The following is a 72,089-nucleotide window of genomic DNA, read 5'->3' on the forward strand; positions in this document are numbered from 1 at the left end:
TGAATTGTCCAATTCATTCGTTCTGCAATTCCATTTTGCTCCAGAATATAGGGTGCCATATATTCACGTCTAATGCCGCATTGTCGGCAAAATCTAATGAATTCTCCATACTTGAACTCTCCTCCGTTTACAGTCCGAAGGCATTTTAGTTTTCGACTAGATTGATTTTCTACCATAGCGAGCCATTTGGAAAAGATCGAGAACACCCGATCTTTGGTTTTGATCGGATAAGCCCACACCTTTCGGGTCGAATCGTCGATAAAACTTACGAAGTACAAGGCACCGCCGAGAGACTGATGTGGCATAGGGCCATAGATGTCTGAGAGGACCAAATCGAGTGGACTCGATTCTCTTGGTGCTGCTATCAGGTGTGAAGCGGCTATCTGTTGGCCATACTTACAATGCTTGTAGAATTGTTGATCGGAGAAGGAGAGTTTGGGGATGTATCCGGCTCTAGATAGATGCATTATGGTGGCCTTGTTGATGTGTCTAAGTCATCCATGCCATAGTGATGACACGGGAATATCAACCAGGAACAAGTCACCCTCTCTAAGTGTGATATATAGCGGGTACAGAGAACGTACTTTCGGTTCTCAAGCAAGCAAGAGGTTCCCCCTGTGGTCTTCATCGTCTTCGTCCAATTTTCCGAATGAGATCGAAGGTCTTGAGAGCTTAGGTACGTGCCAGACATTGTGTAGTACTAATGTAGAACCACCTGGAAGATTAAGTTCTATTGTGTCGATTCCGATAATAGCACAGTGTTGTGAGTTTCCGACACGGACTGAGTCGGAATGTCGGGTCGAATATTGCCGAAACTGGGATCTGTGAGGGGTCACATGGTAGGACACACCCGAATCCAAGAGCCATGAGCTCGATTCCTCAATCGTGAGCAGAACTTGTGATTCCATTGGGTTTTCAATGGATAGTATGTTCGGGTCGTTCAACAATACTTTGAGTGAAGAGCCGACGGAATTGACCTCCTCATGCTGACCACTCTATTTATCTGCTCGCTAAGCCTTATCATTCATGGCTTTGAGTGCACGGCAATCAACTTTGATGTGCCCGGGTTTCTTGTAGTAGTTGTAGATTTGATTGTCCCGGGACTTGCTCAGACTTCACTGATTCTTTGGCTGTCATGAAGAACTTCTTCCTCGACTGTTTGGTCACTCGGAGGAACCTTGTACTACATAAGCTTCATCAGTCGAATCTTTTGCAAATGATTTCCTCCGAGCTGCTTCACTTAGTATTGCACTCGTAACTTCGGAGTACTTCACAACCGTAGTAGAAGCGTCGCACACAGTTGTGACGAAAGTTTCCCACGAAGGGGTGAGACTATTCATGACCAACATTGCTCTTAGTTCGTCCTCAATTGTCGTCCCCTAAGCCAAAATTTGGGAGCTTAAGCTTTCGTACTCGTTCAAGTGTGCATGGACCGAGTCAGATTCTTTCATCCGAAGGTTGTAAAGGCGTCGAATTAGATATATCTTCGTGGCGACGACCTTCTTCTCATAAGTGTGTGATAATGTCTTCCATAGTTGAAAGGTTGTCAAATACGTTTGCATATGAAGTACACTAACTCCAGCAAGTGCATCCGAATGGTGGCTCAATGTTGTTCGGTCGACAATTGCTATTTTGCCGACACAGTATAAGACGAACGTTCGAGTCGAACGTTCTATCAAGAAGTTGTGGTTAGACGGATAGATACGAATTAGCTATAAACTTATTGGTGATAACAGACACCAAGATCATGACTTATGTAATATAGCTTAAACAGAAATAAACAGATGACAAGAAGTAATCCGTACACAGATATTTCCTAAACAAACTTTATATTACTAAATACAACGATAGATTTTTACAATGCCTTCGGTTCCTTTTATAGGTAACCCGAAGGTCTTTTCTCATCAAGAAATCCTACTGCTTATACTTGACAAGAATTACAAAACTTCATAACTAACTATGTCCTATTTGGCTATTTGCTGAGTCATCGATCCAAACTGTCGATCCGACTCCGAACATCTTTCCGATACCGACACATTCATACTTGTCCGGGTAACACTTGGCATGCCCGTGGGCCAGGACGTTGTCCAGCAAACCCACAGGACCTCTTTACCCGTGCTACTCTGAGGAAAGATCTTCCTCCATCTCCAAATCCTCGTCTGCGTCGTCTTGCAAAATGTCGAATAATGAGGGTTCTGCCTCTTGTGTTGCCATGCCTTCCTCGTCTTCTTCTTCAGCTTCTGTATCCTCCCCATTGTTGTTTTCCTGTCAGGTTCCTTCCGTCGATGGGCTTGGGTCCGCTTCTGTTCTTGCTTCCGGTGCCCCGAGTCCAGGTGTTTTGGTAATTCTTTCAGCTTCGATATTGTCTAACTCGACGGATGTCTCAACATCATGCTTGTCGAATTCTTGCATGATTCTATTAATTTCTTCTTTAAAATAAGTCGTCATGTCGTATAGGTCCTTAGCAATATCTTCTTGAACTGTGGTCATTGCTTCTTCCGACATCTTGAGGAAGCCCTTGCCCTGAACTTTCCTATTTTCTCTGTCAACTCTTAATAGTTGAAGCTCTGTTGCTTGTGCCAGCCATGTTTGCCAACCCTTCTCTAGCGATTCATTGACCAATTTTAGGGTGTTAATTCGGTGACGTCTAATGATCGCTTGAACCCTGTCCTGAGTCATTCTAGCCTCAAACTATGATGTTGCCAATGTTTTTCGTAAATCAATGATTACCGCATTGGTCTGCCCTTCTGCCTGAATCAACTTAGCTTGGGCCACTAAGAGGTCAAGTCGTCGTTTCTTGGAGACTGTTTGAATTTCTGCACATCGGTTTTCTAGCGTCGCTTTCTCTTCATTCTAGTTGTTCTGTTGTTGAATAATTTTTTTGTTGATTTCGTTTATCAGTTTGTCTTTACCCGCCAACTGTGTTGTAAAACAAGTCTCTTGGCTTTTGACATACTCTTCCAGTTCCTCGACTTGTTGCCGTGTAGTCTCTTGATGTTGGGCTAACTGTTGGCATAAATCTTTTATTACATTATCCTTTTCCCCTAAAGATCCGCCAGCCGTCGTTTTTGCAGACTATAATTGAACCTCCATTTCCCTAAACTGGTCCTCAGTCTTTTCCGCCTTAATTTCTGCCTCCCTTAATGCTTGTTCGTCTTGGTACAACCTCTTTTGTAATTCCGAATCCGTTGTCGTGCCTTTCGGCTCCGGATCGTTGCGTGAGTCGGGTGGGAACCGCTGGGGTTTTGGACTAGGAAGAGGAGAGTTTTAAGGCTAATAAGAATATAAATATGTTGTAAGAAAGAGTTATAGCAAACTCGTGAATCCCACGAGTGTATTGTATTAGATTAATCAATGTGAATATAAGAATATAAACTTCGGTTGAAAGAGAATGATATAGAATTCTCGTGAATCCCACGAGTATAGTTTATTAATTGGTGTTTTTTAGAAACATATCCAGTTTCCAAATATTTTTCACACACCTATTACATTGTGCTCCCCATCCTTATGTAGTGATGGGAGAGACTAAGCATAACTACATGCTTTTTTAATCCTTGCTTTTATTTGCTAAATATAGTGCTCATGCACGCTAGATGTGCATGAGTCACTTTTTAGTTGCTTGCGTTTTTCTATAAAATATTCACGCACTCTAAAAATGCATGATTTACCTTTTTAATAAAGGTAGGCGCAAATAAAGCACTTATAGTTATTAAATCTATTTATAGAACACTAAAGATAAGGTAGCATAATGGTAAAGTTGAGATTTGGCTACGTGGAGGTACAAGGTTCAAATCTTGCCCTATGCACGTGATAAATATCTTGATATTCTTATTTTATTTATTGGTGATAAATATCTTGATATTCTTATTTTATTTATTTATATGTAATTAAATCGGTTATATTATTTTTACTTTTTTCACGTAGTGTACGAAATACACTACGACACTCGCCCCCTCCGAACCCGCACATCCTCCGGTATGTGCCGAAGTTGCCGATGCTCGTTGTCTCCCCTTCATCCTCCGTTTGTCCCGCTATGTCAACTTTGTCTCTCCATTTTGAGTAGACCCATTCTTTCCACCCGAACCATTGTCGCCATCCGATCCACCATATTCTTTGTTCATTCTTTGCATTGCCATGAGTGGTTGTCATGGTCCCTTGTGGTACTCTTGAGCATCTCGGTGTGTTGTCTCTCTCCACTCCGCGCTTGTCTTCCGTAGGTTCTACCCACGCGTCGATGTCGACCTCCGAATACGCGCTCGCTGTTAGGTCCTTGTGCGGCTTTAATGCATGCTTTATTTCTCGATGTTGCGCATGCGTCGTATTAGGCCGTAGCGCATGCTTCGTATTCCATCGTAGTGCATGCGCCGTATTACCCCGTAGTGCATACTTATTTTTGCACCGTAGCGCGTGCTTCTTTTTGCGCCGTAGCGTGTGCTTCTCTTTACGCCGTAGCACGTGCTTCTTTTGGTGCCGTAGTGCGTGCTCCGTATTACATGCTTCTCCCATCGTAGACCCGACCTTCGCGTTGTCATGCTTTTGTTTACATCGGAATTTCAGACGGATCATCTTCCATCCGAACCGGCTTCCGACTTTACCTTCCTTGTGTTGGGATTTCGGTCCCTCCGGATGGGATGTCCGGAGATGAATGACGGCAAGCCCGGAGGCTGTTACGGAACCGTAGGATGAAGAGTACCCGGCATGAAGCCGGATGAAGAGTACCAGGTTACGGAGCCGGATGATGAAGACCCCGGTTACGGAGCCGGATGCTGAAGACCCCGGCTACGGAGCCGGATGACGAATGTACCCGGTGAGAGAGATCCGGATGCGGGGACATATTTGTGAATATGTTTGCCAAGAGCCCTTGTGGTTATATTTGTAAATAGCCCGAAAGTCATATGTGTATAAATATGACTTAGGGCAAACAGTATAGAAGGTTGTTGTTGCTCATTTTTCCCATGCGAAGTGAGAGCAGCCGAGAGAGAGAGAGAGAGATAGAGCGCGAGAGAGAGACGAAGAGGTAGACGCCTCTGTGTACTTCCGCCGCCTGTGGCGAGGACAGCGAGCTCAAGGTTGTTGCCTTGCAGCTCGCCATTGTATATTTCTCTGTGCATAGTTTGGTTCGGAGTCTCGCACTCCCGTGGTTTTTTTCCCGTATAGGGTTTTTCCACGTTAATCCCTGTGTATCGCGTCTTTCTCTGTATTTCCTATTTTCTGCTACATTGATCCGCGATTACTCGGCTGTGGCCGAGTGAAGAAGGTGAATCCAAGCGGTGATTTCCTTTCAAACTGGTATCAGAGCGACTGTTGCGGAAAATGGAAGGCGGCGGCAGCGGGCAGCCGATGATGATGGTGCTGAATGCACAGAATTACGCCGACTGGAAGATCAAGATGGAGGATCTTCTGATTGTTCGGGACCTGTACGAACCGATTGACAGGTCGGAAATACCGAAAGGGGTACTTGAGTCGGAGTGGAAGCTCCTGAACCGGAAAGCCGTAGCGACGATCCGACAATATGTCGACGTAAGCGTCCTACAACATGTGGCGAACGACACCAACGCATACGAAATGTGGAAGAAGCTGTCGGGCCTCTATGAGAGGAAGAATGCGCTGAACCGGACCTCCCTGATGAGGAAGATTGTGAATCTCAAGTACCGGGACGGCGAGAGTATGGTGGAACACGTAAGTACGTTCATGGGATTCGTGAACCAGCTTGCGGCGATCAAGTTCCCGTTGGAGGATGCAATGCAAGCCATCATCCTGATGTGTACATTGCCGGACAGCTGGGAGAACTTGGTGGTGACTCTCAGCACCTCCTGCACGGAAGACAACTTGTCCCTACAAACGGTAAAGACAAGTATTTTGAACGAAGAAGCGCGTCGGAGAGATAAAGAACCGGCCTCCGACTCGAAGGCGCTGCTTGCCGAATCGGAACGGGGAAGACAATGGAACCGGAGTCCGCAAAGACGGGAGAAGTCGGGGACCCGGTCGCAGTCAAGAGGAAGACCCACATGCTTCCACTGTGGGAAGCCGGGGCACTTCCGGAAGAATTGTCGGCATTACCGAAAAGACAACGGAGCCGACGACACCGATTCGAAGAAATCACCGGAGAGAAACGGTGCATACCGGGGAGCCACGGACCGGAGAGGTCCGGATCGGCGAGGGCAGGACCGGAAAGGAACGACGGCACTCGCGGCAAGTGAAGAAGAGATAATGCTTATTACCGAAGAGAGGGAGCTGAACCTTGCCGGTGTAGAGATGACCTGGGTGGTCGATTCCGGAGCGTCGTTCCACCTGACCCCGGAGAAGAAATACTTCTCATCCTACACAGCCGGTGAGCACGGCTGTGTCCGGATGGGAAATGAAGGTACGTGCCGGATAGCCGGCATAGGAGACGTGTGGCTGATGACATCAACCGGATGCAAGATGCTGCTGAAGGATGTGCGACACGTTCCGGAGGTCCGATTGAACCTGATCTCGGCCGGGAGGCTAGATGATGAAGGCTACACGGGTAGCATCCGGAACGGCGTAATGAAGTTCAGCAAGGGGAGCCTGATAGTGGCTCGGGCCCGGAAGGTCAACACTCTGTACCTAATGAATGCCCGGTTATGTCCGGAAGAGCTGAATGTAGCAGCCGACACTGCCGGTGAGCTGTGGCACAAAAGACTGTGCCACATGAGTGAGAAGGGGATGAAGAGGCTTGCAGAAGACAACCTTATTCCAGTGAAGCATGTGCACCTGGAGAAGTGCACCGACTGCCTGGCCGGTAAGCAAAACCGGACCTCCTTCCACTCAAGGCCACCGACGAGACGTAGCGCACCCTTGGAGCTGGTGCACACTGATGTGTGTCAGGTAGAAACGAAGTCACATGGCGGAGCCCAGTACTTCGTGACATTCATTGATGATCACAGCCGGAAGCTGTGGACGGCACCGTTGAAGACAAAGGACCAAGTATTGTCCGTCTTCAAAGAACTCCACGCGAGAGTGGAAAGGGAATCCGGCAAGAAGCTGAAAGCGATACGAGCGGATAACGGAGGGGAATACCGGGGGCAGTTCCAGGAGTACTGTCGCTCGAAGGGAATCCGGCTCGAGTTTACTGTGCCGAAGACGCCGGAACTAAACGGGCTGGCCGAGAGGATGAACCGGACCATAATGGAGAGGGTCCGGAGTATGCTGGCGCATGCGAAATTACCCAAGGGGTTTTGGGCTGAGGCAATGTCGACGGCGACGTACGTGATAAACAGATCACCCTCAGTACCTTTGGACGGAGACACGCCGCAGAAAGTGTGGACCGGTAAGGAAGTGTCCTACCGGCATCTGAAGGTGTTCGGGTGTCTCGCATACGTGCATGTGGCAAAGGACCGGAGAGGAAAGCTAGATCCAAAGACCCGGCCATGCATATTCCTCGGTTACGGCGACGACGAGTTCGGCTACCGAGTATGGGACCCGGTGGACAAGAAGATATTCAGGAGGCGAGACATCATCTTCATGGAGGACAAGACACTCGCCGACTGGGAGTCGGAGAAGAAGATGAAGAGCTCCAAGTCGACCGGTGAGGATCAACTCTACGAGGAGCAGTCCCGACCGGCAAGGGACCGGTTAGCACTCGAGGATCCGGCCGAAGACGGTGAAGAAACAGAACCGGCCGAAGAAGATGAAAACGATACCGGAACCGGCCCCGATCCCGAAATAGATTCGGATGAAGAAGAATCGGAAGAACCGGTTACCGAAGTTCCGGAACGGAGATATCCTCTAAGAGAGAGAAGGGCCCCCCGGAGATTTCCGGAACCAGAGCACGTGCTGCTAACCGACGAGGGGGAGCCGGAGAGCTTTGAAGAAGCAAAGCATGACACCCAGAGCCGCAGGTGGTTAAGTGCCATGCAGGACGAGATGGATTCCCTGCATGAGAACCACACATATGAACTTGTGGAGTTGCCGAAAGGAAAACGGGCACTCCGTAACAAGTGGGTGTTCAAGCTGAAACCGGGAGATGCCGGAAACCCCCCGAGATACAAAGCCAGGATCGTGGTGAAGGGGTTCCAGCAGAAGAAGGGCGTCGACTTCGACGAGATATTTGCCCCGGTAGTGAAGATGACCTCCATCCGGACGGTGCTGAGCATTGCGGCAAGCATGGACCTCGAGGTAGAACAGATGGACGTGAAGACGGCATTCCTTCACGGTGACCTCGAAGAAGAGATCTACATGCAGCAGCCGGAAGGATTCGAGAAGAAAGGGAAGGAGCACCTGGTATGCCGGTTGAAGAAGAGCCTTTACGGACTGAAGCAGGCTCCCCGGCAATGGTACCGGAAGTTCGACTCCTTCATGACCGACGAAGGGTACCACAAAACGCAGGCTGATCACTGCGTGTTTGTGAAGAAGTTCGAAGGAGGAGACTCTCTAATACTCCTCCTGTACGTGGACGACATGTTGATCGTCGGACGGGATCAGGTCAAGATACGGATGCTGAAGAAAGCGCTTCACCGAACCTTCTCAATGAAGGACCTGGGTCCGGCGAGGCAAATACTAGGGATGCACATCATCCGGGACCGGAAGAAGAAGCAGTTGTGGCTGTCACAGGAGAAGTACGTGACAAAGGTGCTTCACCGGTTCAACATGTCGGAAGCAAGACCGGTCGGGTCAACCCTCCCGGCAAACTGCAAGTTGTCCAGCAAGCAAAGCCCCAAGACAAAGGCTGAGAAGGAGGACATGATGAAAGTACCATATGCCTCTGCCGTCGGAAGCTTGATGTACGCAATGGTGTGCACAAGACCGGACATAGGATATGCAGTCGGAGTGGTGAGCCGGTACATGAGCAATCCCGGCAAAGAGCACTGGAACGCGGTCAAGTGGATACTCCGATACCTGAAGGGCACGGCAAACGTGTGCCTCCGATTCGGCTCCGATAAGCCCGAATTCGACGGCTTTACCGATTCGGATATGTCGGCTGATGCAGATACCAGCCGGTCCACATCAGGGTATGTGATGACGTTTGCAGGAGGAGCTGTATCGTGGCAGTCGAGGCTGCAGAAGACGGTTGCGTTGTCAACCACGGAGGCGGAGTACATGGCGGCGGTTGAAGCCGGCAAGGAAATAATATGGATGAAGGACTTCATTAGAGAGCTCGGTATCCAGCAGGAGGAGTACCGACTCTACTGCGATAGTCAGAGTGCCATCCACCTTGCGAAGAACGCGGCCTACCATTCCCGGACGAAACACATCCAGCGGAGATATCACTGGATCCGGGAAAGGATAGAAGACAAGGAGTTCGTGCTGACGAAGATCCACACGGACGAGAACGGGTCGGATATGCTGACCAAGGTGCTCACACCCGACAAGCTGGAAGCATGCCGGAAGAGGATCGGGTTGGAGAGACATCCCATGCCGAAGTGAAGGGGGAGTTTGTTGGGATTTCGGTCCCTCCGGATGGGATGTCCGGAGATGAATGACGGCAAGCCCGGAGGCTGTTACGGAACCGTAGGATGAAGAGTACCCGGCATGAAGCCGGATGAAGAGTACCAGGTTACGGAGCCGGATGATGAAGACCCCGGTTACGGAGCCGGATGCTGAAGACCCCGGCTACGGAGCCGGATGACGAATGTACCCGGTGAGAGAGATCCGGATGCGGGGACATATTTGTGAATATGTTTGCCAAGAGCCCTTGTGGTTATATTTGTAAATAGCCCGAAAGTCATATGTGTATAAATATGACTTAGGGCAAACAGTATAGAAGGTTGTTGTTGCTCATTTTTCCCATGCGAAGTGAGAGCAGCCGAGAGAGAGAGAGAGAGATAGAGCGCGAGAGAGAGACGAAGAGGTAGACGCCTCTGTGTACTTCCGCCGCCTGTGGCGAGGACAGCGAGCTCAAGGTTGTTGCCTTGCAGCTCGCCATTGTATATTTCTCTGTGCATAGTTTGGTTCGGAGTCTCGCACTCCCGTGGTTTTTTTTCCCGTATAGGGTTTTTCCACGTTAATCCCTGTGTATCGCGTCTTTCTCTGTATTTCCTATTTTCTGCTACATTGATCCGCGATTACTCGGCTGTGGCCGAGTGAAGAAGGTGAATCCAAGCGGTGATTTCCTTTCACCTTGTTGCCACCTCCCGTCTCTCCGGTCTCACGTTGGTTCTCGGACACAACCGCCGAAGTCTCTAGAATTAGTGGGTAGGAATCCTCGGTATTATCATCTTCCGTTGTTTCACCCATAGCCATGTTCTCCTTGGCTATCTCTCCTTCGTATGCATCGGCTTCGACCTTCGTTTCGTTGCCGCCACTTTCCTTATCTTCGGTGTTATGTCGACACCCGGGCTCCAGTACCGAAGTCTCCGAAACAATGGTGAAGGAATCCCTTCGTTCGTGCTCATTTACTTTGTCTTCCTCGTTGCCCTTCCGGTCCTCCACTTTTCCACCGACACATTCCGTCTCTCCGGTCTCACGTTGGTGCACGGGCACAACCGCCGAAGTCTCTGGAACCGGTGTGGGGATACCCTTTCGTCCTCGATCTTCCTCCTCCTCGTCCTTTGTTGGCCTCGACTTTGGTTCGGTTTTAAGCTCCCCTTCAATGTCGACTTGCGACTTTTCATGCATCTCCGAACCCTTCCGCATCAAGCTCTCCTTCGGTGGTAGTCGGTGGCCGCTTTTCACCCACTGTTGACCGCCGTTCGTGGACCATGTCCTCGTCCGCTTCGGTCTTAGATAGTCATATGTGTCTCGTATAGCTTCTTCAAAGGACTCCCACATCGGGCTTTGTTGTCGTATCTCGTGGATTCTCTCTTGAAGCTCATCCGTAGCCACCCGGTTGAAAGATAACACTTGCAATCTTTCTGAGATACCATATCGCAACATCTCCATTTTCTAGTCACGTAGATAGCGTGACACGTCCTTTCCATCGAATTGCCCGTTCTGTTGCACGAGCCGTTGTACTACTTTCGTGATCTCCGACATCTCGCGTTGTTCTTGTAGCATTCTCTCGAACATCATCATCATCATGTTCATCGCCTCTTGTTGATTCTCCATCTCCTTGCCACCCGCCTTCACGTCGGGTTCACCAACTGTGTCGTGCCTTTCGGCTCCGGATCGTTTGCGTGAGTCGGGTGGGAACCGCCGAGGTTTTGGACTAGGAGGAGGAAGAATTTGAGGCTAATCTAGTTATGAATATGAATAGATTATAAGAAAGAGATATAGAAACTTGTGAATCCCACAAGTATAGTTTATTAATTGGTGTTTTTTAGAAACATATCCAGTTTCCAAATATTTTTCACACACCTATTACATTGTGCTCCCCATCCTTATGTAGTGATGGGAGAGACTAAGCATAACTACATGCTTTTTTAATCCTTGCTTTTATTTGCTAAATATAGTGCTCATGCACGCTAGATGTGCATGAGTCACTTTTTAGTTGCTTGCGTTTTTCTATAAAATATTCACGCACTCTAAAAATGCATGATTTACCTTTTTAATAAAGGTAGGCGCAAATAAAGCACTTATAGTTATTAAATCTATTTATAGAACACTAAAGATAAGGTAGCATAATGGTAAAGTTGAGATTTGGCTACGTGGAGGTACAAGGTTCAAATCTTGCCCTATGCACGTGATAAATATCTTGATATTCTTATTTTATTTATTGGTGATAAATATCTTGATATTCTTATTTTATTTATTTATATGTAATTAAATCGGTTATATTATTTTTACTTTTTTCACGTAGTGTACGAAATACACTACGACACCGTCTCCAAAGGTTGTCTTTGTGACTCTGGCTGGACTATTTGTTCTCTCGCTTTTTCTAGAGCCCCCTGTTCTTCTTGCAGTTTATTTTTCAATTGTTGATTTTCTGCCTGCATTTGTTTATACTGTGCATTAAGCACATCTGCAACTGTTGTAGCCTGTTTGTATAATTTGGCCATATCCCTGGCACCTCTGCTAGCCTTTTCATAATCACGGTGTACTTCCACCAGTGCCTCATGTAATTGTGGTATTTGAATGGCTTCACCTCTATTTTTAGCATGTCACTGTCGACCAATTCTATCCACTTCCGCTTGCTCATTGGTTCGATAGCTCCACATAATGACCTCTGGATCATTATTTGATCTCTGTGCTCTTGCGCCATTCTTTCCGACACTTCTTGCAGTCTTTTAGCTAACCATTCTACTAGTTCATATGATGTTCCGAACTACAGAATGGCAGCTACCTTATGTGTTGTTGCCGGAATGTCGGAAAAACCGAGTACCTCTTGTACCATTGTTGTTGATGTCTGCCCTTTTTGAACTCGTGACGTGTCATCTGGATTGACACGAGGTATTTGCGTGCTTTGGGCGGCTTGATCGTTAGTTCTCTTTTTCTTCTGCACAGGTTGTTCTTGCTCTAGTCTAGAGTATCTTTGAGACCATTGTTTCACCCTTCGTTGTTTCGGCAGTTGCTGCTCAATGTCAATTTGTCGCGATTTTTGTTGTTGTGACGATTGCTCGTCTGTCGTCCCTCGTTGTTGCATCCTCTGTGGTTGGGACTCCGGCGGTGCAGTCGGTGATTGTTGGGTAGGTTCGGGTTGTGGTATCGATTGTTGAGACTGCGTCGACTGTTGTTGTTCTGATTCTTGTTGGCGCCTTGGTTCCGGTTGGTCAGTCTCGGTTCGAGTGGTATCGTCCTGCATTGATTCTTCTTCCCTCCACTCTTCCCTTTGGACTTGTCGTCGGGCTCGGGATGACTGTACCTGAGGCGGCCGACGCACCTCTGATCGGTTTTCCGGCTCTGCAGTCAGAAATAATACCGATAACCAATGAGCAAAATTTGGCTTCATTGGTTTTCCTTTCCGAACTCCGTTTAGTTGCTCTCTCAGAGCATCTGCCGACAATAGCCCCCAATCGAAAGCTTCGCCTTCATAAGCGGCGATAATAAATCCGGCCCTCTTTTTGGGCATACAGTAGAATCTGGGACTAACAAACCCTACTTCCAATAAAAAATTTGCAACTTCATGAAAAAACACATCCCTACCTCCCTGTGTCTGATACGCTTTGGCAGAGGGCGAATATTCACTAAAATAGGACCGCAAAACATCCTCTTGGCATCTCCAACACGACCCGTACCTTCTTATTCGCGATCGTCGAGACATCGATTTCTGCCAACAGAGCTTCCGCGTTCGGGTGCGGCTCTGTTTCTGGGACTTTCAAAAATCCCTGTAACTTATTGGGAACGAGCCAGTGGCACAAGTTGTCAGATACGACAATTGGCATGTTGTCGTCGTCGATGAACAGATCTTCACTCAATGAGGGTTGTGAGAACTGTTGTGGGCTATGGCGAGAAAAATCAGAAAACCTGTTAGCTTGAATGCGTTTCTGCTTCTGTGGTGAAACAATCATTATAGAAATAGGTTTTAAGAGATGAATCTTTTGCATGATGCCTAGGGAATAAAAGTACTATTAATGTTATGATGACTAGGCGTACTAGTGGAGTGATGGCTAGAAATAGTAATAATGACTAATAGAAATACGCCTCCACCACTTTTACTTATAGTCTTTTGAAATTACTCCAAGAATCTCTTCGTGAGACTTAGTTATGATTTGGCAAGAAAATATTCCATAGTTTGTTTTTTTTTTTTTTTTTTTACTTTTCTTCCAGTTCATCCTTGGATGGATTTTTCGACATATGTCCACGATATGGTTTAAGCCGAAACCATTGACCTATTTCGGTAAAATATCACCTGATAGGGTTCCCAGTTGATACGTACCATTTTTACTATTCACGATCCAAACTGGTCCTGTCCATCTATACCGAAGTTTTCCTGGCATCGCCCCCATCTTAGTTGGAAAACCAGTACCGGTTTTCCGATTCCGAATTGCGATTCGGTTTTCCGTCAGTGTCGATTTACAAATGCCTTGGTTTGCCTTTGCTTGTGCTCTAAAGCTGTCATAACTTGTAGTCAGTCTTCGTCTAACAGTAATAAAGATTCCTTCCGAATTTGCTCCGACTGTAGTTCATTTAATTTTTCAGTTGTTTGTATTCAGAGTGTCGGAATTTGGAATTCGAGTGGCATCACTACTTCCAATCCAAAAGCCATTCGGAAGGGTGTTGATTTGATAGATGTTTTGTATGACGTGTGATATGCCCATAAAGCACTATGCAATTTTTTATCCCAGTCCGTATGATTCTCATTTACTATTTTTTTTAGTATCGTCTGGAGGGTTTTGTTTGTCAACTCCGCCAATCCATTCGCTTGTGGATAGTAAGGGGTGCTTTTCTTATGAACCACTGCATAGTAGGTAGACAATTCATGAACAAGTTTGTTAATGAAATGCGTACCTTGATCACTCACTAATTCTATTGGGCAGCCGAATCGACACCATATACTTTCGTACAAAAATTTTGTTGTTGAAGCTATCGTATTATCCCTAAGAGCCTTAGCTTCTACCCACTTTGTACAATAGTCAATAGCCACTATAATATATCTATTGCTTGTTCTTATTGTTGCCGGTTTGAAAGGGCCTACAAAATCCAACCCCCATTTCTGGAAAGGTTCAAGAGGTAACACCAATTGAAATGGCATTCGGTCCCTTTCTGTTGGTTGTCCCATACGCTGGGATAAATCACATTTCCGACAATATTCGACCGTATCCTTCATCATTGTAGGCCACCATAACCCACTGTTCCATATTTTTCTTGCTGTGGTTTCCCCAACATAGTGACCTCCTGCAATTCCACAGTGTGATTCCCGAAGGATGACCGATTTTTCGAATTGCCGTACTGTTCTTCTCCAAATACCATCTGCTCCCTTATGATACAGAGTATCGTTCAAAAGACAAAAATTACGACTTCTTACCGCCAGACTTTTTCTTTCGTCTATCGATAGATGTTCGGGTGGCAACCCCGTTGTAAGAAAGATTGTCATTTCTGAAATCCAACCATCCTCACTTTCTTCATTTACACCCTGTGCATTTACAACTTCCACTCGAAAAAGCTGACCATCCGGAAAATCATCCTTGACACATGTGCCTTCTTCTCCTGTCTCCAGTCGACTGAGATAATCGGCCACTGCATGCTCATCCGATTCTCACCAGGTCTTCCGTAGCCGGGTACTCCTCTTCCGGTTCTCACCGGGTCTTCACCATCCGGAGGGACCTTTTTCCTAACAATAACTTACGTCATCGTCATCGGCACCTTAGCCCAAAATGTATTGGATAGTTTTGCATGTGGTAGCATGCTTCAGACTCTCTCCATTATGGTCTGGTTCATCCGTTCAGCCAGCCTGTTCAATTCTAGCATCTTCGGCACGGTGAATTCGAGCCGGATTCCCTTCGATCGGCAATACTCCTCGAACTTCCCCCGGTATTCTCCTCCGTTATCTGCTCGAACTGCCTTCAACTTCCGACCGGTTTACTCTTCCTCTCTCACGTGGAGCTCCTTGAAGACAAACAGCACCTGATCCTTCATCTTCAACGGTGAGACCCACAACTTCCGGTTATGGTCATCTATGAACGTCACGAAGTACTACGAACCGGCATGTGATTTCGTGTCCACTTGACACACATCAGTATCCACCAGCTCCAGTGGTGCATTCTGTCTCATTGGTGGTCTTGACCGGAAGGAGGTTCGATTTTGCTTGCGGGCCAAACTGTCGGTGCATTTCTCAAGATGCATGTCTTTCACCTTCGGAATGAGGTTATCCTTAGCAAGTCTTCTCATCCCCTTCTGACTCATATGACACAGTCTCTTGTGCCACAGCTCACCGGCAGTGTCGGATGCTACGTTCACTTCTTCCCGCATATCCGGGCGTGCATCAGGTACAGTGTGTTGATCTTCCGGGCTCAAGCCACGATCAAGCTTCCTTTGCTAAATTTCATGACTCTGTTCCGGATGCTACCCGTGTAGCCTTCATCATCTAGCCGACCGGCTTATATCAGGTTCAACCGAACCTCCGGAACGTGTCGGACATCCTTCAGCAGCAGTTTGCACCCGGTTGATGTCGTCAATCACACATCTCCTATGCCGACGATTTGGCAGGTACCTTCATTCCCCATCTGGACACAACCATGATCTCAGGTAGTGTAGGATGAGAAGAATTTCCAGTCCGGCATTAGGTGGAACGATGCTCCGGAATCGACAACCCAAGTTGTCTTGTCACTAACAAGGTTTAACTCATTCTCAAGGGTGATCAGCAGCAGTTCTTCTTCACTTGTCGCAATCGCCAACGTTCCTTTCTGATCCGGACCTCCCTGGTCCGAACCATTTCGATCCGAACTCTTCTTCGAATCGGTGTTGTCGGTCCCTCTCTCTTTCTGGAAGTGCCAACAATTCTTCTAGAAGTGTCTAGGCTTCCCACAATAGAAGCAAGTAGGCCTCCCCCTTGACTTGGACCTCGTCCCCGACTTTTCCCGGTTTTGGGGACTCCGGTACCGGTTTCTCCCTTGTTGTGTGTTGGATTCGGAAATCAGGGCTTTTGGGTCAGAGATCACTTCCTTGTCTTTCCGACGTGCCTCTTCACCTAACAAGCTCGACTTCACTCTTGCTAGGGATAGTCGCTTTCCTTCCGGCCCGGCGTTGCCCAAAGTGACAACTAGCTTCTCCCAGCTATTCGAGAGGGAACCGAGCAATAGCAACGCAAGTACCCCATCGGCCAGAGGTATTTCAAGCGAAGTTGTTTGGTTTATAAGCCCCTGGAATGCGTTCATGTGTTCCGCCATGTTGGATCCTTCCTGGTACCAAAGTCTCACTAACTTCTGGAATATCGAAACCCAATTTACGGCGTTTTTGCTCTCCAACATGGTGCCAATTTTCTCCCAGAGCACATGAGCCTTACTTTCTTCATTGAAGTTGTTGTACAGGCTCATGTCGATGAAGCCCCGTATGTATGTTGTTGTCTTCATGTGCATCACCTCCCATGTCGTGGCATCGATCTTGTCCGGTTTCTTGTCCCCGAACTATACCGGCAGTTAGAGATCTTTGACCACGAGCATGTCCCTCATCTTCGACTTACACACTGGGTAGTTGGAGCCAGTGAGCTTGAACATGCTTCCGAATGACTCTTCCATTTTCTTGTTTGCTATGATACTAGTTTGTGCGGAATAGCGCTCGGCCACGACCGAGACTCAAACACTTTATGAAAGAACAAAAAAGAAATGGAGGTTCGTACACTTACACAAAAGAGACGACACAGGATGTTTACGTGGAAAGCCCACAGACTCCAACTATCACTATACGAGAAAGGAGGTACAACAAGAGACTCAGAAGCAACAACCTCAAGCTCTGTATCTTCGCCAACCAACAACTTCACTTCTCTCTCTCTCTATACTATTGTGATACAACTAACAATAACAACAATGCTACACCCATATACTAAAGTGATTGCTCTAAGTCATATTTATACTTATATGACTTTTGGGCTATTTACAAATATAGCCTCAATAGGCTCACCATGAAACATATTTACACATATGTCCTTGGATCCGGTTTCCAAGTCTCATCCGGAACCCTTCCGGATCCAGTTCCTTCATCCAACTCGTCCGATCTGGCTCCTTCGGCCTTCGGTTCTCATCCGGATCCCATCCGGAGGGACCGAATTCCCAACAGAATCAAGTGTTGCTCGTCGCTCTACCATCGTTGTTGGATAGCAATATGTTGTTGTTCCCTCAACCCCCTCATAGGTATAGGCATAATCATTAAGGTGAGGGAATTCTAATGCTTACCATGTTTCAAATGACACAAAGGGCAACATTGCCTCAATATCCAACAAAGTCAATAGTGGGACCTTCCAGTTGTGGCAAGGTAAATATAAAACCCACTATTATGTTCATGCCATGGATCCAATTGCATTCAACGCACTTTAGTTTCTTCCAATTGCATTCTACGCCCTTTCGTTTTCTCTAACCACCACTTTTTATTTTCGTCTTGTCAAAAAGAAGTAAGGTTTCTAATGTTAGTGGTCTATGGTCTCCTTTCAACTTACTTCCATTTATGAAGAGGGGGGAATCTTTCTCGTTGATTTTCTTAAGTTTACAAGCACATGTTTTTGTGATCTAGGTTATTATATAGGGGCCCTCTCCTCTTAGTTTTAATTTCTTATTAGGCCACTTGGAGGAGAACATGAGGGTCATCCACCCTTTCTCTATGTCTTTGTCCATAACCTTATTGGCGTGCCTAACTTTGGTGATTCATTTTCTCAAAAAACAAGGCATGGAATGCTAACAAGTGGGTTTGTATGAATCTTTCTAAGTTTTGGAGGCAAGAAGGTAGGGGGTTACCATCTCATCTTTTGATGGTTATCCAAAGGCTAGTTAATAAGAACTCCATTGACACGACTTCTTGACTTTAGATGAGCCGAAATGGCGTATGTCATGCGGCTACCTTATAGGAAGTTTGAAACGCCCTGTGCCATGTGTAATTTATGGCTCCAATATTATCTCTAGGCGATGACTATTTTAGCAAGAACATTACAAAGAAACTAGGTGGAGCTCTCTACTTGTCCATTTCATCTATGGTAGTAAGGGGACCTTTTCAAATGGATGACCATGAACTCACTTAGGAGGTAAGCTACCCTACCCGTAAGCTAGAACTTCGTTAAGGAATTAACATCCTCGATCACTTACTACTCTAAGGACCATCCAAAATTCACAATCACGTTTTCATTGATAAATTTCTCCAAGGTCCTAACGCCATTTTTACTACCTCGTGTCAACTCACTTTGTGTAATTATATGCTACAAGCCTATTACGGGCATGACCATAATTTTATCCTGTGGTGGTTTTTACCATAGTATTCTACACACAAGGATAGAAGTGTGAGGGTTTATCGAGAGTGTAAAGAAGGGAGGATTACTTTTAATCATAGGGATTAAGACAATCCATAAGGGCCAAGTGTGAACTTGCTTGGGGTCTTAGTTTTGGCTATAAATATGAGGCCGTGCTATTCTCATTAACATATAATTCTACTACGTTGAGGTTGTGACCTTTTGGTGAGCAAACTCTTGTGGCAAGTGCATGCCAGTACTAGGTATGACTCGATGCTATGGCAGTGGTATGGGACACCAATCAATGCTTGGGTCCATCTCGATTCCTTTGTTCGAGGGTGGTCGAGGGGGGGGGGGGGTGTTTGCGGTAGTAGCACTCATCACATATATTTGACATATTTTCATGTGTCCTAAAAAAGTGTTGGCCACCATTACCCTACATGAAGGATCTTTCTATAAGTGACTTCTGAAATAAAATGTATCCCTCTACCTTAGTATGGGACCTCGTTGCGACACTAAGGCTACCTCTAATCATCCTGAATGGTTTGCACTCTCGATAATGGTCAAGCATCTTGTCCTTGCTAAGCTTATGGAATAACAACAATCCTTTTGACACCCCCACAAACTAATATGCCCCATAACTTGACAGAGTGCACTCGAGAGTATGCACTCACTAGGTTGGGGGGATATTAAGTACCTATCATACATAGTAACATAGACACCATGGCAATGTACATCAACAAATTCCAACACCATTTACAAGTTCCTATATATCTAGTCTTAGGATTACTATACATCATTGTACATAAAAAGTTGTAAGCTTTTGGGTAGATAAATTCAAGTTGTAGCTTTCAGGCGTTTTTTCTTAATACTATTGAAGAAAATCTTTCACAAAAAAAAGTAAGAAAGACACCAACATTTGTATTAATGATGCAACTATAAGAACAAGAGAGAAAAATACATGAAATAATTACAGAGTTAGAGCCTTAGGGTCATCCCAATGTGAAAAGAGGCAATGCCTTTTATAAAGAACTATAACGGTCACAATTAGACCTTTTTAGTTCTTCTTGATCTTCTAGAATTCTTGCTCCCTTAAGACAATAGCTTGATCCCTCTTTTGTGTAATAATCCTAATTATTTGAAGCATGGTTGGTCTTAACTACTTGTATTCTCTTTGCTTATTAGGTAGGAAAACCTTTATAGAGATGAGAGTTAGAGTTCTCTACATCTAGATACGTGAGATTAGCGGCTCAAGTATGCTTAACAACCATTGTTGCCCAACCCACCATCAGTAGGTGTGCAAGGGTTCACACTCTTGGACAAACAATCATGACAATGAGGCATAACTCCTTTGGGGAAAGACATGCACTTGGTGAAAGCTCCTAGAGCCAACAAAATCGCACATTGTGTGTTGTTGAATCTTTATAAGGGACATCATTTTGAAGAATAACTAGCTCATACAACAACAATTATGTTGCTACATTAAAAATTGTAATATGAGTATGATCGAACTTTTAGTCGCGTTGATTCCTACGTGAAAGATCATCCAATGTTGTTCTTGGGATTTGCCTATCTTTTGACATATCAAACAACTTTGCATGGGATTAGAATTGTGGTGCCATTCGTAAAGGTTGAAATTGTAATTAGGGAAAAGGCCCGAATTTCCCAAACTTCCAAAGTGTTTATCCGTTGTTTTAAAGAATTACCATCACATCCTATGTGGGTGTAGAATTTCCTGCGATGGACTTGCGAGGTGTGTCTTGTAATTTATGAAAACTTGGGTTCATTATGGTAAGTGCGCAACAAAGTTAGAAGTGCACTCTTGATCCGTCTGTTTTAATGGGTCGAACTTGTCGGGATTTGTTAGAAGCATCTCGGCTTTTTTAATCGATTGTCGGGCAAGCGGAACCAATTGGCCCCAAAAGTCTATATGACCGACAAAAAGAATCGAGCATTATACGAGCGCTTCCAACATCTGGGGGAGGCGGGGCCCACAGCATCTCAAGCGGTCACATCAGTGTTAGTCAGTGATCATGGATGTGTCGAGTGATGAGCTGGTAGACGTGACAAATTGTAGTGGGCACGGGCAGGGGGGTCGGGGGAGATGAATGAAGTGAGGTGAGAGATGAGAGGTGAGACTCATGAGGTGAGATTTTTCTCTCATTTGTGATCCCAATCCAATTGCCTGAGCTTATCCTCAGAAATATAAGTAGCAGACAAACAAACAATATACATGTATGTAGATAGGATAACTAGAACACATATTTTTATATTTATTTTTATATTTATTTATTTATTTATTTATTTATTATTATTATTATTAAGTCAAAAACTAAAATACTGACCTTCTTCCCCTGCCTCTACCTCTGCTCTGCGCTGCAGCCATGGCGAGCTTCCATTCTCCACCTCCTCCTGCTTTGTCCACCCCTCCAGGTACGCTTTCTTATACCTCTGGTAATCTCTCTGAACGCTTTTCCTGCCTCCCATCTCTCACTGTTGCCTTGCTTCTTCTGCCTTTATTCAACACAGTTTAGGGTTCCCCTGTAGAATCTAAGGCCTTTTCTAAAGATCAACAAGAAAAGAAGGTTCCAAGAACGCCTCGTAATGTGTGGCATTATGAGATGATAATAACGGTCTTGCCAAACGTTTCTAGCATGTGGTACAAGGTCAGTGTGCATGTATATTCTTGATATGGGGCAAGATCAGTGTGCATGTATATTGTTGAGGATATCAAGATGATGGTACAGATAAAGCTTCATGGAAATGGTGCAAAATTTATCAAAATGGAATGTATATTTCTAGTGGTGTTTACAGATTAAGTCTCAGAAGCTACGATTATTCTTTATCATCATACAGAGATACCTTGTTGAAAATTTTGATCATTAAGTATCTGATCGACCACATATATCTTGAAAGCTATCAGAACACAACTTCAACGGGGATTCAGCATTATCATGCTTTTGAAAGCATATCATCTATAAGAGAGAGAGAGAGAGAGAGAGAGAGAGAGAGAGAGAGAGAGAGAGAGAGAGCATGGGCTACCTGCCTTCAGAAAGAGAAAATGGTCACCGTTTCTCCAAAGAGGCACCTTTGGAGACGCTGATGTCCTCATTGCAATCAGCAAAGGATTTCATCATTCCGATGGTTTCCTCTTCATTGGTGAGCACAATGGGAAACTGTAATTTGATTTTCAGGATGCCATCAACAGGTTCTGCTATAATATCAGGTGAAAATAGTGATATATTTGAAGGATCAACTCAAGGGGAGAATGTACAACCCAAAGCTAAAGAAAACAGAGCTTTACAAATGGATAAGACTTCAAGTAAACTAGGACAACACCAGCAGCATTGCTTATCAGATTGCTTTGAGTGTCTTTCAAGTCTATGGTCTCATGATGAATTGATTCATGCTAATAGTTTTCATAACTGTTCTGACAGCGAAAAAATCCATAAAGCCTTTACTTATCAAGAAGGATCAGAAAAACAATTATCTGGCCTTTCAGTGCAGGGTTTGTCCACCTCTGTCCCAGCATTTTACTGCGTTATGAAACCTAACCATAGTGTTCAGAATATCAGGAATTCCTTCCGTGTTCCAAATACCGAAGATTGTTGTGTATCACAAAAGCCCACACCATCTATATTTCAGACAATGATGGAACATTGCATTTTCGCAAGCTCAACGTTTTCGAAACACGTTGGACAGGTCATACCTTGGAATGAAAACATAGTATATAGTATCAACGACTCAAAGAATAGGATGATGGGATATTTGAGCAACACCATTTCCATCAGTGTGATGATTGACCGCAATCAAATTCTTGGAAAACTACATGAGCAAGTAAAATATCATAAGTCCTTAGGATTTGCAAGGGTTGGTGGGGATCCTAACACCAGTATACCACCTACAACCACTGGTACAGAGAGATCTTTGGAACCAGAGGAATCTGGCAATACCACTCCTGGAGGTGTTTTCAAGATGCCAATACCAAATATTGAAAGGCTCCGCTCCACCTTGTCCACAGTTTCTTTGTCAGAACTTATCGAATTTGTTCCACAATTGGGAAAAACGTCTCAAGACTTCCCAGATAAAAAGAAGCTTTTCTCAGTGCAAGATTTCTTCCGATATACAGAAGCAGAAGGTGAGTGGATGACCTTGAAAATATTAAATACAAATTTCTTCAAATGTTTGGTAGTTTTGCCTAAATTTTGCTTCATTATGGATGCACATGTAGAGTGATATCCTCTTTGGTTGACTAATTGTGTAACTTTAAGTCTTTTGCCATCTTTTATTGCTTGACACTTGCTATAAGCTCGTCTAATAACAAAATGAAATTATCAATCAATATGCTGATAATATGGGTTTGGATATTCCTCAACTTCTCATGGTTTTGCATAAGTCCAGACAACTCTAACATAAGGACAGATAATGGAAATAAACTTCAAAACATCTCCAGATGGTCTTATGTAATATGTATGCAATATTTTGATAGCTCTATATCATTTCTGAGATCTCATGTAGATGGATGGAGAACCTAATCTGAGTTTCTGTGTACGAAGTAATTGTCACACTTTTGCCCTGTCTAAAATGCAATGTTTTCTGGAGTGCCATCTCAGTCTAAGCCAACTATAACTAGGCATTATACATCACCTAAAATCTATCAGCAATGTCTTGACAGTTAATCTCCTACCCTTCTTAGATTTCTTGGGCGTTTGGCGAAGTTAGTATATCTATAGACTAACGTGGCTAGGCTGCTCTCAATGATTAGATTCACTAAAAGGTTCCTAACTAAGGGCTTTGAACCATTCATATATTTGATGTATTCACAATATAATGGGAGGTTGAGAAAGTACGTTTAAGAGACAAATGCAATCTGAACACCACAATAAGAGTCCTCTCGATATAGACTCTTAAAAGTCTGGTATGGCCTCATCAATATTGACAAATGAGAATTCAATGCTCCAGTGGCTAATTTATTGATGCCTTGAACAACAGTAGGTTGAACTGTTTTGTATCTCCCTTGATTATTTCCATTTAGAGATGTTTAATATAAAAGAGAAGGCTTGTCCCCAAAAGTTACAATTTACAATGATGATCTAAATGTGGTCATAGTTGCAGCACCTTACAATGATGCACGTATATTTGAACTCAAGTTACAATCGATCATGATGAACTGGTGATATATTCTTTCCCTGTCTGCTTAATTCTCAACTCTGGCATTCCTTCAGTCATGGTTGTTCTGACAACCTTTTGGCAGCAATGTCAATGAAGCTCACTCATGGTCATTGACAACAGTTGGACTTTTTGTCTGATAACTGCACCTTCTTGTCCAGCTGAATAGATCTTGGTGCTGATCCTAGTTGATAGTGGCACTGCAGAGGCGGCAGCAGCGATGATCTTACATAAACTTATCGTCTGGTCTCCCATACACTTGTCACTAGTCTTTGCTATGTAAGGGCATGTTCCTTGTTCTATATAATGGACTGCCTTATTGCAGTTTCTATGTAAGCTTTCTTTGTTGGACTTTGGATAGGGAGTTTGGAACATTTCCTTACCTTCTGTACTTGTTGAAATCTTAGACTCGTAAGATGATGGTGGCTTTGCCTTGGCTGTTACCAATTGATGACTGGCTGAATAAAATATTCATGAATCTGAAGTGAAATGCATGTTTATGACTTCGAGGAAGCGTTCAACTATAGCTCGCACACGGGTCATTGAAGGGAGCACAAAGTGGCCCGAAAACACTGCACCGACAACGACGTGCCATTGTCATCGATAGTAATCGTGGTCTTCGCGGTTCACTTGATTCACCTTCACTAGAAGCTCAAGCCAAGCCCATTGTTCTTCTTGCTTAAGCTTTTAATCTTTGCAAAGGCCACTGTAGTCGTGGCATTATTCACCACCCCTCCTTCGTTCGCCTCCCGAGTGTTCGCCTCGTTCTTTGAGCTCTAATTGTATAAAAGGAGAATCTCACAAGGAGATCTAGAAGACATTTTGTAAAGATCACCTCAGTAACATTTTGCACTTAAGCGTTCATATCATAAATAAATATGCTAATACAAAGAGACGATTGCCATATCATAGTGAAATAAGGATGTGATGTATCAAAAATAAATCATACGCTTGATAGTAATTATTCATGTATTTCACTTTATGGGACCTTAAATGACAACTCCTATCCAGGTTAGATAGGTGAATTGGAAGGTGGCCACTCATCTATTGAAGAGCACACTTATACTGAATGATTCATGGAATATTAGAAATCTATGAATAAGCGAACTTTATAATGGAGTTTCTCACTTCGAAACAGCTTCCTATGGAAGCGAGAGGAGTCAACATTCTTGATATTTAGTATCTTGATTAAAATTTTCTTGAGGGAATATTTATGAGAAACTTGGTATAACGCCATTAAGGTTATCACACTGAAGTATGAGGAGTAAAGTTTGAGTAAAATACTCAAATTTATAAAGAGATTGCCAATTTATAGCTATCAATTGCGATAAAAAGTCCAGGATGTGGAAAATAATCACTGCCCAGGAAAATAAAGAAAACTATATCTATGGCTTAGAAAAATATGTGCATTAGCTGAAGAGTCATTATTGAAGTTGAGCATCTTGATTTTTAGCACGGAACTCAAGATTTCTTAAAAAGGAGAGTCAAGCTTCAACAGGGCATTGCCCTGTTTATCAAAAGGATGATGCCCTGTCGAATCTAGTTCCAGTGCATTTGGAAGCTGCAAAAGGAGAGTGTGCAATAGTTTTTGAGGAAGATTGGACTCTATTGAAATACAGATCTGGTATGTATGAAGGGAGAAGAATAAAACTGCACGTGTGCTGGTTGCTCAGGCTGTATCACATGGTGGCTAAGGCATATGTGCGTAGGGGCCAATTGAGTTCAAGATAAGATGAATATATCATGAGGGTGAAGAGGAGAAGCAAATTGTGGGTAGCAGGTCCACGGTGTGCCCAAGGAGGAAGCAATAGACAAGTGTGCTATTGGTTCTCATATAATTATATATTATTCAGAAGTTGTGTCTTTAATTCCTTAAATAACGATAAGAAATGTTTTGAAATTTTAGAATCTCATTCGCACATCTGCAAATCTGATTTGTGTCACTTCCTCTGTAGGTCTTCAGTGTCTAGAATATTTTGGGCGTTAAGTAAAATCAGGCATGTATATATAAAGAGCTAATTATAGTAGACGTTTGAATTGGTCTTATTCTTGTTTAGTGTGAGGGTTATTAATGAACATGCGGCTCATGTTTTCATTATGAACTTTCAATTTTTACTCTAAGGAGTGCCAAAGTTAATACATATGAAGGTAATGAAAATAAGGCCTGGGATAAATGCACACGTCCATGTGAACTGAATGTAGTAGGATGCTATTTTGAGGAAATATGTTTCTTTTCATCTCCAGAAATTTCTCATGTATGATATATCTTCATAGGTAGGCGATTCTTTGAGGAGCTTGACAGAGATAATGATGGACAAGTGACTCTTGAAGATCTTGAAGTGGTTATGCGAAAAAGACGACTTCCCCAGCAATATGCGCGTGAGTTCCTGCGCCGGACAAGAAAACATCTCTTTGCAAAATCGTTTGGTTGGAAAGAGTTCCATTCCCTTATGGAGCAGAAAGAACCAATGCTGCTGCGTTCTTATAATTCATTGAGTCTGAGTAAGTCTGGTACACTACAGAAGAATCAAGTATTACTATCACTACGCAATGCTGGGCTTCCTGCTACAGAAGAAAATGCAGAAGCAATGATGCGATGTCTTGATCCGGATGCACGTGGCTGTATTGCATATGGGCAGTTTCGAAATTTTATGCTTCTTTTACCACCAGAGAGACTTGGAGATGATCCAAGGTGAATCTAACTTCATGTGTTCATGTTAATTTTCTCAGGTCGCATCTAGTAAGTTGCAAGTGAAGTAAAACATGGCTGTTTCATGCAGGATGGTATGGTTTGAAGCTGCTACAGTCTTTCCTATGGCGCCTCCTGTAGCGGTACCAGCAGAGAATGTGCTCAAATCAGCTCTGGCAGGAGGATTAGCCTGTGCTCTTTCTACATCCTTAATGCATCCAATTGATACAATGAAGGCATGCTATAAATTTTGTACCCTCTTTGATGGGTATTGATACATATTTTTAAATGTAAGATTTGTCTTCTGTGATACTCTGGAAAGAAAGCTGTAAGACATCACAAAGCTTGAAGGGTCGATTTGATCAGGGAATATTTGGACAGATCGTTGAGACCCCATTCTCTGTCTGCTAGGGCTGAGTGAATCATCGTCTAAGATTAATATTGTCATAGGATTAGGGGATCATCATAGTGTTAGGGAATGCATGTAAATTGCCGTCTTGTGCTGTGCATAATTTATTATTATGGATTGTATTTTTTCTGCTTAAGATGTAATGAGTAAGGAATTTAATCCCTCTCTATTTAGACATAAATGAAATGAAAACTTTTAATGATTGTTTTTGGACTATGTGATTGTATATTTTGCAGACAAGAGTTCAAGCATCATCAACCTTGTCATTTGCGGAGCTCATTTCAAAGCTGCCTGAGATTGGTATTAGAGGTCTTTACAGGGGCTCACTTCCTGCTATTTGGGGACAATTCTCAAGGTGTGCTGGAATAATTATTTCTTTTTCAATCATTGCATATAAAGCTACATCCATTTAAGTGTTTGTTGTGCAGCCATGGTTTACGAACAGGTATTTTTGAGGCCAGCAAACTGTTGCTGACAAATCTAGCACCTGATCTTCCTGAGCTACAGGTATTGTAACTATCTATTGCTACAACAGAATGAGAAATATGCTTCTAATTATTCTCACTGCTCTGCTATTATGTTTGTTTAGGTGCAATCATTGTCATCTTTCTGCAGTACAATACTTGGAACCGCTGTGCGAATTCCATGTGAAGTTTTGAAGCAGAGGTTGCAGGCTGGTTTATTTGACAATGTAGGGGATGCTCTTATTGGCACATGGAAACAAGATGGACCACAAGGTTTCTTTCGTGGGACTGGGGCTACGCTTTGCCGTGAGGTGCCATTCTATGTTGCGGGCATGGCAATTTATGAGGAAGCAAAAAAGGTAATTGTTATTACATGTAACAATATGTTGATGAATTGCCTCATGACCTCATGGTCATTTACATTCAATATGTTGATGAATTACCTCACGACCTCATGGTCATTTACATTCAATATGTTGATGAATTACCTCACGACCTCATGGTCATTTACATCAATATGTTAATGAATAACGTTATGCCATGAATCATGACATGCCATGTGCCCTTCATCCACAGGCGATGCAGCGGATATTAAAGCGTGAATTGTTTCCATGGGAAACCATTGCTGTTGGAGCTATATCAGGAGGGCTAGCGGCAGTTTGTACAACTCCGTTTGATGTGATGAAAACTAGAACAATGACAGCAACACCAGGTACATCAACAAAAATGAGCCAGATAGCTCTAACCATCATTCAAGAACAGGGTTTGCTGGGTTTATTCAAAGGAGCTGTTCCGCGCTTCTTCTGGATTGCACCTCTGGGAGCCATGAATTTTGCTGGCTACGAATTGGCAAAGAGAGCCATGGAAAATGATGAATGAATAGTCTAGAATAAACAGGCAAACAAAAGAAAGTTTGTCGTATTATAAATGTTTTCAGTTTTGGACAAGCTGCACTCTATTGGTATAATGGAAGCCACATTCGGCAAGAAGATGTGATGAAGCATCTACTTTTTTCTCAATGCTGTTTCATCTACAAGTTGTAGTTTTCATCTTCTTTTGATCCTTCTAGGGTCCTGAACCCTCTGTTGGCAGTGTAATGTGGCACTAAAGTGATCACATGGGAACTCAGATTTTCAATGCATAGAAATTAACTTCTGTGAGCTTTTAGGTTATTATGTTTGGTGCTTCGGACTTTGCAAAGTGTTCCTAGAACGAGAGCCTTGGTGAGCAGCTCACATTAGATTTCTCTAAATTTATTTTGGATTTGCAAATAAACAGTTGTATGTGGTCGAACAAGATTGATTGGAATCCCATTGAACATGGACTAAGTTACATATTGGAATGGCCCATCACGAGATACTTCACATGCTTTCATGGGGAACTAATTGAGATTTCAAATAAGATGTTAAATGTGGTATGTGGTGAATACACGATTGGTAGAAATTATATGTCATGTCCAATGCAGGTACAAATTCAGAATATTGACTATGTATAACAAATGAAACGGGGCAATTTTAATCCTTCGTTAGGGATATAGCATCCATTTCCTACTTTCTGTTGGTAGAGACTACCAATATGAAGCTGCTATACAATCGACCATGTCTCAGAAATGTACATGGAAGCTTCATAGAGAGAGTCATTGAAATTTGTCTTAATTTATTGAAGGAATTTATGGGGCCAAAGTTGATTATTAATGATTAAGAGGTGACATATACATGAGTTGATTTTTATAATGTTATTAGAGGTGTTATGAAAGAGGATATTTCTAAGAAGTTGGATGCTAATCTTCGAGAATAAGAGGTCCAAATGGGAAAGGTCATGGTTGGGATGACATAACAAATGAGGTATTTCAGAAAAATGCATAGATTCTTGGAAGGCCATTTATTCATATGTTTCATTAGTGTTGGGATTCAGGTTTCATGGCAAGTTGGAAGGTGGACCTAATTAAATTATAACCGAATGTACCATCCATCTCTTGAGGCCTTTCATCAATGGAGACCAATTTAATTGATCAGGGTGTTTGTGAAGACATTATCAAACTGACTTTAAGAAAGTTTTGCCATAATTTATTCATCAAGCTCAATATGGTTTTATTTTTTTTCAAATGGCAACATATTATGATCGGCATACAAACCAAGAGTGGTTATGGTGCAATTGGATTTGGAGAAGGCATATGATCATGTCAATTCATCTCTTGAGGCCTTTCATCAAATGAGACCAATTTAATCGATCGGGGTGTTTGTGAAGACAATATCAAACTGACTTAACCCATAATTTATTCAGCAAGCTCAATCTGGTTTTATTTGTTTGTTCAAATGACAACATATTATGATTGGCATACAAACCAAGAGTGGTTATGGTGCAATTGGAATTGGCAAAGGCATATGATCATGTCAATTTGTCCTTTATCTCAAGAGTGATGCATAGTATGGGTATTGGATCTCACATGTTTGACTCATATTTCTATTTGGGCAAAATCCTTAACAGCGTGACCACACCATAAATTCCGCTCACTAATTAGTGCAACAAGGATGTCCTCCCAGTCCTTTGTTATTAATCATCGTGGTGGAATTTTTGAATTGGTGGTGATTCAAATTTTTGAAAATATGGAATTCTCCCACAAATGTACTAATAGAGATAAAACCATCAATACTCTTTTTCGTGCGTGGCTTTAATTCACACGCCTTACTAGTTAATCTATTACACCAGAGCTCATCTTAGAACATTATCTGCCCACAATGTCAAACAAACTACAGTAATAGAATTAAGTATTAGAACACTCATTTTCCAGAACTATACAGGGCATGGCCTCAAATTAAGGATAAATCATATAAATCAAAACAAATGTTCTAAGTGTCCAAAAAAATGGGAGACAGCTAGACGGTTCAAATACCTTTGACCTGCCTGCCAAACAAAGAAAGAAACCACCTTTGATCAGGAATTGTGCTCTTGCGTCTTCGGCTATTCAAAGCACGAAGCTCCTGGAAAGAACCAGTGTTTCATTAATATACATTACACAAACACTTGCCTAAGCTTTACTGAAAGCCCAACAGAGAAATGTATGCTTTTAGTTCCTTCTTACAACCTCCATGAAGTATGCATAGCAAGTAAAACTTCCTTTCAGACAAGCTTGCTATTCCCATTCAAATTCAACATGTAGACGTCATGAGAATGGGCATCTTCACCATTTGTACTGCCTACTCAAAATTTACCCAAAGCATGCATATCTTTGATGTGGGCCATTGGCCGAACCAAGCTTAAGAATCTTTCATCTTTTATCTATATATCACGTGGTCTGCCCTTTGTGATTATGCATAGTAGTTCAGGTACCACTTAACAAACTTCTTCAACCCACTTTGCAAGTCTGTTGTCGGTTTGTATCCAAGCTCCAAATGTGCAAGAGTAACATTGGCATGTGTGAATGGAACATCTCCGTTGCCCGGCATTGCCACCATATTCTTTTTTGCCTTGACCTTTAACAACCTTTCTAATATGTTCACAAGATTGAGCACAGTCACAGGCGAAGTGTTACCCAAGTTGAAGATTCTATACTGCGCTGATCCCTTCTTCTTGCCTCCACTACCTGTGCTTTTCTTCGCAGTATCGAGAGAAGCCACACAACCTCTCACAATATCATCAATGTATGTAAAATCGCGTGCCAGATCCGCCTCATTCAGTCCCTTATACACAGTTATTGGCTTACCCTGCAATATATCCCTCGTGAAAGAGAAGTATGCCATATCAGGGCGACCCCATGGACCATAAACAGTGAAGAACCTCAAGCCAGTTATAGAAAGCCCATAGATGTGATTATAGGTGTGTGTTATTTCCTCACCTGCCTTCTTTGTCGCTGCATACAAGCTAGCTGGTCTATCTGTTCTATCAAACTCTGAAAAAGGAACCTTTGTATTGAGCCCATACACAGAACTTGATGATGCCCATATAACCGCCGGCTGTGGATCAGCGGATTTGCAAGCTTCTAAAAGAGTAACCAACCCTGCAATGTTGCTGTGTACATAGGAAGAAGGGTTCTCCATGGCATATCGGACACCAGCTTGTGCAGCTAGATGCATCACATGGGTAAAATGTACAATGTCAAAAAGCTTCTTTAGTAGGGCAGCGTCATTGATGTCGGCTTCAATAACAAAGATACCGTGACTCTCCACAAGAGCCCTTCTTGCCCTCTTGAGGGAAGGATCATAGTAACTGTTAAAATTATCTAGGCCAATAACCCCATCACCTCGTTTCTTCAAGGCGAGAGACACATGCATCCCAATGAATCCAGCTGCCCCGGTCACAAGCACAATGTTGCCATCAGTTCTCTTTGGCCGAGATGAATGTCTGACTTGTTTTTCCCATTGTGGCACTTCCCATGAAGATAGCTTCAAGGAAATTGTGTTGCTGTTATCACCATCTGAGAGATTATCCAACACAAGCACAACCAATATAAGCACGAGGCTAAAAAGTCCAATTAGCCAAGGGAATGGATTGGACATAGCTGGCTGCCAACGATATAAAGACAGTCTTCCAAAATAATTGCTTCTCTCGATCTTGTCCTTCCCTGGAGTGGATGGGAAGTTGTCCAGTACCAAAGGAGGCATGCTGTCAAAATTAATAATAAGATACCAATGAATTTCCTTTAGAAAACACCAAGTGATTTATCTGTAATCACCCAGACAAGAGATAAGTAGATACATATGGTTAATACACATATGCATGGTGTATATACATTCACATACACACGTATATGCAGGTAAATGTTTTACCAACAGCTAAATGACTTGCCAGTGTCAGATATATCACATGCAATGCATGCAATGTGTGTGATGTATGTACTTAATCACACAGACATGCATATATAAATTCATACTGCTGACACATACATACATACATACATACATACATACATACATACATACAACATATATATTATGGTACACACATATATTGCATGTTTATCCGCAGATAAATCGCTTGGTGGTGAAGGAATGGAACTCGAAGATAAATTGCTTGAGATCATGGATTCAAACAAAATCTCAACATATCTACTTTCCACAACCCAAGGAGCAGTAACAGCAGTGAAAAATATGTGTGAGTGATGTACTACCTACCATACATGCCATTTTCCGGGAAAGTCAAATGACAGTTTAAGGCATTATTCCTTGCTTACACGTCACTATGGTAGAGAGTCAATCTGGAGAAGCAATGAGCAGAGTGAATAAGGAGGAATATAAAATAGGTATTGTATTATCACCCAGATCACATGCATAAACCTCCCCTTCACTTGATGAGGATCTATCTGGTCATATCTATGATGAATTAGATACATATATCAGATTACCAGCATTTCCTTCTTAGGGAATCCTTATAATAAAAACAAACCAATCCCTTATAGACATGGTGAAAAAGAAAGCAATCCCCTCCCCTGGTTCACATCCTCAATTCTAAAATTGTTTCTTTGCTTCAAATATTGCATCGAAAAGAAACTAATTCCTCATATATGTGGTATAAAAGTAAAGAAGCCTTTGTTTACTTCATATTTTCACCTTCCAGGAAACATATTGCTTCATTGGTTAGATCAATGCAAGTCCTCCTATGCATGGAGGTACAATTAAAAAATGCCCTCATTTACATATTTATATATATATATATATATATATGTTGGGAAAAAATCTAACCAATCCTTGATCTCACCTTCTAGAAAAGATGTTTAAGGAATTTTCTCATGTCATATTTCCCTGCACTGTTTGAGCTTCATTACTTCAGGTCACCAATCCATCAAATATAAACAACGTGAAAGAGAAAGCAAACCTTCAATTTCATATCTTCACATTTTAAGCCAAAAGTTGTAGGCATCTTCTTCCACTAGAGTTCAACATTAAGCACAGGAAACATACATACATTCACACACATACATACATACATACCGAAAAACGGATGCAGAGAAAACTACCCAAAAACATCCTCAAGAGGTCAGCGTGTGTGGTGTAATCTCTCTATCTATCTCTCTCTAAAGACAAGAAGAAGATTACCTGTGCTTTCCTGCTGAGTGATGGCAAACAACAAATTTGAGCCAGAGAGAGAGAGAGAGAGATTTCTTTTGACTTACAAAGGAAGCAAAACAAAAGGAGAGAGATATATATACCCTTTTGTAATGCTAAGAAAGGAAGAAGAAAGAGGCATCCCACTCCCACTCCCCTTCTCCTCCACCCTCTTCTTCTCTCTCTTCTCCTTCTTCTTCTTCTGCTTCTTCTTCTTCTTCTTTTCTGCCCTGCCTCCTGCAGCTTCGTGTTCTTATTTTGTCTTCTTTTCCTTTCCTTGTTATCGTGCCCTGCACGATCCTCTCTCTCTCTCTCTCTCTCTCTGATACTCTGTTTCTTCTTCTTCTTCTTCTTCTTCCTCTTCCTCCCGTGTGAAGCGCCCCTAGACACGTGGCGCCACGTCACCGACAGGATGACAGCTGGGCTTCCGTGAAAATGGATCCCCTCCTCCCGCCCCCTTCCCTTTATTCAATTATCTTGCCGTACGTTTTTTTTCCTTTTTAATATTTTATTTATTTATTTATTTATTTATGTGTGTATGTATGTATGTATTTATTTATTTGTTTGTTTGTTTGTTTATTTATTTATTTATTTATGTATGTATGTTAATGTATGTATGTATTTATTTATTTATTTGTTTGTTTGTTTATTTTTTTATTTATTTGTTGGTTTACTTATTTATTTATTTATTTGTTAGTTTAATTCTTTATTTATTTATTTATGTATTTATTTAATTGTTTATTTATTTATGTATTTATTTAATTGTTTGTTTATTTATTTATTTATTTATTTGTTGGTTTAAGTCTTTATTTATTTATTTATTTGTTGGTTTAATTCTTTATTTATTTATTTATTTGTTGGTTTTTTTTATTTTTTTATTTTTTTATTTTTTTATTTTTTTTTTATTTTTTTATTTTTTTATTTTTTTATTTTTTTATTTTTTTATTTTTTTATTTTTTTATTTTTTTATTTTTTTATTTTTTTATTTTTTTATTTTTTTATTTTTTTATTTATTTGTTTGTTTGTTTGTTTATTTATTTATTTATTTATTTATTTATTTATTTATTTATTTGTTTGTTTATTTATCTATTTATTTGTTGGTTGGTTTGTCTTGTTTTGTTTTTTTGCTTTTTTGTTATTTTACTTATTTTTTATTTTATTTTATTAATTTTTAGTGTGTTTATTTATTTTACACATTCGCTTGTTTGCTCTATTTATTCGATAATTGCCTTTTTCATTTATTTGCTTATCTTTTCAGTCCGTTTTAAGAAAAAAATACAAAAACAAATAACATTTGTCTATGTTTTGTTTCTTTTTGCAAAATCCATTTTGTCTTTATTTGGGAGCAAAGATTTATTGTAGGTTTTATTTAGCACACTTTAATTTTATTTATTATTTTTCTTTTTCTTTTGTTATTAGCCTGTTTTCTTTTTGTCTTACATTCTTTCTTCCTTTTATTTTTCTTTGTAATGGTTTTTGGTTGGAACTTGGAAGATATAACCAAAATGAAGAAAAGAGTTAAAAAGGCCTTCCCTTTTTGTTTTTTGTGTTTTGTCACCCAAAGCCTTAATATGCAGTTATTTGGAAACCCATCCTAATCCTCCTCTTCTACTTAAGAAGTCTCATTTTTTGTCCCTCACACAAAATAGCAGCGTCTCGGATCGGTACATTGACCTAAACTCGGATGCCATACAACCGTTTTGAGGGGGCCTATTACTCGAAAGCGGTTTTTATTGAATGGATAGCTCAATGTGAAAAAAAATAAAGTTCCCTTAGACTCGAAATCATGGTATGTCGAAATTTGGTGCAAATCGTAATGCACTTTTTGTCTAGGTTGTTGACATAAGTTCTCTCGCTTATAACTTCATGTGTTATTAGAAGCACATAAAGCGTAATGTTGTACATAACTTACTAGATAATGAACTTACTAGATAATGTATAGTTGCCTAAGTCTAACTCTTGTTGGGAATAAAAAAAGGTCATTTCATGACTTGATTACGTTCTTACATCATTTGAAGATGATTGGCTTTTGGAGCGACTAGATTTCCTCAAAACATAGGGTGCATAAAATTATGCTCAAAATCTTGCAATGTAGTAGTAAACTATACGTACAAATTCACAAAAAAACTTGTCCGACACATGTAACCTCTATCCACAAATCGAGGTTTTGTAAAACAATTGCTAAATTCATATGGGTGCTCAAGTAGCCACATGACAATTTAAAGAATAACAGTTGAAGGCTTTTGTCCCATATTGTAAAGTACAGAATTAATTTTTAGTGCAAGGGTGATGTTAAGCTTTCTAAACCTTAGGTTTGTGGAAGAGGACTTTGGAAAGCAATTTGTCAATAGCCATTGCTAGTTAATTATTATTGTAATGATCTTGAGGTAAACATATGGTTGCTTGTGACAATCAATATAATAAAAGCCCAATAACTATCCATGACCATAAAGTTATAATGCATATACTCAACCACTAATCCTTTTTTAAATCCTAATCGCATGTTACCATACAATATTTTGTTACAAATCAAATTAAGACTTCCTTGTAACAAAAATCATTAGGATGTACCTCCTCTACATGGACTCTCCTAAGCCATATACTTCCTATATGGGGAGTCCCCTAAACCATTTTGTGAAGCCTATCCCATGTGAACTAACTTTTGGAGAAAGATAAGAATGCCTTACAAAATGGGTGCATGAAGAGTATATATGATTTGGGGAAAGCCCTTGGACTTCCCCCATCACTCCATTGTTGCATCGTTGCATGATCTTCATTTATACAACATACGCACATACAAGATCAGGAACCTACGATCGAAAAAAATTTGCATATTGAATTGATAAGAATATGAGAGCCTCAAATCAACACATAAATGATACCACGGAGTCTCATCATTGGACAATTTAGGAGTCTGACAAGGCATATGCCATGAAAAAACTATAAGAAGCTAAAGGCACGCGAACATCGTCACCCAATCATGCATATGCAGTTCGTTGTTCAATCAATATTCAAAACTAAACTCTTGTATGGAACTTCAACTTAGTTGCCTGTTCTTACACAATATAGTATACATACATACATACACACATACACACAAACAAACAACACATACATACATACATACATACATACATACATACATACATACATACATACATACACACACACACACACACACACACACACACACACACACACACACATACTAGAAGCTCCTCTCGTGCCGATTCAAGACAAGATCACCATCAACTTAATGGTGTGTTTAACGAAAGTGATCTCGACATAGTGAGTGTCAAGTGATACAAGTATGTATACTCTTCAATGAATGCCTGGGTTATGGTTTTTTTGCTTTTCTTTGCTTTTAGAGTTTTGCTTGTCTTTTTCTGATTACACGTTGGTGGAGGGGTATTTTGGGAATTAAATAAAAGTGAGCGAGCCAGCGAGCCAGCGGAAGGCTCCTCTGAAAACGCGAAGCTCGCGAATGGCGCAGGAGGAGGTGCAGGGTCCGTCGCCCGTCGCTGAATCTGCTTCTGCTTCTGCTGCTGCTGCACGAAGGATGGTCGTCCTCATGGGAACATGCGGTAAACAAGACCTCCTTCCTCATCATTCCCTATCCCTTCCTCCTAGGACTTATTCACTGCATGTCATTCCGCTTCCATGTTTTTGATTCTTTATATTCATTTATGTATGTATGCATGTATGTATATTTATTTATGTATGTATATTTATTTATGCATGTATGTATATTTATGTATGTATGTATGTATGTATATTTATGTATGTATGCATGTATGTATATTTATTTATGTATGTATGTATGTATGTATGTATGTATGTATGTATGTATGTATGTATGTATTTATTTATGTATGTATGTATGTATGTATGTGCATGTATCTCCTCTACATTGTCTGCATTATCATCTCCATGACATCAGCACCATTATGCCACCATGGCCTCATGAGTACGTAAGTACGTACGCATGTATTTACGTACATGTATGTATCTTTTCTACGTTTTCTGCATTATCATCACCGTGATATCAGCACCATTATGCACCATGGCCTCTCAGGTACGTATGCATGCATGCATGCATGCATGTATGTATGTATGTATGTATGTATGTATGTATGTATGTATGTATGTATGTATGTATGTATGTATGTATGTATGTATGTATGTATGTATGTATGTATGTATGTATGTATGTGCATGTATCTCCTCTACATTGTCCGCATTATCATCACCATGACATTCACCACCATTACGCCACCATGGCCTCACGAACATGACACCATTAAGTCATCACTGTCATCACCATCACGACATTATGGCTTATCATCAACATCATGGGGATACTACCACCATCATTGTCATCATCACCATCATAACATCATCATGACATCACCATTAGCTTATCATCGTCTTCATCAGGATGGAGTGACCACACCCTTCTCAAATGTGGAAGGTTCTATCCTGCCTCAGTTCGCTCTACAGAAGATCGCTTACGCCATTACAGCAACTATTTTCCATGTAAGTTGCTCTTTGCTTTCCAAGGTGGTTCCTTTAGATGTCCACACGATTATTTCCTTAGGTGTCTGCCAGGGAATGTTTCTTTAGATGGTTATCAGAAACAGGTTCTTCGGATGATTGTCATATTTGCTATGCAAGATATGTTTTTTTGGGTTATGTCTACTAGTTTTACTTAATCTCAAACATAATAATCTTTCTCTAATTGTAGAAGGTCTATAAATTGTGGAAAATTATGATTTTGATTATTGAATTTGCATTGTCAAAGCTCGAAATCAAGATGAGGTTAGGTGTTTGTAACTTCTTTGATTGCTTCCTTGTTGATTTGTTTTATGACAGGTGTAGAGGTGGATACATCTACTTATGCCATTCCATCAATACCCTCTGTGAAGTCATGGTTGTATTGTGTTCCAAAAGGATTCCTTTTTCATTTCAAAGCATTTGGTTTATTTTGCAGGTAATATACATTTAGATATTTTCTAGTTACTATACTGAAAGAGAGAAAATATGACGTCTAATTGTATGACACCAAAGCACCTCGTATGACACCAAAGCACATAGTATGAAAAAGATTGTGCTGTGAAGATCCAGCATATAGGAACATTACATTTATCTATTCACACTTTTATCTTTCATTGTAAATTGTAGGATAGAGGACCTGTAGAGAAAAGTGGATTAGGAATTTAGTGCGTCCCTAATTATATCAAATCAGCACCCACGCAACATGAGTGCAATATGCTACATTATGAAGAGGTAGTCTATCCAAGTACCTGTAGACTGTTATCACCGTCATAGAGCAGGCGTATTGTGGGGACGGTGGAAACCATTCAGTTTGACATATAAGACTAGGCATAGAGAACAATCATACAATCATATGTATAGAAAGAGAAACAGAGACTGATGGTGAGGTTGATGATATATTAACCGAAACATTTCAATTGGGGTGTGCTTTTTCTGTATAGTGTGATTGAGGAGGATAGCATGCTGAGATACCTCACATATCTTGTTGCTAAAGCCATTTTGGATTGTTATTTCCCAACATTGGGTATTTTAAACTGAAATTTTTTTATTGCCCTTTTGTGGGTTTTTGCTCAAAAAGCCAGAACTTTACTCTCTGCATTAGGTATTGGGGTCTATGGTACAGTTCAAGAACGAGAAATAGTTTCTTGGTTTATGGTACTATGGAGTGCTACACCAGGTATATAGGCTGAAAGGAAAATTGATTTGGTTGTTTTTGCAATTGAATTCTGCAGGCACCTTGTCCTCAGAAGAGTTGACTTTATATTAGTTAGACTTACAACACCGTAGAGGCTCCTCACAATTGTACTACGAATAGCAATGGTTTTTTATATTCTCATGTCTTTTTAATAAGAGAGAGACATTCTATATGTGCTCAATAGTTGGTAAAACTTGGCAAGAAGCTTTGTCATATTTTGAATGGGCAATATCATCGAGTATAGGCTGAAAGGAAAATTGATTTGGTTGTTTTTGCAATTGAATTCTGCAGGCACCTTGTCCTCAGAAGAGTTGACTTTATATTAGCTAGGCTTACAATACCGTAGAGGCTCCTCACAATTGTACTAAGAATAGCAATGGTTTTTTATATTCTCATGTCTTTTTAATAAGAGAGAGACATTCCATATGTGCTCAATAGTTGGTAAAACTTGGCAAGAAGCTTTGTCATATTTTGAATGGGCACCATCATCGAGTCGACAACAATGTATTTCATTACAAAGGAATTACTTGTTTCTTCTAGTTTTTTATACCAGCAAGGAAAAGAGAAATTGGGAAGTTGTGCCAGCTCAAGGTGTTCGCATCAAGCGCATGTCTATGTATTAGCGGAGTTTTGTCTCTATGTTAATATCATTTGCCAAGGGGTCCGAGCCACCATATACCCCGTTGATGACAAGTTGGGCAAGAGTGGTTGTCAATCACTCTTGAGGCGCTAACCTTGTTTACTCTAACCTCGTGAACCATCGCTCTCACCACAACTCTATTTAAGAAGTTAACTCATGCCTTATGGAGGCTTAAATGTTAAGTACACACACATTTAGAGGAAGAGATTACACATAATAGTTCTAACCACACCTTGATTAAGTAGAGAAGTCAACACAACACATACAAAAGGAGGGGTGTTTAGGGTTTGGCTAAGTAGCACTTAGTCCTAGTTACTCAATTCACAACAAAAATGTATTGTATCATCATTGCAGGGTTTCATTATATTGGCTCTCAAACAAAGGGAAGATGGATTGGAATGTATGTAAGTTGGATTTAGGGTGGTAGAAAATGTTATAACGTAGTGGGCATTCCCAATTACTATTTTTTGCTTTATTTGGAGAGTGAAGATTAGGATACCATTAGGTTCAACCTAGGATTGGGAATCTCGCACATGTTTCTTTTGTACAATTCCATTGGAAGATAGTATACACAGGTTTATTCAATGCCTTATTGCTCATACCATTTGGAAGTATTTATAAGAGATTTAGCAAGTTTTGACCCGTTGCTATTTGAGGCCGACATGTTCAAAATGGTTCAAATGATGGATGGAGATAATATTCCAATCTTTACATTATTGGGAGTTACAACATAATTGGAACATGCGTAAAGCTTTCATCTTTGATGATAGACAGAATTAAAAGCATATATTAGGAAGTTGAAAGTTGTTCTTATGTGGCACTTTTGGGTATCATTTCATCAATTGCATGTTCAAGTTTTTTGATGGTCCTCCACCTTAATAAAGAGGGTTAAACAATTGAAATGGTGGTTTTTACATGCAATTAATGTAATTGATTGCTTTACATACACACATTTTATTATTGTCCTTGAATATCAAATATGACCTATGAGACCAAAAATATAACATTTTCACATAGTGCATGTGAAAGGGAGTAGCAACTCTCAATGTTCAAGAACTTTACTAATGAATGTCACAATCAAGGATGCACACCATGACTGTGAGAGATATTCGTGCAAGGATTGGGTTTGGTTGAAGATGTGTAGAAAGCATAGGCGGATGTGATCAAAGGCTGAGCATTATATCAAAGTGTGATACTCAGACTCCTGAACTTGTTTAGGGCAAAGTGTGAATAGTCAATTACTCTCATCACTTGTACCCCAATGCTCTGTCTCACATCGTAGAGAGAGAGAGAGAGAGAGAGAGAGAGAGAGAGAGAGAGAGAATCATAGGAGGAAATTAGAATATTTCAAATATTTATGCATAGCAGCAAGTCATGCCCTCTAGCATCACTTCCAGTTCACATCCGTAGCAAGGTCTCCCTGGAATGTCCAGAACAAGATTACATCCATCTTAATGGTATGTCAGATACTATAAGGTGAGTTTCCATTTATTTAACATTTATAATTATATTTAATGTGGTGTTTTAAGTAAACTGTTCAAAGATATGCCCCTATAAACATGCGCTAGAAATGAGCTATGGGATATTTTCAACTCCACTCTTCATATCGCATATAGCACCGGAAATCTTGGTGTAATAGTTTTCCAGGTATCCTTATGCCTGATCTATTATTTTTTATGACCTTTTTCTCTACTGTATGCTGCAGTTTCATGAGCCTGCCTTTAATTATGATGGTATAGTTTCATCTGAATTTCAAACATTCAAAAGAGAACCAAACACATGTCGAATGGTGCCGGCAAAATTTGGATCCATCTTACTCAATGGTATGCTTCATGCATTTTCTTAGTGCAAGTAAATATTTAATGGTTGATTGACTCCTTTTATTAAGGTACAGATATTAATCTAACTAGGAGATGACAGAATTTTAGATTCTTGATAAGTCTATTGATGTTTATCGTTCTCCTGTAAAATGACGTTAAATAACATATATTTGACATACCTATATATCTATTTGGGAGTTGACTGTTGATTTTATTGATATGTCATCGAGCCATTCATTATAACAGTGTTACTAGCACACCTAATTAGATGATTAAGAAATGTAACAATGAATTGAAGAACAAGATATATAATATATTGCAAAGAACAAAATGGGGCTACAATATGTGACAATGGGATAATGTGGAAAATAGAGGGTATGCCATTCATGATAAGAGCAGTACTAGCACATATATGAAATGGTTAAGAAATCTAACAATGAGGTGAAGAACAATATGTATAATATATTGTTAGCAGAACATGGTTCTACGATAGTTGATGATGGCATTATCTCAAATATAGAGGGGTGTGGTGACTTTATATGGGTTGGGATGTGGAATCACAGTGGCTCCTCTTTTGGGCTTGGATATGGTTCATTGAATGCTATGGTATGCATTAACTATAAGGCCTAGGCTTTGATTGTAATAGAGAAGATTTGGAATCATGAGGGGGTTTATATAAATTTGAACTCTTCTGCTAGCATTGAGAATGATAAACATGCCCCTTAGAGTTGAGAATATGTACAAGGGTTTTTGGTGATGCAAATCATGGTGATGAGGCATCAAGTTTTTAAATTATTTCAGGCAGTGGAATTCCGATGTAGGGATTGGTTCAATGAACAACATTTCGTCTCAACAACAGAGTGGTTGGAGAAATGGGGTATTGCACTTATTGCTGCGGTATGTGGATGCTCTCTAATGAAATGAATAATAGTACACCCTAAACCATGGTGATGGAAAACACTTATGTTGCAAAAGAAAATTTCAGGATGAATTGCTGCATGAGACTTTTCAAAAGGACAAACAACAAATTGGTCTATCAAAAGGACAGGTTTGTTGCAGTTATTCTTGTCATAAAATAAATGCATAAGTTACACAATTTATCATTATAGATAAAGGAGAGATTGCATATTATGTAATGTATGATATCAGGAATACAGAAAATGTCCATTGGAGATGTCTAACATTGCATCATTCATTCTTCTGTTTTGACAAGAACTTTCTCCTTCTGCTATTTTTTTCATAACAGATTGACTACCATGTTCCTTCTGTTTGCTTTGTTCTTTGTGTCTGTTTTCTATGTGGTCATTTTTTCCATTTTGATCCGAATTCCTTTCACAACTGGGAGACAGCTTTTCAAGTTGCTGTGAAAAATGGATTGTCATAATTCTCTATGTTCTGCCAATGCTGCATTTCGGTGAAAAACTAAATGCAATAATTCTCTATGTCTCGGTGATTCTGGCTTAGCCAGCTTGTTTCGTGACGAGCCACTGAGTCGAAGTCTGTATCCTATTTCTCCCCCCCCCCCCCCTGTGGACCGGATCAGAAATCCAGGTTCCGTGGGAATAAGATTTTACCACGGGAGCTTAGGGAGGTCAAGTTGTTATTACTTCCAACGGGAGTTACTCAGTAAGACGTATACCAATGCTGCAAACTTTGTGTTAATTCTGTCCTAGTTTCCGAAACAGATACTAAGATTTTAATCTGATGATATATATATGTGACATCTCGTTAAATTTTTTGGTCAATGTGTAGGGATAGACTATAGTATCCAAATTTGCTGTTTATTAGTTTGTTCCTTTATGGAATATGTTAAGATTGTTGTCAGTGACTAACTCACCAAGTCATTCTTTTGAGTTGTGACCATTAATAATTAACTCATCATGATCAGTAGAGGAAAGGTTATATATACCATCATCTCAGTCAAATGATGTACTTCATAGAAGGGGTAGATAAGAAGCAGACCTTCTGAAAAAGAATTGGCCTCCACAATTCTTTTGGAAGATGGTTCTGTTTGGTGGCAAAAAGCCATGCTATTTTATGAGTTATTTGAGCTGATAAAGATGAGGTCAAAGACAAAGTTAGGGGCTTGATGAAGAACACCAGAATAGTATTAAACAAAATAGTGCACCATTGCATGAAGGCACCTGACAAGGGTTTCCTTGATTACTAGCATCATTTGATGGTTTCCTTTGATTCCTCACATCTTGCATTTTAGATATTCTCTCGTAGCAAACGTTGTGTAGCTACTACATATCAGTGACCAACAATGTTTTCTCATCTTCTAGATTGAAGCTCAAAATTTCTTTCATTCCCTCTTCCTTTTTCAGAACAGAGTTATATTACCAGTTGCTTGGGCACTAACGCAACCCAAATTTATGTACATAAGGCTACATAGAAGGGAGGTAAGCTGCATTTTTCTTGGTTATAGTGGATATTACTTGACATGTTTTTGAATGGAGTAAAATATACAGGGTACTCAGCGTCTGCTTTCAGAGTCAGAGCTACTCACCTGGGCAAGTCGGCTTAAAGATGATATACCTTCCGAACTGAAGGTAACATTTGAAGAAAATATTCTAAAGTGAACCAATGTATGACACTTATTTGCTTCCTATTTGTGAGACAGGGGCCAATTTATTTCATGTGGGGAACAGACTGGGAAGATCAGCCGATTATAAATGCAAAACGCTTGAGCGATAAATTGGCAGACATGGCCTTCAACTGGAAAATGTTCAGACAATGCTCAAATAAAGGACTTGACTCTTATTTTGGGAGCAAAGCTCAGATGAATAGCCATGTTGCAAGGCATGATGAACCCTTTTCCACATTCTCAGGCAAGAGACAAGTAAGTACACGGGATGACAAGAGTGATTTGGTGCTGTTGAATGAGACCCATGTAGACAAGAGTGCAGAAAGTACATGGGATGACAAGAGTGATTTGATGATGTTGAATGAGACCCATGTAGAAAAGAAGAGTGCAGAAGTAGTAGTTCCACTTCCAAAGAAGATGGACTTTGGCATTAGGAGTGCAAAAAAAGAAGGAAATAAACTAAAAACCATGCTACCTATCCATAAGTACTTCCAGAAGTCAAGCTAATAGCAAGGTTTATGAAGCACTAGGTACAATTCTTGCCTAGATGAACTCCCAAGTTTTGCGTCTTCTATATAGCTAAGATAATCATGATCGTGATTAATTAATCATTCTTACAAAAAACGTATCAAGCCGATGTCTTCTTTTTTGTAAGGCTATTGTTTCTCTTACACTCCACATCTCTCCAGCTTCTCTCAACTGCAATGGTTTATTTACTTTTGGCTTATCAGGATCCACTTGATTATAAATGCACCTTTCCCAAATCTTTCTTGTTTGTCGCACAATGATATAACAAGGTCATAGTGATCTGCTTTCAAGTCTAATATCAATTGACTCAAAACCCCAATCCCCAAGTTATATTTTTGTTAATCACATACTTACATTCAGTCAAACCCCATCATTAGGCATCACCCATGTCTTACTTTTTTGTAAGGCTATTGTTTCTCTTACACCCTACATCTCTCCATTTTGACTTATTAGTATATCGCCGTAATTGTAAATACCTCTTTCCCAAACCTTTATTGTTTGTACCATAATGATATAATAATTGACTGAAAAACCCAATCTTGAAGTAATCCGTTCATTAATCTCATATTTATATTAGATCCAACCCCATTATTATGTAAATGTGTATTCCTTCATATATTGTATGTGTTTAATAAATGGATGTAGCAAGGACATGTGTAGATTTCTCAGTCTTTGAATGTGAATCTGCTGTATACATCAAAGGAACATCTTTCTCATAAGGATGTTCAATGATTCAATATATAATGTCAATTATCAAGGTGAAGCCTAACTGAATTTTACATTTACAAATATAAAATTCATATGGAAGCATCAAAATACCCATCAAAATTCATATGGATGCACACAAAACCCGGGTGATTTAGGAACACATCAAAATATACTTGCATAAATTACATAACACTTCCTAGATGTGTAAGAAGAACGCTTAAGAAGTTGTAAGAGCGTATAAACAAGCAAACACTCATGTTAATTTAGTTAGTAATTTTTATCAAACCTGAATTGCCGTTAAAATTATAACTCTCTAGAAAAAACACCTTTAAAAATACATGAATTTACAATATTTTAAAACTTGGCACCCACTATTCAAGAGAAGCTTGGCTGTTAGTATAATGTTAAAAATCTGAGGTTAACATTTCTAAAACTTGAGCATTTGCTAAGGAACTTTCATTATGCAACTGACTATGAACACGGAAAGAATTTCATCCAATTAATATCCTCAGTAGACAATTTTGTCACATATTTTGGAATTGGATTCGTGTAAATAGCATACCACTACTTCAAATATCTGCATGCTATACAAACCAGTATATTCGATAAGTGTTAATGGATATATACTCAAGAAGTGTACAAGGATAATTCACTTGCACAAATACAGTCAATAACTCGATTGATTGCATGAATGATGCATCCCACAAAGTTCTTTTAGATCCACAATGTGTTATTGATTAAGGTTTAAGAAATGCCATAAAGTTCTGCTCACGTCAATCTTTTCTGCAATAGATCCACACTTGACCACTGTTGCCACATATAGAAAATTCCAGCTGGATGTCGCAATGACATACTAAACAATTGTACATAGTTAATTTACTCAGACGCAAGAACTCAACAAAAATTTGACACAATAGAACCTCCTTGCAAAGCACATAAAAGATTGAAGTACACTAATCAAAACCATACATATCAAAACTTTAGACGCAATTGTCAAGCATCTACAATGAAATCAAATTGCATGATATCATCTCTATGAGCATAAGCCCGGTTTGAAATTGTTTTTAAAAGAACCTGCTCAGGCAGCTGGAACTGCAATGCGTCCTGCAACCTGATCCAAATCTCTCTGTCCATTGGAAGTGATTTTTCTTCCCCTGCAGATATTGAAAATATGAAAATAAGCACAAAAAATAGACACAATTTAATAACACTACAAATGTATACACCACTAGCAGTATTTACCCTTTAGGATCCTTCTCAATGATGTCAATCTTCTCGAGTTGCTTTAACACATCACGTGCGATGGAACCACTACTCTTTCCAAAGTGTGATGGCCTGCTACCATTGCTTTTCCTTCCTCCATAAATCTTTCTGAAGGCTCCTACTCCAATACCACCACGCAGATAGATCTTCCTTGCCATCGATGCTGCAAATTATTTTACAGTCAAAACGAGAGAGATCCTTGCAGAGTTAAGGCTGAATACAACCCTTTGGTATTATAAACTAGTCATCTTTATTTTATCATTTACTCATTTAAGATGAGTATGACCACATAGTACTACTGTACACACCTGTCCTTATGTAATACCAATCTGGATCATATGGAGCTAGCTCCTTGAATGTTGCAGTCTTAACAATATCAACCCATGACGGAACTTCGATCTGAAAATCAATATGAAGATCAGATTGAAACAGTTCCAACTCAAAGAAATGCTCTACAAAAGAGTTTCAACAGTTTCAACAGATAGTCTCAAAAGACATACTAATACATGTGTTCCAAGTGAATAAAGACTGCAATTAACAGAAGTTATACTTTGAACATATTACCCACAAGTAAAATATACAATGTTTGAGCTCAGTAGCTGCAATTAGCTTCCATTCATCAGTCTAGAGCCCCTATAAATCTTTTCATGTGCATGAATAGGAAAATGCAGCAAGAAAATACTAAAATTGAAAGAAGATGCCTACAGGACTATCACATATATCATGGCTAAAGTCATTCTGCAAAGAGAATCCAAATGAATGCCTACTGCTTCTTCAGGGATACTCTGCCTCCACACATTCCTTAAATAGATGGTTCGCACAGCAGCAAATTTCAACTGCTTGCAATATCTTATTAGAAAATAACTGCTGTAAGTGTGGCTAAGTCAGAACTGTGTTTAAATCAGAAATTACAGGAATCACTTTAACATTAGAATATACAGCCTGTGCAAACGTGAAAAACATAGACGTATAAATCCATGAAAATATTTTACTTGAAAACGCGGAAGAAGTCCTGGAGGTCAAAACAGCACACAGAGCCCAGTGAATAGCTGATGTATCACACATTAACCGAGCAAAATCATCGCGACTGAAGCAAAAAAACCTAAATCTGTATCAAAGAAGCGTAAACCAGAAACAACGATTTGCAATCAAAACAGAACGTCTCAGGGAATTTCTAGAATAAAGCCTGAAAGGTTAATCGAGTGAATCAGGAATTGTTCTTGAAGAAAGAATCAAAACTCTTACGAATCCTGAGAATGCATCACTAACAGACGCTATGCTGGTCAGAAGAAGCATGATCATTTTCAATGACACAATCTCCATGATTGGTGCCAGCAAACAGATAATGACTAGAAATATATAAGTGCGGGATGACCGAAAACAAATCGTGCGAAGCATACTAGGGATTAACCGGAGAAGCACTCCAAGCAGCCGAGTCAATGTATTACATGCACGATGAGCATTATGATTTCGAAAACTAATGGTTACACAAGTATGTAGTATGACATGTCAACACGATCAAATAAACCCTAGAAAATACCCGAGGAGAAGAATGATTCGGAAAAAAAAGACAAAGCTGGTGATGTTCGAAGATACCGTCTCTGCGGTCAATACAAGCACGAATAGCCGACAAACCTAGGAATAATGCTTGAACTCTAGCGATTCCTGAGAATGTGAATTTGAAAACAAACAAGAACGCTAAAGATTTCTGAATAGGTACAGCCTGCGTGGTCAATCGAGAACAGCATATAAACCTACATAAAAAAAAACAAATCTCTCTCGAGAGGATCAACGAATCAAAAGCCGACCTTGCCAGATCGTTTGAGATGAGCTGCATAAGCACGAACAAACTCGTGGGAGGAGACGTCCTTCACTGTCTTAGCAGTCGCCATGGCCGGGTAGCTCGCTGGGCAGGCAGGATCGATTGCGCGTGCACCCTAATTCTTCGCAAGGAGAGGATCAGAGAAAGAGATGGGAGCAGAGAGGAAGCCCCGCAGAGGAGAAGGAAAATCTCAGAAACCCTAATTCTTCAGTTCACATGGTTTCACATTAGGGCGGACAAAACGCACCTCCCCCGTCCAAAATGCCCACGCCCATCCATCTCAGAAAGGGAAGAAGTCATCGTCGAAGTCAGAGTCTCGTATCGTGTCCTTCCTGTTGGAGTTTGGACATACATATTGTTCTCTCGGATTCTGACCGTCGAGTCCTCTGAATGACGTAGCTGGATCACGGACGATCGAACTTTCTAACTCTTTCTCTGAGTTCCGCCACTACGAAGGGCTATAATCCATGGACTCAAGCTAGCTAGTTGCCTCGTCGTCGAGAGTGTCACATTTCGAGGTATCTTGTTGTGTATGACCACTTTCGAGCTTGCCTTCCACACATTTGAACCTCAAGAGTTACTATTGAATTCCACGCATGCTACGTAATAGTGTTTCACTTTTGGTCCCGTAGATCATATTTGACATCTAAGGACAATAATAATCTCTCTCTCTCTCTCTCTCTCTCTCTCTCTCTCTCTCTCTCTCTCTCTCTCAGAACAATGAGATCTATGATATGATCTACGAATATCAATTTTGTAATCAACTAAAGCTAATAGGTTTTAGAGGTATACTTCTCATAGGGTTTGATCCTACAATGGCAAACACTCATAAGGCGGCCACAAAGTCTTAGAGTATGTTGGATAATGAGCCAAAGTCACCAATGGTTCTTGATATTAATGCAACAAATTCAGCCATAATGGAGAATATTCTTATGAGTTACTTGATTTCTCTTCAAGAAACCATAAACAAGCAAGTGAAGAGATTAGGACACTAATGAACAAGAATACTAAGTTACAATTTGTTGTTATCGAGAATAACGGTCTTAAGAAAATGGTTGCAAAACTTGGAAATTGTTACGCCTCAACAATTTTTAATTGAAAGAAGCATTAAAAGATGAAAAAATGGACACAATGAGGCGAGATGTAAGTGAAATGAAAAATCAACGCACAACAAAGTCATGGGTCAATGTATGTGATTAGGCCTTTCTTGGGAACAAGCAACACCATGTTTCCCAACTCGACATGCCTCATATACATTCACATCCAACATACCATAATGCATGCTAAGGATTTCATTGATGACCTTTTTCAAGGGATGCAAGTGTTTCCATGCACACCTCTTTAATTCCTCGATGATAATGTTCTTTGATCATCGTTCAAGTTCATTCAATTATGGAACATCTATGCTTTCTACATTATTCTCTTGATTTATCATATGCATAATAAACAAGTTTAATACCACATCCCCGTATTCAATGGTCCCTCATTGTTGGGGAGAAGCAAAGCTAGTTGAAGAGGGGTCGAAGCATTAATCTACCCAAAGGGCATGACTAAACATACATAATGGTCATAACCATGCAAAATATCCTCCTCAACAAATATTGTTTCATGATAACTAAATTTGAGATCAAATTTGGTAAAATATCGAGCAATGTGCAAACAATCAATTAAATCATCAACACATGGTAGTGGATATGATTTTTTTATAGTTACTTTATTCAAACGACGAAAAATTAACACACATTCACCATGTTCCTTTTTTTTTCCAAAAAAGAATATAGTCTGTTGGTTGAATATGTCCTTTTGTACATAGTCCCCTTATCGGGTAGTCCTTGCATAAATTATCCTATCATTCTTAGCTACTATATACCCTATATTGGTTGTACAAAAGTGTGAGGAATAGCGCAGAATACTGCTTGGCCAAAACTGAGTCTTAGGTCACTTCGTTTAAGGATCAAACACAGAAATGGGAATAGAGATGAATACTTGTACACCAAAAGAAAGTACACATGATGTTTACGTGGAAAACCCTAATAGGGAAAAACCACGGGAGCCCACAGACTCCAAACTATCACTATCTGAGAAAGGTACAATCAGAGACTCGGAGGCAACGACCTCGAGCTTTGTTTCTTCGCCAAGCGGCGGTTACAACAGAGTATCGCTTTGTATCTCCTCTCTCTCTCTATCGCTCTCTGTACAACAGTTACAACAATATGAACAACCATGCTCACACAATAACAAAATGACTGCCCTAAGTCATATTTATACTTATATGAACTTAGGGGCTATTTACAAATATAGCCTCAATAGGCTTACTCAAAACATATTTACAAATATGTCTTCTCTTCTGGTTCTCACCGTGTCCTCTTCATTCATCATTGGATCCCATTTGGAGGGACCGATTTCCCAACAATCTCCCCCTTCACTCTGGCATGGGATGTCTCGTCAACTTGATCCGCTTTCGGCACACGTCCAGCTTGTCTGTCGTCAACACCTTGGTCAACATATCCAACACATTCTCCTCCGTGTGGATCTTCGTCAGCATGAACTCTTGAGCTTCTACTCTCTCCCGGATCCAGTGGTACCTTCGTTGGATATGTTTCGTCCGGGAATGGCAGAACCGGAGAAGCCGATGGAGGTGCGGACTACGCACTTAGAAGACGCGGCCCTAGAAGACGAGTTGGCGGAAAGCCACTACGCGAAGCCGCATTGGACCAGGGCAACTACGGAAACCTCTGTGCGGATCGACGATGTTCCGGAACCGGTGGTGACCTTGGTAGACCATGGATCCAAAATCAACCTGATGTCCATGGATTTGTACAAGAGGGGTAAATGGCCGATCAACACCAAGCATGGGTGGAAGATACGCGCGACGACGCATGCTACAGAGGAGCTGCATGGTGCGTGCCCGAATATACGCGTAAAGGTCGGTGACGTCGAGATAGATCAACATTTCTTCGTGCAGGAAACATCCTCGCACCTGGTGATTCTCGGCGAACCATACATTACGGCGGCATGCATGGAGACGAAGGTGCTGGACAACGGTTCGGCGTACGCGCGCGTCAAGAGCCAGGACGGTCGCCATTCCGTCCAATTCATGACCGTACATCCGAACCATGAGAGGAATCGCGAGACCCTCAACGGTGACAACCGAGGGGATTTTTAGAGAGGGCTATCAAGGCGTGGGGCCGCGGTAGTCCGGACGTACCGGAAGAACCCCACACATGTACAGTAGGTAGGAAGTTTTGGTTCTCCGGAAACGGAGGTTGTACTATAACCGGCATCAGTGGCTGGGAGAGGAAGCTTGCGGAGGAGTGGCTCAGGGGATGCAGAGTCCTCTTCCCCGACGAAGGGATCAATGGCGCCGTGGAGGTGGTCTCTTTTGATGACACCTTGGGCGAGTTGCGAAAGGTGATCGGTGAAGACCTTAGAGAAGACCGGACCGTTCCGATTGGTTCGATGGGAATGTACGAAGTCATCGCGGACTTCGGGGAAAGGATCGGGTCGGATTGGACGGCTCGAGTGGATACAAAGTACAAGACTGTGGACCGGAAGGTGAGGCTAGTCGCGGCACCCTTGCTGGAGGGTAGCGAGGAGCGGATAAAGGGGGTCGCGTCAGACCCAAGTTTACGGAATCCGGTTGGCATAGGGCACTAGTTCACCGACATAACGCTACGGGAGCTCAAGGTCGGTGGGGGTGGCTTCCTACTGCCGGGGGAGGAGGATAGGTTTCGGAGAATGCTCAGAAGGCATGGAAAAGCCTTCGCTTTTTGGCCGGAGGAGATCGGGTGCGTGGACCCGACGATCGTCGAACCGATGGTGATCTTCACGGTACCGCATGTACCGTGGAATCTCAAACCGATTCTGGTACCGAGAGCTCACATCCCGAAGTTGATGGAGCTTCTGAAGCAAAAGGTGGAGATGGGCATCCTCGAACCGTCGAGTGCCACGTATTCGAATCAGTGGTTTACGGTGCCGAAGAAGAACGGCAAGCTGCGCTTCACTCAGGACCTGCAACCGGTCAACAGGGTGATCATCCATAATGCAGGAATCAGACCGACCATAGACGAGTTCGCGGAGGCCTTCGCTGGAAGGTTGATCTATTTGGTCGGTGACTTATACTCGGGGTACGACTAGTTCCAACTAGCCGTGGAGAGCAGGGATATCACGACGATGCGAACCCCTCTCGGCCTAGTACGGATGTGCACCCTACCGCAAGGCGGGACGAACTTGGTGGCGCATATGGTGAACGCAATGAACAAGGTGCTGAGGGACTGCATCCCGGACATCACCATGCCATTCTTGGACAACATCTCGATAAAAGGGTGTCCGGTGGATGATGCAGATGAGACTGTCGGGCCAGACGGATGCCGGAGGTTCATCGTGAACCACATCAACGACTGCGAGAAGGTGCTGAAGAGGCTCGAAAATGCACGACTCACCTTCTCCGGAGAGAAATCGGCATTCGGGCAGTCAGAGATCTTGGTGGTCGGACACCTGTGCGGGCCTTACGGTAGGAAACCGTCTCCGGCAAAGGTAGAAGCCATCTCCGCGATGAGGAACGATTGCGGGTCGGTCACGGAGGTCCGCAGATTCTTGGGAGTATGCGCGTTCTACCACATCTGGATCCCGCACTACGCACATGTCGCGGAACCCCTCTACGGACTATTAAAAAAGGGGCGTAGCTTTGAGTGGAGGACGGAGCACACGGAGTCAGTCTAGAGACTAAAAGTGGCGCTTACGGCAGTGCCAACTCTTTGTAAAGCGATTTACGGTAAGGGGGTCCCCATCTACGTAACGGTGGACACGAGCCCGACCGGGATCGGGTGGGTGATCAACCAGGAGGACGAGGATGGCGCACGGTTCCCGATCCGGTTCGGGGTGAAGGTATTGTGCGAGCGACAACGAGGATACGCCCAAGTCAAGTGCGAACTGTGGGGTATCGTTTCGGCAGTCAAGGCCGACAAGGACTACCTGATCGGGATGGAGGTAACAATCGAGACGGACTGCCTGCCGATACTCGGCATGGTTTCCGGATGCGCGATGTCATACCTAGCAATGCTCCGGTGGATAGCGTACATCAAGTCCTTGAACCCGGAGATATGGCACATCTTCGGAAAGGATAACGCCATGGCTGACATGCTTTCGAGAGCAAGGTTCAATGACGAAGAGGGCGTGGTTTCGGATGACGAAGAAGTCGGCGAGGACTTCTTCAGGTCGGCTAATGTGACGACGAGGAAAGGGGACTCTCCGATGCTTAACGAATTTGACGAAAGCAGGTACGACGGGGAGTGGCTCCAAATCGGGAGGTTCCAACGGGCAATGACGCCGGACGTAGCGTGGACGAGAGAAGAGGTGAGTCGGGTACGGAAGAAGGCGTACCGATTCTTCCTACGGGATGGGTGCATATGGAGGCACCCAAAGAAGAAAAACGACATCCCGCTCCGAGTAGTGGCAAAGAAAGAAGAACAGGGGTGACTGCCTTTGCCTTCAACATGTTGAACTGTTGAAGCACCTTTGTCACGTACTTCTCCTGTGACAACCACAATAGCTTCTTCAACCGGTCCCGGATGATGTGCATTCCCAATATCTGACTTCTCCGACTCCCAGTCAGCAATGGTCCTGTCTTCCATGAAGACTATGTCCCGACTTCGGAACACCTTCTTGTCGACCAGATCCCACACCCGGTAACTGAACTCATCATCGCCGTATCCAAGGAATATGCATGGCCTAGACTTCGGATCCAGCTTTGCTCTCTTATCCTTTGCAACATGCACATATGTGAGACACCCGAACACCTTAGATGCCGATAAGACACGTCCTTACTGGTCCATACTCTTTGCGATGTGACTCCATCCAAGGGCACTGAGGGTGGTCTGTTTTTCACATAGGTCGTCGTCGTCATCGTCTCAACCGAAAACGTCTTGGGTAACTTGGCATGTGCCAACATGCTCCAGACTCTCTCCATCACAATCCGGTTCATCCTTTCGGCTAGTCCGTTTAGTTCCGGTGTCTTCGACACGGTAAACTCGAGCTGGATTCCCTTCGACCGACAATACTCCTCGAACTGCCCCTGGTATTCTCCTTCGTTATTTGCTCGAACCGTCTTCAGCTTCCGACCGGTTTCTCTTTCCACTCTCGCGTGGAGCTCCTTGAAGACAGATGGCACATGATCCTTCATCTCCAATGGTGAAACCCACAGCTTCCGGTTGTGGTCATCTATGAAAGTCACGAAGTACTGCAATCCGGCATGTGACTTCGTGTCCACTTGACACACATCGGTATGCACCAGTTCCAGTGGTGCACTCCGTCTCATCGATGGTCTTGACCGGAAGGTGGTTCGGTTTTGCTTGCGGGCAAGACAATCGGTGCACTTCTCAAGTTGCACTTCCTTCACCGGAATGAGATTGTCTTCGACAAGTCTCTTCATCCCCTTCTCACTCATGTGACACAGTCTTTTGTGCCACAGCTCACCGGTAGTGTCGAATGCTATGTTCACTTCTTCCCAGCTCCGGGCATGCATCAAGTACAATGTGTTGACCTTCCGGGCTCAAGCCACTATTAGACTCCCTTTGCAGAACTTCATAACTCCATTCCGGATGCTACCCGTGTAGCCTTCATCATCTAGCTGACTGACTAATATCAAGTTCAGTCGAACCTCCGGAACGTGTCAAACATCCTTCAACAACAACTTGCATCCGGTTGATGTCGTCAACAACACATCTCCTATGCCGATAATTCGACATGTACCTTCATTTCCCATGCGGACACAACCATGATCACTGGTTGTGTAGGTTGAGAAGCATTTTCGATCCAGTGTTAGGTGGAATGACGCTCCGGAATCGACAACCCACATTGTCTCGTCGCCGACAAGGTTTAACTCATTCTCTTTAGTAATGATTATCGGTTCTTCTTCACTTGTCGCGATTGTCAACGTTCCCTTTCGATCCGGGCCTCTCCGGTCTGAACCGTTTCGGTCCGAACTCTTCTTCGAATCGATAGTGCCAGTTTCTTTCTCTTTCTGGAAATGCCGACAGTTCTTCTGGAAGTTTCCCGGCTTCCCGCAATAGAAGCACGTGGGTCTCCTCCTTGACTTCTACCTCGTCCCCGATTTGTCCCGGTTTTGGGGACTCTGATACCGGCCTCTTCCCCGGTTGTGGTCATCTTCCATGACCAAGGCCTTCGGATTGGTTCCGGACTCCCGGTCCTTACGACGAGCTTCTTCATCTAGCAAGCTTGATTTTACCCTTGCTAGGGACAACTGTTTCCCTTCCGGCTCGGCGTTGCCCAACGTGACAACTAACGTCTCCCACGTACCCAGGAGGGAACCGAGTAGGAGCAATGCGAGTACCTCATCGGCGAGAGGTACTTCCAACGAGGTTGTTGTTGGGGATATGTCCCTCCAGTGGGAGGAACTGACTGTTCGGAAGTAGCCGACAGTCGAAGAGTCGACAACCAAGAGTCAATTGTATTTTATTATTGCAATAATAATTATTATGATATGTGGCAATGACTAAAATTGTAAATGGGTTATACGATGTATCAATATATATACACCTAGGGAAAAAATAGTATAGTGTGTAGACAGTAAAAGTCGAGAGAGAAAGTAAGTGTGAGAGAGACACGAGTGTGAGAGAGAGCAAGCGGTGCCATAGCTGTGTGTGCAACAACAGACGCCAAGAGCCCTGCGCGGCTGATACATTTGGACGGAGTGTTGTAATCTTTCGATTGTACATCCATTGTATAGTGAAGTTCTATTTACCCATGGTTTTGTCCCGCTTTAGGGTTTCCACTTAAAACTCTGTGTACTCTTATCATTGTGTACCTGTGTTGTGTATTTTCAGCATCGTTTGATCCCGTGATTTTATGAATCGATCTCTAACAATATGGTATCAGAGCTTGAGGTGCAAGCATGGAAGGAGGTGTGAGCGGTTTCCTAGGTATGATAGTTCTAAACTCACAGAACTATGCAGATTGGAAGATAAAGATGGAGGACCTACTCATAGTAAAAGACCTATAAGAGCCAGTCGACAGAGCAGATATACCCAAGGGGGTATTGGAGTCGGATTGGAAACTTCTTAACAGAAAGGCGGTGTCCACCATTCGACAATGCGTCGACGTAAGTGTCTTGCAACATGTGGCAAATGACACAAATGCCCACGAGATGTGGTAGAAGCTGTCGGGCCTATATGAGAGGAAGAACACACTCAATAAAACCTCACTAATGAGAAAGATCGTACGACTGAAATACAGAGATGGTGAGAGCATCGTCGAACACATTGGCACATTCATGGGGTATGTAAACCAACTGCAGTTCCCCCTGGATGATGCGATGCATGCCATTTTGTTGATGTGCACACTATCGAATAGCTGGGAGAACTTGGTGGTTACTCTCAGCACCTCTTGTCAAGAAGAGAACTTGTCTCTACAAACGGTGAAGACAAGCATCCTAAATGAGGAGGCAAGAAGGAAGGACAAGGGAGTCCTGGCTTAGTTAGAGTCGAATGTAACACAACATTCGGATAGAGGAAGGAACCGACAAAGAAGTCCACCAAGGAGAGAAAAGAGCCAAGCTAGATCGAAGTTCAGAGGTAAGCTAGTGTGCTTTTATTGTGGTAAACCTGGACACCAGAAGGACTGCTAACACATGAGAAAAGACAAGGGTGTCGGAAACAATGTCGAACCTAGGAAGATTCCTGATGAGAAGAACACTTCTACCATTTCTACGAGCAATGAAGAACTGTTGTTCATATGCGAACAGACAAGTGCAAATCTTGCAAGTGAAGAATGCACTTGGGTGATTGATTCCGGGGCATTGTTCCACATAACTCCGTTGAGAGAGTGTTTCTCGACTTACATAGCCGGAGATCACGGTTATGTGAAGATGGGTGATAGTGGAGAGTGCAAGATGACCAGAGTCGGAAGTGTCTGCTTGACGATGTCGACAGGGTGTCGACTGATTCTGAAGGATGTTCGACAAGTCCCTGATATCAGATTGAATCTGATATCGACTGGAAGGTTAGATGACGAAGGCTATAGTGGTAGTTTTCGGAATGGCAAGTGGACGTTCTACCGAGGGAATCTTATAGTGGCCCGAGCACAGAAAGAAGGCACATTATATATGATGCATGCCTGACTGTGCAAATCAGAAGTAAATGTGGCAACGGACTTGGCAGGAGAGATATGGCATAAGAGGCTAGGCCACATGAGTGAGAAAGGAATGCACCTGCTAGCAGACCAAAAGCTTCTACCAGAAGTTAAGGGAGTGCACCTAGAGAAGTGCGTTGACTGCTTAGTCGAAAAGCAGAACAGAGCAGCTTTCCACACAAGACCACCAAGAAGAAGAGAATGCCACTTGAACTGGTACACACGAATGTGTGATATGTAGATGCTCCATTGCATCAAGGTGGACATTACTTTGTGACATTTATTAACGACTATAGTCGGAAGACATGGGCCTTCGTATTGAAGTCGAAGGACCAAGTACTGTCGTTTTTCAAGGAGTTCCAGGCTAGAGATGAACGAGAGTCGAGTAGGAAGTTGAAGGTTGTCCGGACCGACAACGGTGGCGAATATAGAGCGCAGTTTGAGGAGTACTGCAAGTGCCAAGGTATTCGGATCGAATACACAGTGCCAAAAACCCCAGAGTTGAACGAGCTTGCAAAGAGGATGAATTGAACAATCATGGAGAGGGTAAAGAGCATGCTCTCTCATGCGAAACTGCTGAAATCCTATTGGGTTGAGGCGATGTACACGGCTGTTTATCTGATGAACAAGTCTCCCTTAGTACCATTAAAGGGTGATGTTCCACAGAGAGTGTGGATAGGGAAGGATGTCTCCTACCAACACCTGAGGGTGTTCGGATGTTTGGTGTATATGCATGTACCGAAGGATCAGATGTCAAAGCTCGACAGTAAGTCGAAAGACCCCAGAGTTGAACGGGCTTGTAGAGAGGATGAATCGAACAATCATGGAGAGGGTAAGGAGCATGCTCTCTCATGCGAAACTGCTGAAATCCTATTGGGCTGAGGCGATGTACACAACTGTTTATCTGATCAACAGGTCTCCCTCAGTACCATTAAAGGGTGATGTTCCACAGAGAGTGTGGATAGGGAAGTGTCGAATACGAGTGTATAATGGCCGTATTCACATTGTCCCTTTGGACAACCCAAGTTCGGGCTATTTTTGTAAATAGCATAAAGGGCAGTTGCCCTAGGATAGTCACTATATAAAGTGACTTTGTAACCTTTAGTAAAGGTTGGTTGGTTGGGTGTCATTTGTAATTGTTGCTATTGCAATATATCGTTTTCCTTTGTGCCTTTGTGCCTCTCTCTCTCTCTCTCCCCCTCTGTGTCTATCTCACTCATGCATACACAGGTTCTTCTTCATCACGAATGCTGCTTGCACTTCCGCATTGACGGCCTTGTCCCCAACATTTGGTATCAGAGCGTTGGAGGTTCCTCAACCCGCTGTCGGCCGTCATCGCACAATACAACATTCTGTTTTTGTTTTCTTTGAAGAACAGAGAAGGGAGAAGAAAAAGACAAAGGCCTCGCATCTCACTGTGTTAAATCACAAATTGGAGTAAGCCAGTCGGTTGTACTCTAATGTTGTGATTGTAACCGCTTGAGGAGAGCTCCTTGAGCAACAACCGACCCAATCCTGCTTCATTTGGTTAAACAACATCCGAATAGGTCATCGGACGTTATTCACCCGCTTGATGTAACCACCTGCTGTAGATTGGTCTCCCGGCAACAACCACTTCGTGCTTCACTCGACTGATCGACATTCAGGAGGATCAGTTGGATCCGTCCCTTTCATCACTGCAGTCATCCGAAGCAAAATCAGACCAAACAATCAGTTTCGCGTAATCGGTATTCGGCATACAATCGGAAGCTAACCGGGCTCACTCTGACTTGGCAACATTCGGGAAGACCAACCGGTTCTGTCCCTCAAGTTACTGGAGTCACTCCGAGCAAGTTCAGCAACAAGTATCCGAAACCAAACCGACTAGAACGATATCGGGTGAGCCGACCGGCTGCACCCCACTAAGGTTCATAGTCAACTCCGAACCGAGTCTTACCAACCGAAACCAAAGCAGATGGAATCAACATCCGGCTCATCGGAGATGAGTCTAAGGAGGTTCGACGGTTCAAACTTCAACTTCTGGAAGGAACAAATGCAGGACTATCTCATAGTCAAGGGTCAGATAGACCCGATTGAGAATGAAAATCCTCTAGAAGCATATAAGGCAAACAAGTGGCTAAAGTTGGACAGAATCGTCCACGCCATGATTCGGATGCACTTGTCAGAGTCAATGTACTTCACAGTGCAATCATGCACGACAATGTTTGAACTTTGGAAAACACTGTCGGAAACTTATGAAAAGAAGGTTGCCGCAATGAAGATGTACCTGATCCAACGCCTCTACAACTTGCGGATAAAAGAATCTGATTTGGTTCAGGCACACCTCAACGAGTACGAAAGCATAAGCTCCCAAATCTCGTCTCATGGGACGGCAATGGAGGATGAACTCAGAGCAATGATACTCATGAGTAGTCTCCCCTCTTCATGGGAAACTTTCGTTACAACCGTGTGCAATGCTTCAACAACGGCCATTAAGTACTCTGAAGTCATGAGCGCAATCCTGACTGAAGCAACTCGGAGAAAGTCTTTCGCCAAAGACTCGGCAGATGAAGCTTACGTAGTACAAGGTTCGACCGATTGATCGAACAACCGAGGAAGAAGTTCTTCCCGACCGCCGAACAATCAGCGAAGCCGGAGCAAGTCCTGGTACAACCGAATCTGCAACTACTGCAAGAAACCGGGACACATCAAAGCCGACTACAGGGCACTCAAAGAAAAAACCGACAAAGCTTAGAGAGCGGATCATAAGAGTAGCCGGCATGAGGAGGTCAACTACGTCGGCTCTTCAGCTGAAATTTTGACGACCGACCCGAACATACTGTCCATAGAGAACCCAGTCAAATCAGAAGTTCTGTTTATGACTGAGGAATCGAGCACATGGCTCCTGGACTCGAGCGCATCGTAACATGTGACACCTCACCGATCTCAGTTTCGGCAATACTCGAACCGGCACTCCGACTAAGTTCGAGTCGGAAACTCGCAACACTGTGCTATAATCGGAATCGGCACCGTAGAGCTCAATTTCCGGGAGGCTCTACACTCGTACTACACAACGTCTGACACGTTCCTGAGCTCTCAAGACCCCTAATCTCAGTTGGACAACTTGACGAAGCCGGCATCCGTGCCAGATTCTCATCAGGAGGGTGGACACTCCACAAAGGGAACCTCTTGCTTGCTCGAGGACCAAAGGTACATTCCTTGTATCCTTTATATGTCACACTCAAAGAGGGTGACTTATTTTTGGTTGATATCCCCGTGTCATCGTTATGGCACGGACGACTGGGACACCTTAGCAAGGCCGGCATAGCGCACCTATCCAGAGCCGGTTACATCCCCAAACTCTCCTTCTCGGATCACCAATTCTGCGAGCATTGCTAGTACGGAAAACGGGTAGCCGCATCACACCCGACATCAGCACCAAGAGAATCGGGCCCCCTCGATTTGGTCCATTCGGACGTCTATGGCCCGATGCCACATTAGTCTCTTGATGGTGCTTCGTACTTCGTCAGTTTTATTAACGACTCAACTTGGAAGGTGTGGGCTTACCCCATCAAAACCAAAGATCGGGTGTTCTCGATCTTCTCCGAATGGCTTGCAATGGTCGAAAATCAGACTGGTCGGAAACTGAAATGTCTCCGAACCGACAATGGAGGATTCGTCAACTTCTGCTAGGAACGCGACATTCGACATGAATATACGACACCCTATAGTCCGGAGCAAAACGGAATTGCTGAACGCATGAATCAGACGATTCAAGAAAGCGTAGTATCCATGCTCCAACACTTCGGACTGTCGGATGGCTTTTGGGCGGAGGCTCTACTTACGGTAGTACACATAATCAATATGTCACCAAGTAGACTTCTAGGACTTCAAATACCTCAGGAAATATGGACCGACAGTAAGCCGAATGTTGACAAACTGAGGATCTTCGGTTGCGAGGCGTATGCTCTCATACCAAGAGATGACCGCCGGAAACTCGAACCAAGGTCAAGGAAATGTGTTTTTCTTGGATATGGACCCGATGGCGAGATCGGATACCGACTCTGGGACCCCGAGCACAGACAAATCGTCCGAAGTTCAGACGTCGTGTTCAACAAGTCGGCTATGCATACAACGGCCGAAAGGCCTATTGAAGTCCGAGGGGTAATATTTTCCGAAGTGCCAACCCTTCATGACGGCCCAACCCACAACACGAGATCGGTTTCACGGGTAACCGACAACTCTCGCACCAAATCCACCGATTCGGCACAGCCGAATGGCTCGGCTCCCGACCATTCGACATCGACACCCGGTGCGACTAGTTCAGTCATACCTCGCAGATCCAAGCGACTGTCGCAACCTCCGGAGAGGTACTCTCCCGAAATTTTCTTTACCGACGCCGGTGAACCGACGTCTTACGAAGAAGCATCGGCACTTGCCGATTCAGCCACATGGCATCTGGCGATGGAGTCTGAAATGCACTCCATTCGGTCAAACAAGACTTGGGACTTGGTTGAATTACCGAAGAATCGACGTGCTCTTCCGTGCAAGTGGGTCTATTGACTAAAAGAGATGTCCGACTCGACCACCCCAAAGTACAAGGCCAGATTAGTTGCGAAGGGATTTTGACAAGAATATGGCGCCAACTTCAACGAAATCTTTTCACCAGTGGTGAAAATGACGACCCTTTGTCTCATGCTCGGCGTCGTGCCTCCGACAACTTGGAGGTGATTTAGCTAGATGTAAAAACGGCCTTCCTCCACGGTGACCTACAGGAGGAAATCTATATGGAGCAGCCGAAAGGCTTTGTGGCATCCGGCTAGGAACATCTAGTTTGCCGACTCAAGAAGAGTCTCTACGGCCTGAAATAGGCACCCCGATAGTGGTACAAGAAGTTCAAAGACTTCATCCAATCGATCGGCTTCTCAAAGAGCGATGAGGACCACTGTCTCTTCACCAAAACAGCTCAAGATGGGTCTCCCGTCTTCCTCATCATCTACGTGGACGACGTGCTCCTCTCCGGCCGGCATGCCGGAGAGCTCACCGAACTCATTCGGAAACTGCGGTTGAAGTTTGCCATGAAGGACCTCGGTCCGGCAAGACACATACTTGGTATGAAGATTAGTCGGCATCGCAATAAATGACAACTTTTCTTGTCTCAAACCGACTACATCGGATGTGTCTTGGAACGCTTCAACATGCACTTGGCCAAGTATGCTTCGACCCCGCTCCCCATTAACCTTCGGCTGTCTCAGCGATACTGCCCGACATCCGGTCCGGAGGGGGAAGATATGAAGTCGGTACCGTATGCACCGGCAGTCGCCTCCCTTATGTATACGATGGTTGCGACACGCCCTGATATTTCTCACACCGTAGGAGTCGTCAACAAATTCATGCACAACCCCGGCCGATCGCACTGGAATGCAGTCAAGCATGTGTTCAGATATCTACCTGGCACAAAAGACCACGACATTCTTTTCGGTCCGAACTCAACCTTAGGCGTAGTCGGTTACACCGACTCGGACTTCGCCGACTGTGTGGACAGTCGGAAATCAACAACCGGATACTGTTTCAAATTCGGCAATGGAGCAATCTCGTGGAAGTCGAAACTTCAGGAGTGCACAACCACCTCAATGACCGAAGCGGAATATGTAGCTACGTCCGATGCGGCAAAAGAAGCTTTATGGCTCGGTCGGTTGGCGCACACGTTTCGACAGGTCGACTCCGACTCGGCTCTAGTTGTCTACAACGACAGTCAGGGTGCCGTTGCTTTGTCAAGAAATCCGGTTCACCACAACACCTCGAAGCACATTGACGTTCGATATCACTTCGTTCGGGATTGCGTCATTTCAGGGAAAATCGGTCTCGAGAAGGTATCCACAACCGATAATGTCACAGATGGAATGACCATGTGGCTTTCGGCGGATCGTTTCCGGTCCCTTCAGCACCAGATGGGCGTAACGAAAAATCGGTCCGGTTAAAGTCGGACACACGGCACAAGATGGTTTTAGACCACCGACATCGGTTCTCTGAGGATCGGCTTCAGCTCTTCCGACCCGACCGGTTCGGTCTTCTGTCTTCGGATCTTGCCGACTTTGACAAAACCGATTTGTCTGATAAACCTTGTATATATATACCTGTAATTCTTTAGATAACCCATGTATACGCCCATTACGGGGGAGTGTCGAATACGAGTGTATAATGGCCGTATTCACATTGTCCCTTTGGACAACCCAAGTTCGGGCTATTTCTGTAAATAGCATAAAGGGCAGTTGCCCTAGGATAGTCACTATATAAAGTGACTTTGTAACCTTTAATAAAGGTTGGTTGATTGGGTGTCATTTGTAACTGTTGCTATTGCAATATATCGTTTTCCTTTGTGCCTTTGTGCCTCTCTCTCTCTCTCTCTCTCCCTCTGTGTCTATCTCGCTTATGCATACTCAGGTTCTTCTTCATCACGAATGCTGCTTGCACTTCCGCATTGACGACCTTCTCCCCAACAGGAAGGATGTCTCCTACCAACACCTGAGGGTGTTCGGATGTTTGGTGTATATGCATGTACCGAAGGATCAGAGGTCAAAGCTCGACAGTAAGTCGAAAGCATGCATATTCATGGCATACTCGGAAGATGAGTTCAGCTGTAGGCTATGGGACCTAGTCGACAAGAAGGTAGTGAGAAGTTGGTACGTAGTCTTTCTTGAAGATAAGAAGATTGAAGGTTGGAAGCAACAGAAATCGGATACGACTCCCCAGTCAACCTTGACTATCGTCAATCCAAGGTCAAGTGAACCGACAACGTTGGCTGTTCGGAGATGGACAGTCGACACGGCCGAATCCGAGTCGGTTAACTCGGAGAGACCGACCGACTATGAGTTAGAGTCGGTAGAGCTGCTAAGGTAAATTGAAGAGTATGAGTTGGAGTCGTCCAACCTGGAGATGCCAATTGACGTGTAGGAACCCGAGCGAAGAGAAGAGTTGGCAGAGACATCCGGAAGAGAGCCAACAACGAGTGGAAGAAGATACCCACTCAGAGAAAGGAAAGCACCGACAACATATGCCAGTCAATACATCCCCTTGACTGATGAAGGTGAACCGGAGTGCTATGAGGAAGCCATTGCTGACGAGCACAGAGAAAAATGGTTGAGCGCGATGCAAGATGAGATGGAATCCTTGCACGAGAATTACACCTACGACCTAATAGATCTGCTGAAAGGTAAGAGAGCACTCAGGAATAAGTGGGTCTACAAGGTGAAGACTGGAGAAGTCAACAGTGAGCCTAGGTATAAAGCCCGCATAGTGGTGAAGGGCTTTCAACAGAAAAAGGGCGTCGACTTCGACGAAATATTCGCACCAGTTGTGAAGAGGACATCCATTCGAACTGTTCTGAGCATAGTGGCCAATATGGACCTGGAGATCGAACAATTGGATGTCAAAACCGCATTCTTACACGGGGAGCAAGAAGAAGAAATCTACATGCAGCAACACGAAGGCTTTGAAGAGAAAGGGAAAGAGAACTCAGTGTGTCGAATGAAGAAAAGTTTGTACGGTCTGAAACAAGGTCCATGCCAATGGTACAAGAAGTTCGAGTCCTTCATGATGGAACACCGGTTCCAGAAAATACAGGCTGTGTGTTCGTCGAAAGGTACGAAGAAGGAGACTTCTTGATTCTCTTGTTATATGTCGATGACATGTTGATAGTCGGTCAAGATACAAGGAAGATTGGAAGCTTGAAGAAACCTCTAGGCAAGTCATTTCCCATGAAAGACCTTGGACTAGCTAAACCGATCTTAGGAATCCACATAGTTCAAGACAGAACTCAAAAGGTGCTATGGTTGTCACAACAAAAGTATGTGACGAAGATCCTAGAAAGATTCAACATGTCAGATGCAAAGCCAGTCGGTTCGGTGTTGCCGACAAACTACAGGTTGAATGCGAAACAATGCCTGAAAGGGGAGAAGGAGAAGGCCAAGATGAGGAAGATACCATATGTGTCGTTTGTCGGCAGTCTAATGTTTGCTATGGTCTGTACTAGACCAAACATAGCATTTGTTGTGGGAACAGTAAGCCGATATATGAGTAATCTAGGAAGAGAACACTGGGCAGCGGTGAAGTGGATACTCAGGTACTTGAAAGGCATCTCGAGGGTGTGCCTTAGGTATGGTGTCGGAAAACCTATGTTGGAAGGTTTTACCGATTGTCAAGAGATGTAGACTCGAGCCGATCCACGTCAAGGTACGTGATGACCTATGCAGGGGGAGCAGTGTCGTGGCATTCATGACTGTAGAAGTATGTAGCCTTGTTGACTACAGAGGCAGAGTATATGGCAGCGATAGAGGCCGACAAAGAGCTGATCTGGATGAGAAATTTTCTCAATGAGCTAGGGATGAAGTAGAGGGAGTTCTTGCTTCACTGTGACAACCAGAGTGCCAGACATCTAGCCAAGAATGCTGCTTACCACTCCCAAACCAAGCACATATAGAGGAGGTATCACTGGTTGCGGGAGAGAGTCAAAGGAGAGTTTTCCTTGGTGAAGATCCATATTGACGAAAATGGATCCGACATGCTCACGAAGAACCTACCTACGGACAGACTTAGAATCTGTCGACAGAAGACATGATTGACTGACTCCCTCCCACAGGAGTGAAGGGGGAGTTTGTTGGGGATATGTCCCTCTAGTGGGAGGAACCGACAGTTCGGAAGAAGTCGACAATCGAAGAGTCGACAACAGAGAGTCGATTGTTTATTATTATAGCAATAATAATAATTATGATATGTGGCAGTGGCTACAATTGTAAATGGGCTATACGATGTATAAATATATATACACATAGGGCAAAAATAGTGTAGTGTGTAGACAATAGAAGTCGAGAGAGAAAGTAAGCGTGAGAGAGACGCGAGTGAGAGAGAGAGCAAGCGGCGCCATAGCTGTGTGTGCAATAGCAAACGCCAAGAGCCCTGCGTGGCTGATACACTTGGACGGAGTGTTGTAAACTTTCGATTGTACATCCATTGTATAGTGAAGTTCTGTTTACCCGTGGCTTTGTCCCGCTTTAGGGTTTCCACGTAAAACTCTGTGTACCTGTGTTGTGTATTTTCAGCATTGTTTGATCTTGTGATTTTACGAATCGATCTCTAATAGTTGCTTGATGTATCAGCCCTTGGAAGGCATTCATGTGCTCCGTCATACTGGAGTTGTCCTGGTACTGGAGCCTCACTAGCTTTCTCAATACCGAAACCCGATTAACGACATTCTTGTTTTGGAACATGATGCCGATCTTCTCCCAGAGTTCATGAGCATTGCTCTCTTCATTGAAGGTGTTGTATTGGCTCATGTCGATGAAGCACTAGATATATGCCACAGTCTTCATGTGCATCACCTCCCACATTGTGGCGTCGATCTTATTCGGTCTCTTGTCCCCGAACTAAACCGGAAACCAAAGATCTTTAACCACCAGCATATCCCTCATCTTTGACTTCCACACTAAGTAGTTGGAGCCGGTGAGCTTGAACATGCCGCCGAATGATTCTTCCATTTCCTGTGTTGTTCGCTCTGATACTAGTTTGTGAGAAATAGCGCAGAATACTGCTTGGCCAAAACTGAGTCTTAGGTCACTTCGTTTAAGGATCAAACACATAAATGGGAATAGAGATGAATACTTGTACATCAAAAGAAAGTACACAGGATGTTTACGTGGAAAACCCTAATAGGGAAAAACCACGGGAGCCCACAGACTCCAAACTATCACTATCTGAGAAAGGTACAATTAGAGACTCGGAGGCAACGGCCTCGAGCTCTGTTTCTTCGCCAAGCGGCGGTTACAACAGAGTATCACTTTGTATCTCCTCTCTCTCTCTCTCTCTATCGCTCTCTGTACAACAGTTACAACAATATGAACAACCACGCTCACACAATAACAAAATGATTGCCCTAAGTCATATTTATACTTATATGAACTTAGGGGCTATTTACAAATATAGCCCCAATAGGCTTACTCAAAACATATTTACAAATATGTCTTCTCTTCCGGTTCTCACCAGGTCCTCTTCATTCATCATTGGATCCCATTCGGAGGGACCGATTTCCCAACAAAAAGCTCGCCACCAGACGTATACTTACATCTGGGCGACATCTCATATTTATCTTACACTTTTGCATATGTCTCTAACCAATCTATACCTGATTTTATCTATTTATTAGTTATCCACCCACTTTCCATACACATCATCTGCATTCAATAGCCCACACATTTGTTCTCTATGTATCTCATCTCATTCACGTCCCTCTTTCAAGTAATGGGAGGGGGGAACAATCATTTGGGTACCACATACTGCCATCATATATCCATTCCATTTTCTGCAGCCATCGGTGTAGTACACCAACGTTTTCTAAAATTCAACCTCATTAGTTCTGAAGCATCATCAGTTTCATCAATCCGCTTAGAATGCGCCCTTAATGTAGTTGTCAGTGTGCGCCATATTAGCTTAATCAACACGAGGCCATTTGTTTGTTGAAAATACCGTGGTACACCTGTTACCGGCCGGCAAGGAGTCCAAAATACGGAGTGAAGGAATTAATTAGATATGGTTGTAAATGAGCATAGTGTGGACGGACGGACTGGAAACGGTATGCCGTTCCAGATCCGGACGGATCCCGAATAGGTGCGAGAGGCACCGTTTTGTACTACGGGCCGGAAACCTATTTAAAGGCCCGGACCCCATTGTAATCGCAGCGGATAATTAATAGAGCTTATGTTGTTTATACTTCTGTCTTGATTTCCGTTCTGTAATTACTGTTATATCTTACGCGTGTAATTAACCGAAGCATTCTAATCGTGTAACCTATGTAAGTCGGTGTAATCGTTGAATCTTAATCCTATGCCGTAATCACCCTTTGGTGAAGTGTCTCCGTGACACCTTGTGTTAGGCCTTGTCCGGCTAGAGAATAACACAGTTTTGGCGACCACGATTCCTGCTTTCTCGCAGCGAACGACGGTAATGGATGACTAGACCAACGCACGACTTGGTTACAGACCGAGCTCGACGCCTCGCCGAACGGCAAAGACGGCGTGAGACTTTCCAGCAAGCAGCACAGGAAATTCGCTCGGATCGTTCGTTCTCCAACGAGATCCGGAGAGTTGCGGAGGAATCTCTCCGGTTACGGCAAACTCGCGACCAGGACGACGGAAGCAGTCTAAGTAGTCTCCGGGAAACAGAACGCCTCCTGGAGGCACTGGCAAGCGGAGAAAACGAGGCGGAAGCCTTTTCAGCCTACGAATCGGATTCCGAAGGGGGATACAGCGTGCACACGAACTACCGGAGCAGCAACGATACCCCCGGCGGCCCGGAGGACGACGGGTCGGATACCGTGCCGACTCCAGAACCGGAACCGCTCAACCAGGGCTATCCGGAACCGCAAACGGAAACCGTCAACCCACCAACACCGGAAGTGGAAGAAGCAAAACCACCGACACCAACGAAAGAGCCGGCAAAGGTACCGGAAGAAGAGTCGGTGAAGGAACCGGAAAAAGCACCGGCAAAAGAACCGGAAGTGGAACCGGAGAGAAAACCCGAAAGTTATCAACAAACGCCACTAAACCGCGGCCTAATACTGGACGACGACATGCCGTTCCAATACTCAAAGTATCGCGATGATCCGGACGCGGAAGCGCATGTTGATGACTTCGAGCAGACATGGGAAGCAAATCACACGTCCCAGCGAATGACACCGGAGGAAGAAGAACGCTCGAAGATAGCGGAATTCGGAGTCACGTTGGAGGGACCAGCGACACGATGGCGGCGGTCGCAGGACCCGGCGACCATCACAACCTTTGCAGAATTAAAAGCAAAATTCTTGCATTTTTTCCACAAGGAGGTCGACCAGACGACAATGGTGGGCCTGTTTTATACGATCCGGCAGGAGGCAGGGGAAAGCATTCCCCAATTCATCATCCGTTTCCAACGAATGCATAGCCAGCTTGCCCGTGCACCCCCGGAGGAGGAATTACGGACGATATTTTTAAACGCACTACGGGAACCGTTACGCACGGTGTGTACGGTAATCGACTTTCGAGGATGCACCATCGACCAGGTCATTGACCGGGTCAGAGAAATGGAAAAGACAAGCTCATGGCTTATGCTGGGAACACTGCAACGGGCGTTACCCACCGAGGAAGATCTCCGGTTCCGGCAGGCAATTCAATGCACAATCTGCTTGAATGCCGGACACTCGGCAGTAGAGTGCACCATGCGCACTCAGTGTGTGATTTGTCAATCCAAGAGTCATACAACGGACCGGTGCGAGTACAACCTGTTAAACCGACAAGCACCACCCGTCCGACGGATCGAGCCAAGAAGCAGCCAAGACGAAGATGAAGATCGTTGGCAAAAAATGAACCGGTACCGACCGGCACAGGATGTCCGGTACGGAGACAGGCAAGATAATGATGGCCGATACGGGAATCGGCGTGATAACTACGACCGGTATGATCGATCGGACCGTTATCGGGAGCCCAATAGACGACACGAGCAATACGACAGAGACCATTCCCCTGGTTACCGACGGCACCAGGAGGACTATGGCCGATTTTACGATCCACCACGACCGGACTACCGAAATAAAAATAAGAATAATAAGAAACGTAATTTCAAGAAAGGTGGTCACCCTAGGGACCCGGAACATGGAACCCCAAGGAGCCAACCGGCACAGAACGCACCACTCGCTACGGGACCGACTCCGGCTACCAGCAATGCTGAATCCAGCAATACCCGTAAAGAGTACTGCTACTACTGCAGGCAAGAAGGCCACTACAGTAACCAGTGCCCGGTAAAGAGCTACGAAAAACGACCAGCAGTTAATATGGTGGTTCCGGAAGTGACGGATGTACAGCAAGTAACCACACGGTCGAAAGGCATAGCCAAAGAGTGGGAAACACAAGAGGCCATACGAAAGCAGGCGACGGAATGGGTGAAGGAAGCCAACGAAAGGAACGTCGCGGACGCGGAACGGCAAAAGGCGAATACCATAGGGAGTGCCGGCGGTAGCCACCCAGAAAACGAGACATGGCAAGCACTGCAAGAATGTCAGATCACGTTACCATTAGGAAGACTCTTGCAGCTCGTGCCGCGATTCACAGAAGGACTAAAAACGGTCATGACAGACGGTATAGCCCAACCGGCACCAGTCCTCTTCTCGAATCCGGAGGAGGGACCGACGGTGGTGGACACTAGTAGTCCGGTGCTCACAGCTATTGTCAAAGGGCACGAACTTCCCGACACAATAATCGATGGAGGTTCCGGAGTGAACGTAATAAGCCTTCGCACGTGTGATGCCTTGGGTATACATGAATGGGAGCCATGTCCGTTCTGGCTACGGATGGCGGATACGAGCTCTGTACGGCCGACGGGCTTAATACGGAAATTGGAAGTCACCATAGGAGGCCACAAATTTCACATCTCGGCTGTAGTGCTGCAGCTACAGGCGCAAGGCGCGTACCCACTGCTGCTGGGCAGACCATGGTTGAAAACAGCACACATCAAGCAAAATTGGCGAAAAAATATGATTACCTTCCGGCGCGGAAAAGCCAAGGTCCGGGTACCGACACAACCACGGACGAGCAACGGTAAGGAATGCACACCGCTGTATGCGGAATGTGTGAACATGCTTGAAGGATTGGCAGACGACGAAGAAGCCCAGTACTTGGAGGAACACCCGAAGATCGTACCACTCTTCGAGATTGACGTAGCTGAAGCCGTAGCCCCATACTTGCCGCAGCGGGACGACACCGAAGCCGAACCAGACAAAGATGCGATTCGGGAATTACGGCAAGCACAGGAAGCCTTGGAACGGGAAATGGCCGTTTCCCAACGGGTAAAAGCATCCCAGCTCGACGAAGTGAACCTAGGAAGCAAGGACGAATCAAAGCCGGTACACATCGCCAAAGAAATGAAGCCGGAAGATAAAGGGGCGATGATCAAACTTCTCACGGAGTTTCGCGACGTATTCGCCTGGTCATACGAAGACATGCGAGGGTTGGACCCTCAATTATATCAGCATCAGATCCACTTAGGCAAGGACGCGAAACCAGTGGCGCAAAGACGATACCGAATGAACCCCAACTACGCCGCCAAAGTGAAGGAGGAAATCGACAAACTCCTAAGAGTGGGCTTCATCCGGCCGGTAAAGAAGGCGACGTGGCTGAGCCCCATCGTCGTCGTCCCAAAGAAGAACGGTAAAATCCGTGTGTGTGTAGATTACAGGAAACTAAATGCCGCCACAATTACGGATGCATTCCCTCTTCCGTTCACGGATGGAGTACTGGATGCCGTCGCCGGCCATGACGTTTATAGCTTTTTAGACGGCTTCAGCGGA

General features: G+C 43.2%; 4 protein-coding genes across 5 annotated transcripts; 2 read left to right on the forward strand and 2 right to left on the reverse strand.

The window, feature by feature from the left end:
- The first annotated feature begins 21,268 nt into the window (after positions 1–21,268).
- LOC147854356 (calcium-dependent mitochondrial ATP-magnesium/phosphate carrier protein 2-like) lies at positions 21,269–28,592 on the forward strand. Its single transcript, XM_087331218.1, has 7 exons — positions 21,269–22,844; positions 26,150–26,567; positions 26,656–26,800; positions 27,210–27,328; positions 27,402–27,480; positions 27,563–27,796; positions 28,014–28,592. Exons 1-7 carry the CDS (start codon positions 21,740–21,742, stop codon positions 28,314–28,316), a joined length of 2,403 nt encoding a protein of 800 aa, XP_087187344.1. The 5' UTR covers positions 21,269–21,739; the 3' UTR covers positions 28,317–28,592.
- A 1,652-nt stretch (positions 28,593–30,244) lies between these two features.
- LOC147854357 (UDP-glucuronate 4-epimerase 1-like) lies at positions 30,245–33,689 on the reverse strand. The gene is made up of 2 exons (XM_087331219.1): positions 33,583–33,689; positions 30,245–32,039 (listed from the first exon to the last, which is right to left on the reverse strand). The coding sequence occupies exons 1-2, from the start codon at positions 33,618–33,620 to the stop codon at positions 30,746–30,748; spliced, it is 1,332 nt and encodes a 443-aa protein (XP_087187345.1). The 5' UTR covers positions 33,621–33,689; the 3' UTR covers positions 30,245–30,745.
- A 3,245-nt stretch (positions 33,690–36,934) lies between these two features.
- LOC147854358 (uncharacterized) lies at positions 36,935–45,202 on the forward strand. Of its 2 annotated transcripts, none has more exons than XM_087331474.1 (11): positions 36,935–37,062; positions 37,916–38,014; positions 38,351–38,468; positions 41,233–41,343; positions 41,436–41,514; positions 41,607–41,690; positions 42,489–42,584; positions 42,673–42,735; positions 44,015–44,089; positions 44,159–44,239; positions 44,311–45,202. In XM_087331474.1, exons 1-11 carry the CDS (start codon positions 36,963–36,965, stop codon positions 44,779–44,781), a joined length of 1,377 nt encoding a protein of 458 aa, XP_087187600.1. In that variant the 5' UTR covers positions 36,935–36,962; the 3' UTR covers positions 44,782–45,202. The 2 variants fall into 2 exon arrangements, with proteins under 2 accessions (XP_087187600.1, XP_087187601.1); XM_087331475.1 differs by having other exon boundaries at positions 41,236–41,343.
- A 1,257-nt stretch (positions 45,203–46,459) lies between these two features.
- On the reverse strand, positions 46,460–48,717 carry LOC147854359 (small ribosomal subunit protein eS19z-like). Its single transcript, XM_087331646.1, has 4 exons — positions 48,582–48,717; positions 47,082–47,172; positions 46,753–46,936; positions 46,460–46,664 (listed from the first exon to the last, which is right to left on the reverse strand). The coding sequence occupies exons 1-4, from the start codon at positions 48,663–48,665 to the stop codon at positions 46,589–46,591; spliced, it is 435 nt and encodes a 144-aa protein (XP_087187772.1). The 5' UTR covers positions 48,666–48,717; the 3' UTR covers positions 46,460–46,588.
- Between the last annotated feature and the right edge of the window lie 23,372 nt (positions 48,718–72,089).

The sequence above is a fragment of the Azolla caroliniana genome, unplaced genomic scaffold (genome assembly GCF_043228905.1).
Source record: "Azolla caroliniana isolate FFs.n. ecotype wild unplaced genomic scaffold, voAzoCaro1.0.p SCAF_15, whole genome shotgun sequence".
In the NCBI taxonomy this organism is placed as follows: Eukaryota; Viridiplantae; Streptophyta; class Polypodiopsida; order Salviniales; family Salviniaceae; genus Azolla; species Azolla caroliniana.

Coding starts and splice junctions, on each gene's coding strand:
- LOC147854356 (XM_087331218.1), top strand. CDS start 21,740: ATGGGCTACCTGCCTTCAGAAAGAGAAAATGGTCACCGTTTCTCCAAA. Junction 26,568..26,655: donor AGACTTGGAGATGATCCAAG/GTGAATCTAACT, acceptor TGTTTCATGCAG/GATGGTATGGTTTGAAGCTG. Junction 26,801..27,209: donor ATCCAATTGATACAATGAAG/GCATGCTATAAA, acceptor TATATTTTGCAG/ACAAGAGTTCAAGCATCATC.
- LOC147854357 (XM_087331219.1), bottom strand. CDS start 33,620: ATGCCTCTTTCTTCTTCCTTTCTTAGCATTACAAAAGG. Junction 32,040..33,582: donor TTTCTTAGCATTACAAAAGG/GTATATATATCT, acceptor TAATTTTGACAG/CATGCCTCCTTTGGTACTGG.
- LOC147854358 (XM_087331474.1), top strand. CDS start 36,963: ATGGCGCAGGAGGAGGTGCAGGGTCCGTCGCCCGTCGCTGAATCTGCT. Junction 42,736..44,014: donor TTGGTCTATCAAAAGGACAG/GTTTGTTGCAGT, acceptor TTCCTTTTTCAG/AACAGAGTTATATTACCAGT. Junction 44,240..44,310: donor ATATACCTTCCGAACTGAAG/GTAACATTTGAA, acceptor TTTGTGAGACAG/GGGCCAATTTATTTCATGTG.
- LOC147854359 (XM_087331646.1), bottom strand. CDS start 48,665: ATGGCGACTGCTAAGACAGTGAAGGACGTCTCCTCCCACGAGTTTGTT. Junction 46,937..47,081: donor TTGGTATTACATAAGGACAG/GTGTGTACAGTA, acceptor AATAATTTGCAG/CATCGATGGCAAGGAAGATC. Junction 46,665..46,752: donor ATTGAGAAGGATCCTAAAGG/GTAAATACTGCT, acceptor CAATATCTGCAG/GGGAAGAAAAATCACTTCCA.